The 71,257-nt window shown below is 40.6% G+C and overlaps 5 protein-coding genes, 2 long non-coding RNA genes and 1 pseudogene across 8 annotated transcripts; 4 read left to right on the top strand and 4 right to left on the bottom strand.

Annotated features, from left to right (window-relative positions):
• The first annotated feature begins 6,996 nt into the window (after positions 1–6,996).
• LOC123470482 lies at positions 6,997–8,084 on the top strand. Its single transcript, XR_006644147.1, has 3 exons — positions 6,997–7,177; positions 7,321–7,561; positions 7,681–8,084. It is a non-coding gene; the product is annotated as an uncharacterized LOC123470482 (long non-coding RNA).
• Positions 8,085–9,018: 934 nt separating this feature from the next.
• LOC123470528 lies at positions 9,019–10,555 on the top strand. The gene is made up of 4 exons (XR_006644209.1): positions 9,019–9,217; positions 9,273–9,429; positions 9,500–9,543; positions 10,424–10,555. It is a non-coding gene; the product is annotated as an uncharacterized LOC123470528 (long non-coding RNA).
• Positions 10,556–21,866: 11,311 nt separating this feature from the next.
• LOC123470319 lies at positions 21,867–22,676 on the top strand. Its single transcript, XM_045170498.1, has one exon. The coding sequence runs from the start codon at positions 21,867–21,869 to the stop codon at positions 22,674–22,676; it is 810 nt and encodes a 269-aa protein (XP_045026433.1).
• Positions 22,677–23,323: 647 nt separating this feature from the next.
• On the bottom strand, positions 23,324–25,426 carry LOC116923193. 2 transcript variants are annotated; one of them, XM_032929669.2, is made up of 6 exons: positions 25,184–25,426; positions 25,009–25,117; positions 24,837–24,938; positions 24,654–24,779; positions 24,397–24,596; positions 23,526–23,705 (listed from the first exon to the last, which is right to left on the bottom strand). In XM_032929669.2, exons 1-6 carry the CDS (start codon positions 25,367–25,369, stop codon positions 23,673–23,675), a joined length of 756 nt encoding a protein of 251 aa, XP_032785560.2. In that variant the 5' UTR covers positions 25,370–25,426; the 3' UTR covers positions 23,526–23,672. The 2 variants fall into 2 exon arrangements, with proteins under 2 accessions (XP_045026432.1, XP_032785560.2); XM_045170497.1 differs by having other exon boundaries at positions 23,324–24,596.
• Positions 25,427–30,744: 5,318 nt separating this feature from the next.
• Positions 30,745–31,793, bottom strand: LOC123470679. Its single transcript, XM_045171231.1, has 4 exons — positions 31,642–31,793; positions 31,253–31,414; positions 31,062–31,192; positions 30,745–31,004 (listed from the first exon to the last, which is right to left on the bottom strand). Exons 1-4 carry the CDS (start codon positions 31,791–31,793, stop codon positions 30,745–30,747), a joined length of 705 nt encoding a protein of 234 aa, XP_045027166.1.
• A 1,114-nt stretch (positions 31,794–32,907) lies between these two features.
• Positions 32,908–33,732, bottom strand: LOC123470678. The gene has a single exon (XM_045171230.1). The coding sequence runs from the start codon at positions 33,730–33,732 to the stop codon at positions 32,908–32,910; it is 825 nt and encodes a 274-aa protein (XP_045027165.1).
• A 3,918-nt stretch (positions 33,733–37,650) lies between these two features.
• LOC123470722 lies at positions 37,651–40,606 on the top strand (annotated as a pseudogene).
• A 5,094-nt stretch (positions 40,607–45,700) lies between these two features.
• Positions 45,701–48,688, bottom strand: LOC123470677. Its single transcript, XM_045171229.1, has one exon. It carries the CDS (start codon positions 48,686–48,688, stop codon positions 45,701–45,703), a length of 2,988 nt encoding a protein of 995 aa, XP_045027164.1.
• Between the last annotated feature and the right edge of the window lie 22,569 nt (positions 48,689–71,257).

The following is a 71,257-nucleotide window of genomic DNA, read 5'->3' as shown; positions in this document are numbered from 1 at the left end:
AAAAATATAATCATATGTCCAAACTATATAAAAATATGTAGACCCAAAAACCCAATGTAAAAATTTCCGACTGCAATGCCATCTATATCTAGTTCAAAGGGCAAAGGCAAAAATCAGGTCGACTACTATTTAGCCCCTCACCGCTTAGGGAAGCCGTTTAGTTCCTTACGAACAGTAGACGACAGTTACCTTTGACTCTTATGCTAACAACACGTGAAAGCGACCTTTTCCGACTTTCTTCATGGCTGAAAATCCATCTCCATCCATCGCATCCATCCAAGAACAATTGAAGAAGTCTCGTGAACGTCAGGAGGAATGCGCAACCAACCCTCAGCTTCACCGGAAAGACCTCCTAATGGCCCGAACGCAAGCTATCGACTTGGCTCTGGCCCACCAAAAGGCCGTTGTCCAGCTCAACGAGGATTTAGAGGACAACGCTAAAGACATCAAGAACGTGTACGTCCACTTCATCTCGGAACAGGAAACTATTCTCAACAGCTGCGTTGGAGCCCTCCTGAAAGAAGGGAAGAAGACAGCAGCAGCCCAGCCGGAAACCCCACAGTTCGTCGCGCCTTTGCACACTCCAACCATTCTCTGTTTCTTGAAGACATCCCTCGACAAATCGGCAATGTAAGCTTGCGGTCACAAGATAATGGAGTGTGAAGACTTCATGTTGGATTGAGCTTCTTTTCTCTCAACATCGGTTCTTTGGATGCTTCCTTCCATTATCTGTCGCCGGGCACTTGAAGCTGGCAGACTGCCCTCACCCACGCTGATAGCTTGGTTGGTACTCGAGTAATGGACTGTATGACTACGAGTATATTTGGTCAATCACGATAATCAAATATATGAATTCTACCATCAATCTAGAACATGAAAGAAGTTAGTCAAGTATCAATCAGCACGTTATAGTGAGTATTTACCTAGCAGAGCTAGCTTGGATGGGGAATAAAAGAATACGATATAAGTGGGCCACTCCAACACAGTGGGTGAACACCAGGTCAGTGGGGAGAACCCCTAATACAGCAACTGAGAGAACACATGATTAAATACCATAGACAAGGATAGATTTTAACACGTGATTGACTAGTACCTTGCTTACTGGTCCGTCCGTACAAAACCCTTCAATTCTAGTTAAACCTCAAAGGCAGTCAACTTCTAGTCACGTCTTATCCAGTTCTAGTCGGGGCTGTACTATTCTAGTCAGAGCTGTACAGGGAAACGAAGTTATTACATGTTAAACAATTAGACACCGTTTTAAATGGAAAATACCACCGTTTCTGTTGCTGCGTTACCTGCACGTTAACGTCAGTAACATTTGCCTCTTAATTTGTACTAATGTTCGGTTTTTTCACAGATGTTGGCGATTACAACAGACAACGCTAGCTCAAACGAAACGTTCATTAATATATTATGCATTTGACGAAAAATAATTCCCGGCCGTTCCAGAAAGATCTATGGATCCGTTGCTTTGCACACGTGATTAACCTCTGTGTGAAAAGTTCCCTCGAATCAATGTCAACATTGATTGAAAAGGTGAAACCTTTTTTAATATTAATAAGCCCAACTGTTACTTATTGGCATTTTCAGGCCCGAAATCTCGTTGTATCAATCCGAGCTTCTCCACAAAGGATTGCCAAATTCAAGAAAATCCTGCAAGCATGTGGTGTTCAGTTGCAAGACGTGGAATATGAAGAAGACGAACTCCTTTGTGCTGAAGAACACATTATTGATCACGATCTGTTATCCATTTGGGATTTCCCAACAAGATGGAATTCTACATTTTTCATCCTAAAACGAGCTTTAAAACTAAGCAATGCTCTTGTAACGAAGGCCTATAAATATATTTACTCAACATGCCCACATTTTATTATCTTATGTTACTCCCCTTTTTTCACTTATGATATTCGCCTTTCCCTTATGTTAACGTCTACAATTGCAACATATTTCCTGTTTACTTCCTTGAAACGTTGTTTGTCAATACGGAGATGAAGTCATCAACGCTTTTAACTGACCTCAATGAACACCTGCAACTGATGCGCATATCGCACAATAAATAAACAATCAGTTGATTGGTTGCTTACTTGTCATAATCAATCAATTAATAAAACATCTCTTGATTGGTTGCTCGTGCCGAGTTGCGACAGGCCATCAGCGTCTGTGACCATTCCCGAAATGCGAGGCTTCTTGATGAACCCACATTTCCGACAAACAGAGTCGTTTGGCAACTTCTACAACGTTTAGACGCGAAAACTCTGTCGTTGCAAATTCTTGAATTTGCTAGAGTCTTCTCACAGTTCTGAAACGTTTAGTAGTCGAATTGTTGAGTGTTAATTCTGCGAGTTTATTCGTGCACTTGTCTCTTTCCTTACTCTTAAACTTTGTCTCGTGCTTTTCTCCCTTTTGAGCTGTCTGTTTCCCCCGCGTCCCGCTCTCGCTACCACAAGCCGCTTCGTATCGTTTTACCAACGCGCGCTCCCGTAACGCTCGCGCTACATCGGCAAGCTTCCAAATTGCCCTTATTCTGTTTGTCATTATGGTTTGGCTCGTTATTCCCTTCCTTGTCATACTGTATGTCCTTTCCCGTGTAATTCTTATGGCCTTAGTCAAGTAAAATACACGTCTATCATTGTAGGTAATTCACCTCCGAGTTCACTTAAATTACAATTCCAAACAACATTTAATTCTTTGTAATACTTCACCCCACAATGGTTGTATTACACTCTTGATGAAATTGCTAAGAATCATGACCTTAGGAAAAACGAAATTCAAGCAAATTAGTGGTACATTCTACAAGAAGTTTCCGATTTCCTGAAGAGTTTCACTCTTATCACAACATACATTGAGGCAACGAGTTATCCGATCTTGTCTCTAGTTGTTTCTTTGTACAACAAATTGCTAAATCTCCTTGAGGATGTGAAAGTAGACCGAAGTAACCACCAGCTCATAAGAAAGGATACTGCCGCCGGTTTGCACAAGTTGCCCAATTATTACGACAAGGCCTCTCCAATTGTTATTGGTCCTCGTTGTAAACTGGAATATTTTGAGAATCATGGGTGGAATTGTGGCGGTGAGAATGAAAATGCATTCACACAATTAGATACTGATAATGTTGATCTCATGTCGAGTAGAGTAAAACCAGCGTTTATTTTGAATTGAATTAGATCCATTGATTAACTTACTAAGCACAGCTCGTTTTTTTTAAAGGATTGATCTTATGTGGAAATCCTATAATTTGCCATCTGACAGCCAAACAACGATTGACGGTGATCCCAAAGACGCAAGTTCAATTTCAAAATCCAGGACGGACCATTCTTTCATAGCTGGTATCATATCTGCAAAAACTACTGAATCAAAAACAGATGAATTGAAACAGTATGTGAATGAGGAGACCGAGCCCAGTAACTGTAATCCGAGCGATATACTAAGTTACTGGGCCCAAAGGTCTAAAAGATGGCCTAAATTATCAAACATGGCTAGAGACATATAAAGTATTCCAGCCACTAGCGCAGGCAGTGAGAGAATCTTCGGTCCACTAAGAGGTTTTCTGACAAATTCCGTTTTCTCTGGTAATTCAGGCGAAATTACTGTGACGACACAGAGAGAGAAGTCCTGTTGAGTAGCTACGTTGGTTCCTTCTTACAAAAGGATCGCGAGAAAGCAGCTGACAAACCAGTAACCAAACCGGACGCCCCGCGGCTCGTCGCGCCTCAACATACCGCGTCCATCCTCTGCTTACTGAGGGCCCACCTCGGAAAGTCTGGTATGTTGGCTTGCGGCCGGAAAATCTTCGAATGTGAGGACTTTATGACGAGGACGAACCGGCAGCGACTGGAGTTACTCTTCGCCCAACACCACTGCTTCGGATTTTCCTGCCATTGTTCGTGGCTGGGCATTTGAAACTCTCTGACTGCCCTCATCCGCGTCATTGTGCAATGTGCATTACCTCGGATCACCACCAGATTCTATGCGCAACCCGATGGGCCTACCAAGAAATCATCCCGGAATAGACGTTGACGTGGGCCTTTGCCAGTTGTGGTACTGAATATTTTTTTTTCTGTTTTTTTCCGCTTTTTTGTGTGTGTTTGTCTTTTCTTTTTCTTATTTTTTTCTTCTTTGAAGTTGGGTTTTTTGTTGTTGTTGTTTATTACCTGTGGACAGGGGGGCCCACTGTCACTTGCAGTGCAGCCCCCACGGGCAGGATTGTAGGTGACAAGGACCTTCTTATATTCGTTAACTTGTTAAGTTGCTATCATCCCTCGTAAGTCGGTGTCCTTCAGTAATTTGTGTGACGTAGACAAGCACGGCTTGCCTTCCCCCCCCCCCTCCGTAATTGTAACAAAGTAATATTCAGTTTCTCCTCTCTCTCATATGCTGGTGTTCAATTTTCTCTGGTCACCTTAAAACGAAGAAATACAGTTTGTTTAAACCCCACCCGTCATTTATCACTCATCTTGTCATCACCCTCATCCCTCATCGCTGATCCGACATCTCCAATGCATGTGAGCGTTCGGAACAGTAGTATTAAAATACTTTAACTTATGATACACTAAAGAAATTGATTTCATAATTGTTTTTGTAAATTTATTTCATACTTATATTATAAATTAAACAGTATACTGGTTATTAAGTTTAGTAAAGATTAGTAATTCATCTTATAGTCTGACAAAAATGTTGTTTAGTAATGCATAAAATCGGTCGGAACACTGGACAACAAATATTGGAACATATTCATTTTCCCCGTGCTTTCTTATGGCACTACGTCATTTTTCATTGTTTTTTTTTTCGCCAAATTAGAGAGAGTGATTTTCTTCCCGGTGGGACTGCCATCTGTCGACAAATAAGTTTCTGCGTGGAGTGAAACTTATTAACTTGAAACTTATTTTCGCCCCCACCGGGCGGAAAATCACTCTTCGCTCCGACCACCTCGACCCAAAACCTCCGTCTTTATTTTTATAGTAATTCCCGCAAGAGGGAACCCCTTTTCTGAGAGGGAAAATAGCCATAGTGGAGGAACCAGAGTCTATGACTCTGGTATTGATATTTTGGGCAATTGGTAAATGGTCAGTACTCTTAGAATAGGGAAAAACTTTCTTCAGAAGGGAAAAAACATTACGTTGAAAAATAAATAGGGATGGTAGATAGCGGTGCCATAAGGGTCTAATTGGGGATTGAAATCGGGGTGACTTTTCGTTTATAATCGGGGATAGCAACGAGCACCAAAATCCCCGCACTGGATCGACTAAAAAGCTCCCCAATTGGCGCGGGGCCGAGCGCTAATTAATACTGGCCCCGTGGCCTAGGGCTCCCTGTTTCTCGAAAACCCGGAATACACGTGGATCGTCGACAAAAATAGGTGCCCATGGGCGATCCGGGTAGCCTATTTGCTAAAATGGGTAGGCTAAACCGGTTTTGATGGGTAAACGGGTATATCCACCACTATCTTGAAAAATGGCGGCTGGAATGGCGCCAAGTAAAAAAAAAAACAGGAGGGTAGCATAAAAATTTATGAGAAAACGCCATCTAGTGGTGGAAAATGAAAGCATGATAATAAATTGTGTAATCGGGCAAAAAACAGGGTAAACGGGTAGGAAATCAGGGCTTATCGTGTTTTGAAACCGGGTAATGGAACCGGTTTCAAAATTGTGTTTCCCACGTTAAACCCGGGTAGGTAGTGGGCACAAAATCTTAAGAATCGTTATCCACCGGATCCAATTTTTTAGCCGAGAACACCTATCCATTCGCCCAAATACCTACCCATTGGACGCGGTGCTGAGCCCTACCGAAGCCGATGGGGCTAGGGCTTGGCCCCGATTAACTGAACCCCAAAAAACCGCACTGACCTATCCGAAAAATGGCTGACCGGTTGCGACCCGGGTAGGTAGTTTTTCAAGCGGTTTGGTTCGGTTCAAAATACCCGGAGAAACCGATAGACCCGGCGACATCTTGAAGAAATGGCGTATGCGTGGCACCAAATAACAAAACCATAAAAAATGCGATGAATTACCCTAATTTTAAGCTTAATAAATTTCTGTGTAAGAATCGGGCAAATTTCGGGTAATTGGGGTAATAAACCGGGTTTTTGGAACCGATTAGTTTCTTTCCCTTGCACCGGTTTTCCCTGGAAATCGACCCAAATGCCGATAGTCAGGAAAAAAAGCCAAACCCCAAACCTCCCGTCCCCAAACCTGATAGAACCGCACTGAAAACCGAAACTACCTAACTGATTGGCCAAAAAGCTACCCGATTGACGCGGGGGCTACCCGAGCCCTAGATGGGGGCTAGGGCTCGGCCCCGAGTCAATCGGGTAGGTTTTTAGGTGATTGGTTGGGTCGTTTTGGATTTCGGGGCGATTCTTTTGGGTTTCGGGGTGCCTTTTTTGCTGCCCATGAGCATTTGGGTTGGCTTGCGGGTCTAAACCGGTTCTAGAGAAAAAAAAACGGTTAAAAAATCCGGTTTCAAACCCGGATTACGTACCCTGATTTCAATACCCGGGTACGTTACCCGGGTAATATCTCGGGTTACACCGCTTCTGCCCCAATTACCCATATTTCACCCCGATTACCACACTAATTGGCTTTTAATTTCAATTTCTTTAAGTATGTTTAATTTTTTATTTAAAATCCATTTTCATAATAAACTGACAATAAAAATATGAGTGCAACAAACCACATTTCTTTATTTTAAAAAACTTGAGCATAATTTCATGACACATGCAATTATTTGATATTTGTGACGAAAACAAACCAAGAACAAGTCTCTTTCGACATTTGTTTCACCAGTGTCATCCAAATCAATTAAAATGCTCACTAAAGTTTCATCTGAAATACTCGATGTGGCTGAAATCGGTGTATTCTGCTCCACTGAATTCGTTAAAGATGTTTTCGTCGTCATATTGTCGCTGGTGAAAAGGGAGATTGGTTATCTCTTCGCAGAGATGAGTCATCCGCTCCTTGGACAACGCTGCGATCGTGGTGAAGAAATTATCGGGAGAAGTCCGCTCTAAGAAAGATACGCAGATATGCAGTCCGGAAGGGGAGTAATTCGCGCGACGGTCTAAAACGCTGCCCCAAATCTGCGTTAGATGAGTCTCCATCGGGTGAGCTCCCAGAGCAGGGCTCCGTAAGACGAGTTCCCTGGTTTCCCTAGAGGTCTTCAGACGCTTCTCCAACTTTTGGTAATGGTTATCCCTTTTTGTTTGAGTTAAACAATTGTTTAGAATTTAAGTCATCACTTGTTGTATTCGTTTGTTCTTTTTCAAATACAACTCGTGTGACAATATTTCAAGTGGCTTTACTTCCTTTTGACTTTCTTGAAAAGAAAAGAGAGGAAAACTATTGATGCTGTTGCCTAACGCCAACGATCAGCACTCACTCCACTCAGCGTCTAAACGCGTCTACTCGAATCAGCCGATCAGGCTCCAACTTTAGAATTTCCAACCCTATTAGCCTCATTTTGCAAGATGGCGGCGTTTCGTACCCGATTACTACGGGTTCATCGCACCGAACCGAACCGCTTGAAAAGTACCTACCCGTGTCGCAACCGATCGGCCATTTTTCAGGTAGGTCGGTGCGGTTTTTTGGGGTTCAGGTTGGAAGTGATTGCCATGGTGATTGCACTGCTCATCTCCTGCTAAAATCAAACGACGAAAATTTAATTATCGTTTTACTTTGAAATTAGGGCTGCAAACAATGGCGAATCGACCAGCCAAAATGTAAACAATCTACGTCCAACGAGACGCAAACGTAACTGCTCCAAAGAACAAATTCCGCTTTTAATATATAATGTGGAACTGTCTAGCAGAAGTGGAAAGTTAAAGACTTTCAGAAATTCTTGGACCATTTTTATTTTTTTTTATTAAACAAGCATTTTTAAATTAAAATCAAAAAAATGAACTTTGCATTAAAATTAATTCTACGCACGATAAAAATTTTTCTAAATGAAAAAAAAAAATCAAACACCTTAATGTAACAGTTCAAAAGGGGTAGTCCCATAAGAGCCTACGTTAAAGTAGGCCCTCTAGTTACACACCCGGCCAGAGTTGCCAAAACAGACGATTCCAATTTTTGTCCCACTTTCGCCCTCTCGAGTACGCGTACCATATAACTCCTATAGACCAGTTTCGGATGCTGCGTTGTAAAATTTAAAAAAATCCAGGGGGGTTTCGATTGCAGGGGGAGTTAGGAAAAAAGGGGGTTTTTGATTTATTTACCCAAGTAATACTTTTCCAATTCAGGAAATGTTCTAGAATACTACACTTTAAGACATTCTGCGTCTTCTCCAGTCTTTATAAATAATTAATCATCCCTATTTTATCCATTAAAATTAATTCAATCATTTCTTTCCATATTAATTGCAGCTAGTGAGGAGACCCAACCTGACTTAACATAGTTTTCTGCTTCGTTCATAGTCTTTTGTGCATTTAGTTGAAGTAGGGTGTCTTTATTTCTTCTTGCAATCAAGTAAATGTAAAGCGTATGACGATCTATTTTAGGAAGGAACGTTTCTAACAATTTGATCGATGTCTGCCACATTTGGTCTGGGAAAAGGTATGGACAATGGATGTTGACTTTTACCAATTTTTCTAAGTAGATTTTTTTGTTTTTTGTTTTTAGGGGCGCTGAAGAATCCCTCTGGTGGCCAGATTTTATCTTCATTTGATGGGCGTAGGTAGGCCCTTTAGCCCCAACCTTCGTTGTCCCTTGATGGAGTCTTAGCGTCGTTGGTGAATTTGGGGGTTTTGGGCTTTTGGCTATAGAGTCATGAGGTTTTTGTTTGTTTGTTTCTTTGTGTTAGCCTCAGGTTTGTTATGAAGGTAAGTAGTGGAGAATATTCTTGCTTGTTGTTCAAATCATCTCAATTAATCTTGTTTCTTTTAGGTAACGAACAAGTAGCCTTTGGATCTCGTACTGTTGGTTGCTGTGGATTTCGAGGTTGAGACCCAGTAGGTTAGTTAAGTTGTATTCAAGATTATTTGCTGTAAGGTAGCAACTTATTTCCATTCTTTCTAGTTCAAGAGTGGAGCATTTCAGCAGGACATGCATTGTGGTTTCATTCTCCTCTTCACAGTTTCTGCACGTTGGGTGGATATGGTTATTGAAACGGGCCAGGTTTGCTTTGAGCCTGTTGTGGCCTGTTCTTAGCCTGAAAAGTACCCTGGAGATGTATCTGGATTTGTGTGCGTGCCATTTAAGTGGGCCAGTTCGGTGTCTCCTCTGTAAGTTATCTTTCTCGTTGTCTTTTTGCAGTTCAGTCATGTTTATTTTGTTTAGGTATGCCCTGAAGATGGAGCTTTGTTCTGTGGCAGATAGTTGGTTGCTGATGAGTCTGCCGATGTCTTGTCTTGAGCTTTCTTCTGATGCTAGCTTATCTGCCTTTTCGTTTCCTGCTATTCCGATATGGCTTGGCACCCAGTAGAGATTGACTTTGGTACCTGCACTTTTTAGTGTTTCAGCTGTGCTAAGGATAGTATTAATAATATCATGTTTTTCTCTTCCAGGGTTGTCAATGGTTTGGAGGATTGATCTGGAGTCTGTGATTATGGTGAGTTCGCTTATTTGTCCTTCGTGGTGATAAGCTGCCTCCATTGCCTTGTGTATGCCGTAGGCTTCTGCTGTGAAGATTGACGATCCTTTGCTTAGCGTGTATGTTTCCTCTATTCCCAGGGTAGGGAGGTAGAGCGCGCAGGTCGTTTTCCCCGTTGCCTCATTTAGTGAGCCATCTGTGTAGGCTGTTGGGGAGGCGCAGAGTGGGCTGTGATTTAGGCAGTTGAATAGGGCTCGAGCTTCAGCTGAGTTGTTTAGTGCTGCAGTTTTGGAGATTGGGAAATATCCTACTGTGATTGGGAGGCCTATCCATGGCGCTGGGCCTAGTTGTTGTTGTCTGCTCCTGGGCTGTTCCCGGAATAATTCGATGTCAGCCAGGATTGTGTGTCCTGTTGCAAGCTTGAGGGATGGTATGTTTTGGTTCTTCCATGTTTTGGGCTGTCTTTTTAAGTTGAAGCAGCTTTGGTACAGGGGGTGGTCCGGGTCTTTTTCAATTCTAAATAAGTAACGCCCCGACAGCCAAGTCTGTCTTATTGAGAGAGGTTCGATGCCCAATTCACACTGCATTTCCTTGATCGGGGTGGTAGCTAGGGCACCGGAAATAATTCGTAGGATGTTGTTCTGTATGACCTCCAGTTTCATTTGCCTTGTTTTGCACGTTGAGCCATATGCTATGATCCCGTATTCGATCCTGCTCCGGACTAATGCCTTATGCAGGATGCAAAGTGAATCCACGTCCGGTCCTTGCTTGGCTTGGGAAAGAATTTTGAATAGATTTCTTAGTTTGACCGACTTGCTTATTGCAACTTCCGTTTGTTTAGCCCAGCGCAGGCCCTTGTCTAAGTGTATTCCTAAATGTTTTATTTCTTCTGTTTCAGGTATCCTGGTGCCTGATAGGAATAGCAATGGTTGAGACTGAGGGCGTTTTTGTCTGGTGAAGTTTACCATGTTGGATTTTGCAGCCGAGAACTTGACGCGCCATTTCTTGCTCCATTTGCTTATGGATTCTAGGTAAGGTGAGATTAATTCTTCCGCTTCTTGTCCGTTCTCTGCGTGAATATGAAATTCTATATCATCCGCAAACATGAGGGTTTGTCCTGGTGTGGGGAAGGATGGAAAGTCGTCCATCATGACGGAGAATAAGAAGGGGCTTAGTGGCGAGCCTTGTGGTACTCCGACTTTCAAGGGGTAGTCTTCGGAGTGGCGGTTGCCTATACGGACGCAGTATGTTCGGTTTCGGAGCATGTTGTTGAGCCACCCTAGGATGCGGCCATTTACTCCCTTCTTACTGAGTTTGAAGAGAAGCCCTTGGATCCATGTGGTATCAAATGCTTTAGCCACATCTAGGAACACAGCGTATGTATTGATTGGCTTCCTTCTATTGAATCCCTCCCTGATGTAGTGTTCCAGGCCAACTATGTTGTCCATGGTTCCCCTTCCTTTCCAAAATCCTGACTGTGTTTTTTTTCGTAATCCGTTCTTCTCCAAAAACCACGTTAGTCTTTGGTTGACGATTTTCTCCATTGTTTTGCCAAGGCATGATGTCAGCGAGATAGGGCGGTATGATTCTGGGTTTTCGGCCGGTTTGTCTGGTTTTCGAATTAGGATTATTGTGGCTAGTTTCCACTCATCCGGAATATAGGATGAAGTCAGCATGGCATTGAAGAGATTGAGAAGATGCTTTTTATTGTCTTCAGACATGTTTTTGAGCATCTGGTTGTGTATGAGGTCCCGTCCCATTGCTTTACTTTTAAGATTGCTCATGCCGTATCTTAGTTCTTGCTGAGTTATTACTGAGTTGAGTGGGTTGGGTTCCGAGGAATTGATTTTCGACCTGATGGCGTGTTCGAATTCTGGCCTGTCGGGGATGTCCACTTTTTGATGGTCATACTGTAGGGCGAAGATTCTGGCTTTTTCTTCAGGGAGCGTGACTAGGTGTTGTGTCTCCGGGTCCTTAATTGGTGAGGAACAGAGGTCGGGTGCTCGAATTCCCTTTGTCCATGCTTTTACGAACGCCCATGTTTTTGCTGGGGAGCTTTTGGGGCTCAGACTGTTGATGTGATCCTTAATGGCTATTTTCTTTGCTTTGAAGATGATTCTGTTTTTTGAATTTTCCTTTTCTTTCCAGGCTATGATGTTTGAAGCGCAAATGATTCCTCCTCTTCTTGGGTTGCAAGCATTTCTGGCTTTCCTTGCCATTGCCACTGCTTTTCTGCAGTCTTCATTCCACCATGGTTTTGCGGGTTCAGCACGGATGTTTTTCGATGGTTTTGCAAGGAAGATATTACTGGCCTTAGTTGCTGACATTAGGGCTTCGTGAAATGTGAGGTATTTTGTTTCTGGGGTGGCTGTAGAATAGAACTCACTTGAATTGACTGCTTCATTGACTTTGACGTTCCAGGTTGTCCAGTTGGCATTCTTAAAATCCCAGCTGGGAGCTCGGCCTAGTGTTAGTATCGGCTTCGCATTTATCTTGATATGAACTGGGAGATGATCGCTGCCTATGTGTGGCCCCTTCGTGACTTCAGCTGTTAATGCCAGGTGAGGGGACATGAGTGCGAGATCAATTGTTGAGTATGTTAGTGTGGTTGGATTTTGCCTTGTACCAAGGTCTGGTGGTGTTGCTAGTTCAAGCTCTTCGTTGTTTTCCAGCAGGTTGGCTATAGCGCGTCCGCTCTGGTTGTGGTGGTTGCATGATGTCTCCCAGCGTCCATGGTGGGCATTGAAGTCCCCGCAGAGGATAAAGCTGCTTCTTCTCGCTTGGGTTAGTAGCTTGAGTTCGTCTTCGTTGCATTGATTGCCGTTAGGGATGTAAGCTGAGATTATGTCTATAAATTCGTCTGTATTATTGTTTTTAACAGCTATTGATGCGCCGACTGCTTCGATTGTCTGGGTTGCTGGGAGTGAGAGTTGGAAGAACTGGAGGGATTTATGGATAAGGATTGCCACTCCTCCTCCATTTTGGTTCTGGCGGTTTTTGTTGATCACATTGTAGCTTTTGAACTTAACAGTGAATGAGTCTTTCCAAAAAGTTTCCGAAATGATTGCTATTAATGGTTTGTATTTGTGCAAGTGTGCTTTAAATTGAACTAAATTGGCTTTTGTTAGGCTTCTTGAATTTAACTGAATAATGAACATAATTTCCAATTGAGTTCTCTCCCCTTCGACGCGTTGCTTAGCCTTTTGATTTTATTTTCGGAGCCTCCTTTGCTTTCTGAGGCTTTGAGGGGTAGGGGTGCTCTGCCTGCTGCGTGATCCACTTCAGGGGGTCCTGCTAATTGGCCTCCTCCATCAGTCTCAACTTCCATTTCGACCTGATCTATGTCCGGGAAGTTTCTTTGGAAAAGACTCACCAGCATATCTAGCTTTGCATTGGTCGATGCTTGACCTGCTTCTAGGGTGTCCAGCGAGATATGAATTTGACTCACCGTTTTATCTAAGTTTTCTACTCTCTTTTCTAGAGATTTGATCTTGCCGATTTCCGTTCGCATTCTGGTCATTTCTGTTTGCAGGGCTTGCACTTGACTTTTTAGAATCTCAGTTTCTGGTTCAGGGGCTGTCGTTGAATTATTTTTTGCGATCTCGCTATAGGGCTGTAATCGAGTCTCTTGCTGGGGGGTACCCTTTTCGGCCTCCGCTCGGGCAGAAGCCCTCATTTTCAGATACTTCGGGCAGGTTGGGGAGCTGGCTGGGTGATCACCTTTGCAATTGATACAATTGGGTGATGATTTACAGTTAGCGGTATCTTCGTGGGTTATTCCGCATATGGAACAAGCATGGGTGGAGTTGCAGAATCTCTCCGTGTGGCCAAGTCTCTGGCATTTTTTGCAACGTAGTGGCGATGGTAGCTGCTTTTCGGGTATGAAGACTAGGCCATTTAGGAGGATTTCTTTGGGGTACTGGCCATTAAACTCTATAGCTACCGTAGTGGAGGGGATCTTTGAAGTACCTTTATGAATCGTAAAACGATGGACGTTATTGATTTTGTATACGTTCGAGGGCTTGACGGATCTCCTCGTTCGTGTCTCCAGTTGGTACTTGACGGATGATGATCCTTTGGGAGGTGTAGCTATTTGGAAGAGAGCAGTTTACCTCAATTTCTCCATTGAGCACTTTATGAGTATCCAATAGTTGATTTTGCTGTTCACACGAGGCTGGTCGAATTAGTAAGTCGCCTCCTGCTGCTATTGAGACACCTCCTTTCTCGAATGGGCCTAATTTCCGTTCGAGCTCTTGTATGATTGCTGAGATTTCCTCAGATTTCATTTGTTTGAAGGTGCTGAGGCCATTACGCTTTATGAAGACAGGCATCGGTTTTTTATCCATGTGCGACATCACTATTGTGGGAGGGGGGGGTGGCCTAAGGCCGGGCTCTACCGCTTGCGCTATGGGCAAGGTAACTTCACTTTAGTAGAGGTGTGGTAATGTAATCTTGAGAGTTCTTTAGAACACATCCGATCACTGGCGCGGTTGAAACCGCTCTTCTTTCTAAGTAGATATCCTTCTAAGTAGATATCCTTCTCTATCTGCACAAGTCCATTGGCGTAGTCGGACAGTTTAAATAGATTTATTGTTTGAGGTATTAGATTGCTAACATTTGAATCACCCATGTTTATATATTTTCTTGACACTAGAAACGCAAAAAATACTAAACAGCATCCCTAGCCTTTTACTTGAATTAATTTTCATGGATAAACTAGGGATGATTAATTATTTAAAATGACTGGAGAAGACGCAGAATGTCTTAAAGTATAGTATTCTAGAACATTTCCTGAATTGGAAAAGTATTCCTAGGGTAAATAAATCAAAAACCCACTTTTTTCCTATCTCCCCCTGCAATCGAAACCCTCCTGGATTTTTTTTAATTTTGCAACGCAGCATCCGAAACTGGTCTATACCATGCCATTGATTAATTAAGTAATATTCTAATAAATGAAAACAAAATTATAAGGTTAAAAGGCATTGTATTACGGAAAGGAAACAGAAAGAAAAATAAACAATAATCATAAATAATAACAAACACAAAACAAAAAAATAACGGCTCGGGGGTTTTGTGTTTTTGAGAGACAGGGTTCAGGTCCCTGAACGAGATGCAGTTGCAACTGAATGCGAATACCCATCGCTGTTCTTGAACTATGAATCTTTGCCATTCGATTGCTGTCTTCATCCACAGAGCTATTGAGAAGACAATTAAGTGTGACATGCAAAGAACAATTATTTTGTTACCGAATATCGATATAAATTGCACAATACAAATCTGAACTGATCAGCGTCTGCTTTTCTTAAGGCTAAACAGTATGTTACAAAGCTAGTTTTATCTATATTTTATCGAATTTTACATCCAATTTTTTTTTATGCTAGCGAAAAAATTAATGCGATTTCTAATTGCAAAATAGTCCAAACGCAAAGAACACGAAAAAAATGAAATAAAAGATGTGGATGGAGTGAGATTTAAACTTCGATACTTTGAATCCCAAATTCTGTATGATACCACAGAGCTATAGTGCCCTTCAATATTATTCAGTTTATGCTATAGTTAAAGTAAACTATATGAACGTCAATCGATATAATTTTCCAAATAGAAAATTAAATAGAAAATAGTAAAAGTCAAACCTTCAAATTATCAACGATTACGACTGTCAAATCACCATTTTCCCAGACTAATGTGCAATAAAAAAAGTTATGTTGTTTATTGGGATCGAACACGGATCCTTGATGTCATGAGCATCGTCATATACCACTATGCCATTCAAGTTGGTAACTTTTGCGTAAGTTAAAAAGAATTGACTGTTGTTGTTGGTTAGTATCGATACAAAATGCAGACGAAAATCTAAAATTATCGTCGTCTGTAACACTATATTTGGCTAGATAGTAAATTTGTTTACTATTGATATCAGGGTTACCACAGCAATGACTAATTCTTTTTAAATTAAATTGATTTCTAATTCAAATTACAATAAGAAACATAAGAATTCAAAAAATATAGGTCTGTTATGCAACCGATTTATAAAATCCCATCAAAAATCATTTAAGCAAGCTTTTCCCAACAATAAAAACGCTGGAAAAGTTTCTTCGATCAGATTTGAACTCAGTGCCTCAGTATCACTAGACTTGTGTTATACCACTGCGCCAGCAGTCTATAGAAATCATTCAGCATAAAAAAGATTAATTGCTGTTGGGTAGTATCGATACAAATTGTAAACAAAAATCTAATCTTTCCGTCGTCTGCTAGCTTCCAAATGCGTTAAAAATGTATTTTCTAGAGCCAATCATCAAGAAAAAAATCACAGTCGCTTCTGGATTTGAACTCCGAACATTATGATCATAGATCAAGTCGTTAACCTTAGCGCTACTACAAACTAGACTGTTACAAATTCTCGCCGCCATAAATTTCTTGTTGACGACTATCGATGCAAATTAGAAAAACTGCCATTTTTTGTTTTACTGTTTGAGGCTTGTTAGTAGTACCGTGGTTACCACAACTCACAATCACTTTTGCATAGAATTTTTAAATATTATGTTTACCTTGTTTTTTATATTGATACAATCATGTACGCAGTATATTTTTTGGCCAGTAGATGGGGATAATTAGATATTTTATCGATAATCGCATCGTTATCTAAAAGTGGGCGTAGATAATTTGTATCTAACCAAATAAGATAATCGCCAACACTAGTGTGGTGCGAGAGTAACACACGCTCCATCCGCTCCATCCGTAGCTACACGTCATGGTGAGGTACCGCTAAGCGCAATAAGAGCGGCTAAAATCGTATGCGTGGTGACGTAGTGTGGGCACTGTGCGTCACTTCCACTTCAGGACTACGGCAAGTTGCCGTCAAGCATAATGAAAGCAGTTTCAACTCACTTCATCCCTTCCCCCTATCCAAAGAGGTGTTGATCCTCCATCTCCTTCACTGAATAGAGATTACATACTGGACACTTGCATATATAAACATCCGATTTTTTTGTTTTCGTCAAGAGTAGTATCACTGTTTACACAAAATTGTTTAATCTTAAGGAACACTGTTACATAGATATTTGTGTTAAGAACTAAGCTTCTTCCATATTGTTGCGGTGATTGAAACTATGGACTCGGTTGTCATGTCCGGCGATCTTTTTATCGGAGATTTCCCGCATTCTAATCCGAGATGTCCAGCAGTCTTGTCGGTAGAGATTTCCTTTCATAGCAACTGTTCCCAAAAAGCATAAATTCCCGTGTGTTTCTAATGAAGCTGAGAAATACAACGTACACCTAATTATGGTTGCCGATCTCACTTACTATAGATAGATGCGGTAGTGCCCTACCGCTACGTGGCACTCTAGTAGAGTTCTTCTATACGTACAGTATGTACAGTATCCTTCACAAAAAGGTGAACACCGATTTGTTTTGAAAAAGCCATCTGTGGGTAGAAAATATGAATAGTTTACCTTTTTAAGGAGAGGTAGGGCGGTTTTGGCGCAAAATCCTCATAAAGGGGGTTGGGTAATGTCAGTCCAGACACGTTTTTTTTGCCCTAGGTATTAAATGTCTGGAAAAAAGTGTAGACTGTATCATCGGTAGACTCCCCTACCCCCCGGCTAAGTAGAACTATTTTTGCAATACAAAATAGAGTCTTTCCATTACTCGTTATTGTCATTATCGGGTCGGGTAATCGGGTAGCATATGGAAACACAAAATTATTTTTATCAGTATGCTAGCTGTCTGTTATTAAATTGTTAGTGGCTTATTGGATACGTTTCCGTCGGCGACGCGAGAGTTCCGCGTTCAAAGCTTGTTTGCGTTAATAGTATTCAGAACAAATCTAACTATTGAATATAATTAAATAAAATTTTGATAAGATATATAATATTTAAAATTTTGAAAAAAGTATTTACATACAATTAATGATTATTTCATTCGTAAACAATTACACTTTTTTCATGAACGCAATAATTTTGTAAACAGTTCTCTCATCCAAGTCTAGAACGCGGATCTCCCGCGTCGCCGACGGAAACGTATCCAACAACCCACTTTCAATTTGATAACTGACAGCTAGCATACTGATAAAATAATTTTGTGTTTCCATATGCCTTTCAAACATTCCTTAATAAAAAAAATTAGATAGCTGTTTGTGCGTGGTTTCATAGATACCGCTGGTATATGTGTAGAGGTTCCGGTTAGGACGCAGGAGACCGGTGTTCGATTCCTAATATGAAATTCCATAATATAGGATATCTATATAAAAATCTTCGTTCTTTGGGTATGTTTATTGCTAAAGAACAAAGAAAATTTTAATTTTTTTGTAAGAGATAATGTTAAATAATTTAAACAAATCAAAATTTTCTTTGTTCTTAAGCAAATTACATTCCCAACGAACGAAGATTTTCATGAATATACAACAAATTTGGGTGTCTGGGCAGGAGCGACTAGCAGTATTTTGGCAGGAGCGACTGGCGGGTTTTGAGCAGGAGCCCCATATAGCACATTTCTGCCGTCGGATGTCCGACTCATGGCCGAACATCCGTTAGATATCTATGTATTCAATGGGTAGTTCCAGGGATATCCGTCGGCTAGTCACCTTGGAAGTGCAATGGATGTGCGAAAATTATATTCTATGGACCTCCTTCCAACAGCCAAGAAGATTTTCAATTGTTTCAATTAAGGATCGGCCTCGAGTCAATCGGGGCGCTTTTTTGCAAATCGGGTTTCTCATTTCGGGCCATCGAGGCGTGGCTCAGGGTGTAAAAATTCTTCTCCCCGAATTCAATTGGGGTTTGCAATCAATTGGATTGCAATCAATTGATTCATCAATGCAAAAAACATTATCGATTGACTGTTTCACCCGATCTATCCGATAACAACCCCGATAATAGCTCGTTCTACCCGCTTGCCCCGATTTTTACTCTGAAACTGAAAGAACGGCATTTTTTTTTTAAATTGCTTCGGGGCAACGGGTTAACCTCAAATTTTTCCCCGCACCGCCCCGGTTGAAAAAATGGCACCTCAATTCAACCCCGAATGCACTTTATCGGTGCGGGGCGGTTAACTCGATTAGAACTAATTGGGGCCGATCACTAAGTTTCATTATTAATTGTCCAAATTTCTTTGTTTCCAAAAGGGGAAAACCGTGTTCAAATTTTTCCCTTGAACGTATTTTTATTTTAAGTCCAGCATTTAATACGATTAATTGAAAAAATAAAGGAGTAATTATCTATTTGCCGGATGGTTTATTTTTAAATTTACTACAAAAAATGAATAAAATATATGTAAGTCGTGAGTTTGTTTGCACAAGCTTTCCGTTTAACTTACGGGAACCAAGCCATTGGAAATTAACTCACAGAAAATAAATATTATTCGGCACCTAATAATATTCAAAGCAAGTATACTAATGATAGGATTATAATTTCAAATAATAAAAAACTACTTTAAACTTAATAAATCATGCTGAAGTTAAAAATTCAAAAAATATTTAGCATAAATTGTTTAATTTCAATTTATACACCTCTGTTTTAACCTAAGTTCGACATCATCTTGACTTCTTAAAAATCCTGTATGTGATTTGTTATCGAAAAAGCTCAAGTGTTTTACAACAATTCGATTGTATTGTTCGAAAATGTTATATAATATATTTATAGATTGGCAGAGTGGAATAATATTCGATTATGATGCGGATGACCCGAGTTCGAATCCTGGTATAGCATAATGTTTTATCAACATTATATGTCCAATACATGTCATATTTATAGCCAAATGAAAGCCCGTTCGGATATCCTTAGAATGTCCGACGGCGCTGTTGAGGGCGGTCAAAACAAAAAAAAAATACATCCATAGGACATCCAAATCGGATATCGGGCTGTCCGGAGGATATCAAAAAGATGTACTCAACATCCGACCCCGACATCTGTCGGACATCCGACGGACTGCCTTGTGTTATGTGGAGCCACTTGTGGTTTTGGTGCAGTAGCCACTGGCAGTTTTTAACAAGTGCAGAATTTGTTTTTTCCAGTCCGTTATAAGTTCATCAACAATAGCAGCTCCAAAGCAATTTCCTCCTAAATTGTTGGATCCAAAAGGGTTCATGAGCTAAAGGTTGTTGCAGGAACGTTATTGGCATCTCGGACAAAGTCATCAAACAATGGTAAAACATGAAAAATTCTATGCATTAATAATCGTCTTAATAAAAAACCAAACATAAGCAGTTGATACCCATAATAGACAAAACTGGTTGGTACAGCTTCAAACTCCCTTCCTTCTCTATCTTTCAGAGGATCCTCTGAGTTGAGATTATTTTTCTCTATGTCTTGTTGAAGCTCTGCAGCAGGAATGTCCAGAAATTGCAGATCACCCTGCAATGAACCAGATATATTTACATTGTTGGCAAAAGATTCTCTTCTAGAACCTCTACAGTAAGTGAATTTGGATGTGTGACATCTACTGCAGGCTTATCGTCTACATCTTGAAATAGGTCTAAGTAGGTCCTCTAAATTGGCACAGTCAAGTTTTTCTGTTATGGGAGGTAGACAAAATGTATTACATATTATCAATAAAGTAGTAAAAAAAAATTACGTGTTGGGGTGTTACATTACCTTGTGCTAATGCACAGAGTTTAGCCCAGTTTCTCTTCAATCTTGTAATAGACGGCTGTTTTACAATATACTTAGCTAGCCTACCATAATGCAAAAAACTGTTAAAAAGATACACACACACTATTTCAGGGTTATTCGTACGAAAAGCTCGGTTAATGATATCTGGGGTCCTATCCCCAAAACTTTGAATCGTATCGCAAAATTTAATTTCGTGGTATATACCACGGAGTAACGGAATTTTATAAAAGACGGAAGTTTTTAACGGAATTTTAGAAAAGATTTGTACGCAACGGAACTCGAACATCAGAACTTTAGATGTGTATTTCCATGGCTTACCACTGTGTTACATTCTATAAAGATTAATTAACAAATGCCTGTTCGGATTCGATTCAAGTGCGTTAGGTGATACAAAAATTTTGAGGGAATTTTTAAAGATTTGAAAACATTTGATTTTAGGTGTTTTTGATGCAAGTGGCTAAACAAAAACCATTCCATGAAAAAGCGTGGTTCTTCCAAATTTTACAATTCCACAAATTATTCGGGTTTTATTCCATCCAGGGGTCCACTAATCAGAAAATTTCGGGGAAACTATACCCACATATGATGAATTGTATTAACAACCCCAAAAATTTGAAAAAAATACGAAAATGTTGCTTTTTCCCACTAACTTGGGGGTTGCTAAGGCTTACCCCGAAAGACTAAAATCCTTTTTTGCAGTGTAATTCTTTGTGCGAATTTTTTCATTTAGCGTGTAAATTAAACTTACAATGAGAGCATATCCATCTTAGGCCAGCTACCTCGTCTATGAATATGAAAGAAAAATAGTTACAATGTATTGCACAGGCTAATTAGTGGTAAACTTACCAAAAAATTCCATACATCTTCTTTTTTTATTTGATGAGTATTTTCTGGTTTGTTTATCAACGAAACGGCTGGTCTTCATGACGCCTAATTTGTCACATTTTTTATGCTTTGGCACACCCTTATTATCCGTATTTTTTTCAGAAGATGAAGGCTCTTCCTCGTCCTTTTCGCTAAGATTACCTGAAATATATTCATGCTAGCCATTCTTGCGTTGATTTAAATTTCTTTTAACGGAACAATATGGCCATGAACATCAAGAGATGGCGTTGACAGCCAGCAACTCCCATTAGGATAACGACGCTTCAGATTTGAAATACCGATTCAATGCGGAACTACGGCCATGTTGGTCGAAATGCGCAATGGCTGATTGAAATCCAAAAGGACTGTCGGATTTCTCAGTTTTCACGGCTGGCCCAGCTTTTACGGCCGGTTTAGCTTCCACGGCCGGCTCAGCTTCCACAGCCGACTCAGCCTCAACGGCCGGCTCCACCTAGTCAGACAGCAAAGCCACGCAGTAAAGCACAGCCTTGCCGTCCGGCTACGCCTTCCCAATTGAATAGGGTCAGGACCGATGAAATTCAAAAAAATAATGACTTATACTAAAATTAAGAGAAAAAAAAATAAAAAATATTTCAAATTTAATGTGTCTCTCGGAAAAATTTATTTTAGAAGTTATTTAGCTTTAAAATTTCGATCACGTGACTTTCCTCAAAAACGGAGGAGGTGGCTTAAAAGTCATGTGATCTTCCGTTATTAGCCCAAGGGTTCATTGGTTCATGAACAACCAATAGAAATGGATCACGTGATCCGTGAAACCAATAGAGTGCGTCAGCCTCAAAATTTTTTTAGCCCGCATTACTATTTCTTTTCAAACGACCTAGAGAATACAAGATGTCTCACCGCCTCTTGGAAGGCTTTATTAAAGCTGATTCAAATAACATTCCTGTCGTCGATATACATATGTTTTCTGATTACATAAAAAAAGATGCTAATTTCATTTCTCCTGAGATCCGTTGTGTCAAAGCAACAAGAAATGGACGCGAGTCCTATGGAGATTCAGCGATTGGCTATGTACAAATAAAAAGGACGGAAAAGTACTGCACTATTTTTGCAGCATGCTGCCCCGAACAAAGTGTTCGAAGTAAAAGTTATAGAGTCCAAGTTGAAGTAGACTTGGAAAATTCAGAAATAAAATCTGCCATTTGTCATGACTGTGTGGCCTCTGCAGGTGGCTGCAAACATTCCCTGGCTGTGTTAGGCTGGCTTCATAGAGAAAGTGAAAAGAAGAGCGTTACGGAAATAAAGGCTTACTGGAAGAAAAGCAAACTATCCAGAGTTGGAAGCACTATTAAATTTGTCGAGGCCAAGGCACTGTATTCCAAGTCAAAGAAATCAAAAGATCCTGTCAACCGTCTTCGAAAATCAAGCCCTGCTAATAGTTTTTACCAAGAAGTTGTAAACTGGTCTAATACTATTACATCACAATCATCAAGATCTCAATCGACATTCTACTACCATGTTAATGCAGAACTGAACTGGTGTGACACTGTCGACATTCATGTCTTGTGTCTTCTGTATAGAAGTGGCAATCAATCAACGAACGTGAACGACTTCTTCGTCTTTTTAAAATCCCATATGACAAAGGAAAACTGCCGAGTAGCTGAACTGAAAACACAAGATCAATCAGAGAACAAAGACTGATTTAGATTGAAGTATGAAACAAAATATTAATCAAATTCAAATTTTCCCCTTTCATCTATTTTAATTTTTCTAAGGTACTGTCGTATTACTGCATCGAAAGTTTACGAAGCATCCAAGTGCAGAACTAGTGATGGCAGCTTAACTAATACCTTGTTTGGCGCTTCTAAGTTAAGAGACTCAAAGTCAATGAGTCGGGGAAGAAAACTCGAGCCCTTGGTGTTGAAACAAGTCGAAATCAAAACAAAAATGAAGTTTGAAAGGTGTGGTATTTTTCTTTCATCTGATCACCCGGTGTTTGGAGCCTCACCTGATGGAATTTGCAGTACCCATGTTTTGGAAATCAAATGTCCCTTGACCGCGAAAACTAAGTTAAATTACATTGAATCGAATGGGAAAATAGCCGAAAAAGTGAAATCCCAAATACAACTGCAAATGGCTTTTACTGGTAGAGAAATGGGCTTTTTGTGTGTAGCTGATCCAGATTTTGAAAATACCGAAAATGTCGAAATCATCCTTGTACCCTACGACAAAGAGTATGTCGAGTCTCTGCTTCAAAAGAGTTTGCAATTTTGGATAGATTCGATATGGCCTGTTCTCATTTTAATTTAATGTTTCCACTGCAATACATTGATGATTAAATCAGACGATAAAATTTTACTTACTTTATTAAAGGATTTTGCAAATTTACAAGGCCACAAACAATTTTTATTACATCATCAACATGCTTAAGTTGCTGGTTTGTTATGCATGCATGAGGGGAAACAAAACTAAACTCACGTATTCGCCTAATAGCTCTTTCCACATGAATGCGTAAACCTGAAATCCTTCTACTATCAATAACATCTCTCTTGCTTGAATGTACACCTGATGACACCGATGATGGACGAACTAAAACACACTTTTTGCTGGATATGAAAGGTTCTATTCTTTTGAAACCTCGGTCTGCCATAACATGAACTCCCGGCTGTAGCTTTTCAAGAAATTTACTCTGGGCAGTTACCACTTCGTCAGTGGTTCTGCCTCCATATCCTGTTGAAACAAAATTAATTAAACCGTCAGGAGTTATCGAAACGAGATATTTCAAGGTGTTGCATCCCTTGTACTCAGACCAAGTAAGTGCTTGATTAACGGGATCACTTGGCTTTTGTATTTCTATTTCGAAGCAGTCTATTATTGATTGGACCCTGCTATAATTTTTCCTAAACGAAACCGGCAATGCTCTTTTTAAAGAATTACTGTTAGGCCACACAATGATCTCCAGAACATGGTCTGCAATAAAACTAACATATCGATTAAAAATCCTACATGCTTGTCGTGGGCTTAATCCGAATTCGTAAGCAAGGACTACGAAAGACTCATTCAACCTAATTTTTCTAAAAATCAGACATACAGCATCGTGAGAAGTAAAAAAGCCGTCATTACATGAAAATTTGTTCGACAAAAGATGAATAAAGGAAATACGTTCTGGTAGGATACCTAGATATACTCTAGGGTCCATATTCAGTAACTTTCTTGTTCTAAGTAAACTGGTGTTTCGAAATAACATGGTATCCAGATTGTTAACTTCTTCAAAGCTTTTACATGAATCTGATTCTGATAGGTCACCACAACTCTCTCCTGTTGAAGATGATGACAGTTCTTCTTCTTCCGATGGAATTTCTAATATTCTTTTAGTACTTCCGTGTTTGACAGGGGAAGCTTTAGAATCACTAAACGTTACCTTCCAAGGTGAACCAAAAGGTGAGCATGCTACATTGGCTAGTAAGCCATGCTTGGCGAAGTCCAATTTATTAGTTTGAACTGCCTTGCTTCGAACTGGTACACACGTTTTAAAGTGTTTGTCAGTTTGCACACCAATATCTTTCAACTGAATGGATATTGGCTGATGGCTAATGTCATTGACATTTGAGTTGGAGAAGTCTGTAAAAAACTTCTTACAATGAAATGAATACAAAAATATATACAATGATAACTTACTGAAATGTTCTCTTTCATTGACTTCTTCTCCAATAACAAACCCACTGGATGTTGGAGTAAGAATTATTGGTTCTTCGACAAAATTTTCTTGGCTGATGTAATCAGTGACATTTGAGTGGCAGAAATCTATAAAGAAATAATGATTACAATAATTAAATACAATAATACACAATAATAACTTACTGAGGTGTTCTCTTTCATTAACATCTCCTTCGATAAAAGAAATGCAGGATGTTGGTGTAACACTTGTTGGTTCTTCTACTAAATTGGATGTGCTTGTTGTTGCTGAAATACATGTACAACAAATCATTATAATGACTGAATAAACCACAAATTAGATATGATAAATAAATACCAAGAGATTTCAGTAATGGAAATATGTGGGGAATGACATTTTTGTTCATCAAAATTTTTTTGTGGCGTCCACTTTTGTACTCTGCCAGGTTTTTGCAATCAACTTCCATCTGATATTTTAGAAAACAATAATCTAGTTATTACGATTTACATTGACAACTTTTGTATAAACTTACATTGAAATGGTCTTCACAAACGTATACATGACTGTTCTTAATTTCAGCTGGATTACGTCCACAGGCATTAAGCCAAACACTTCTTTTATTTTTTTCTGCAGGGGCTGGCACACTAATGAAAATCTTGTTAGTTGAATCACTTACGTTAGGGCAGAACTTTGCTACACATAGCTTTTTCTTAGACATTTTATAATTCAGATTTCACAGACACAGTGACCTGACAGTGACAGTGCAATAGGAAAACCAAGCCAGACCAAGCTGTCAATAGGAATTAGGAAAGCCAATAGGAAAGCCAAGCTGCCAATCACGTGATCTTTTCCTATTGGTTTTGAATTGGACCCAATCAATTTCACGGCTAATGTTTTCAAGTCACGTGACTTTAGTCCCCTCCTCGTTTTTTGAGGAAAGTCACGTGATCGAAATTTTAAAGCTAAATAACTTCTAAAATAAATTTTTCCGAGAGACACATTAAATTTGAAATATTTTTTATTTTTTTTTCTCTTAATTTTAGTATAAGTCATTATTTTTTTGAATTTCATCGGTCCTGACCCTATTACGGTGACGGGATTTTCTACGATGTATACATTAATTTTAATTGCGAAAAAACAATGAATAAAATATGAATACCTTCTTTCATTAGGAAGATACTCGTAAATAAGAGATCTACAATTGTGAGGATTCACCACCAAAATCAAATTCAAACAGTAAAATTGAACACGCTTCATTTATTGTCCTTTTCTCTCAGCCATTGCCCTGTTTTGACCCTAAGTTTGTTGCCCCGAATGACCCCCTTTATAATTTAATTATCTTAACGGTAAGCCCAGATGTTTTCCGCCTGACTTTTTATTTTGAACACGTCTGAGCTCATTTGACCTTAAATTCAGCTTTCTGTCTTTCCGTATAAAAGATATACAACCTCCACTTGAAAAAACAGTCAAGCGTCATAACGTCAAGTAAGTCACTCAGTCAGTCTGGGGGCAGTCTTCTGACAGTCTTCTCAGAGTCTTCTCCCAGCTCTTCTATCAGTTTTTACCTTCTTTCTTTGTCCGCTGTATTTTATAATGTGTTATGGATATTTTTTTATGAAGCGAATTGTAAAGAACAAATATCGGTAAGGATTACCTGACTCGCATGAGGAAGAATTTCCAGCTGCACTTTGTTTTCATGAGCTAACTTTATCTGCTTGCCTGAAACAGCAGTGAATTTGATGTAACGGGAAGAATGATAACCATAAATGTCATTAGGTGATTCAGGTATTTTTACTCCACTGAACTTTGAGTTTGTTCGAAACCTGTTCACCAGTTGAGCATTTCTACATTTCATCAGCTTTTCATCATCAAAGAGTTTAATCTTTTCCGAACCAGCCGTATCAACTATGTGAATCACACATATCTTTTCTTCATTCGATGAAGCCATTTTCAACACAAATTAACTTAGGAACATCATTGAAATATTTACGTCACTTGTATTGTTTAAAACAGTCAACTAGCAGACGATGTTAAATGATGCAAAACTTGTGTCACATAGATTAATGTGAATAAAAAATTTGTTACGAGAAAATCTATTTACATAAATAAAATGCAGTTGTAAAAAAAAACATTTTTCCAAATTTTGCGGGTAGGATGCGAGGTTGCCGTTCCAGGTAAATTAAATGTGACAGGAGGAATCTCCCAGATAAATTGATTCTGCTTCGAACCAAACGGTAGATAATTACGTCTGCTTTGATGCTAATATAACAAGTAAGAGCTGATCTATTTAAGGATGTTATTGGTTTGTTTTCCCCTTAATTTGACAAAAACCGTAAAATTGAACCATTTTCAAAAACGTCTGTTTGGTGTAAAACGGCCAGACAAGGCGTGTGTTTAAACACCCTAAAAAGCAGCGTAATTTTCTTAATCTATTGATGGTTTTTTAATCCATGCCGCGTGGTTTGACAAAAAACGTCCTTTACGCCGACTTTCACGACCCGTCACGGGGGGAACGCGTCCGATGCCAGCCGACAGAGATGGGTTTAAGTCTTACTTAGACCTCCATCTATCGGTAGCATACGTCAAAGCTTTTGCCTTTAGGTTTGACATGAGTTGATAGCTGTCTCTTAGTCTATAAAGATACCAAATATTTTGCAATTCCTTATCGGAAATCGAACACTGATCTACGGCGTCGCAATCAGAGGCTCCACACATATGCCATCGGTTTCGACATAATTGTACACAGGCAGCTATCTAATTTATTTGGGTAAGGAATATTACACAGCCTAAGTCCAATATTTCCAATGGTCGGTTTAAGGAAACACACCACCAACCAGGTTGCAAAAATGTCCCGACCTGTTACTTGCCTTAAAGTGTAATACTTTAAGGCATTAAAAATTTTCTAGACTTACCCAACCCTGTCCTATGTTTCCATCACCCCGTCTACCCTCCGTCATAAATAAAAACAAACAAAAACCCTTTACCCCGCCAATAGGTGACTTTCAAAAATTAAATCGGTGTTTGGATTTTGGTGCAGGATACCGTACAATAAAGAGAGAAATTGTTGTTTCGTGGGGATCAAAAGCTGGTCTCATTCTTCAATCTTGTCAATGGATTCTAGCTTGGCGTCTATTATAACATTCTTCATTCGAATATGCTGTGAATATTAATAACTTTAAAACGAAGGGAATTATATTTTTTTAATTATTTAATTAACAAAAAAAAGCACATATTGCTCGATGAAAATTTGTTTTATAAATGAACGAGAATTTCACGTAAGGTAACCAAGATAATTCATCACCTCATCTGAAATCGAACACCGAGCTCCAGCAAAACATTCAGAAAGGCTACACCTACTCCATTGACAACGACGTAAATATTCACAGGCAGCTGGAACATAAGCTAAATTGTTTCGGTAAGCAACATTACCCAGCTCAAGCCCTAAATTCGAGTTAAAATTTGTTGTATCAGTATTGGAATTTCTTTGGTTCGTCATTAATTGCGTGAAATCTGAGCTAAACCCAAGTCAAAATCTGGAATATCTTGGTATGATAATCAACTCGAATCTCCTCTCCCTCGCTCTACCCGAGGGAAAAGTCGATGCTATTTTAAAGCTCTGTTTAGACTCCCTTTGGTCGGGCAAGTCTGGGTGAGTAAGTTTTCGAGATCTGACGAAAATCGTGGGAAATTATTCTTGTGTCCTTCCCACGGTGCCATTCGTCGAAGGGCATCTTCGTAAATTGCAGTCGTTCTACATTTCCCCCTTCCATGAGGACATGGATAGATCTGTCGGCCTCACGCCGGTGGCAAGAGCAGATCTACTCTGGTGGGCGACGCATTTAAAATCGGTAATCCTTTTTTCCTGATGCACTAGATCTCTTTATTTTTTCTGGTGCCTCTCTCCATGGTTGGAATGCTGTCTGTGATGAATCCCGTTGTCACGGTCCATGGCAATTACCAGACAAATTTCGTCACATGAACGAGCTAGAATTAACGAGCGCTTTGTTCGTGCTTCAGAGTTTTACAGCTTCATCCGCTAACATCTCAATCCACCTTTTCTTGGACAATTTTCCACCACCGTCGCATATATTAACAAATGCGGAGGAACCCATTCTAAGGCGCTTTCCGACATCACCGCTCAAATAGCCTTATGGGGCGAAGACCGTAAAATTTCAATTCTGGATTCTCATTTACCGGAAAACACCAACATAATTGCTGACGAAGAGTCTCTGACATCTTAAGACTGAGGCAATTGGATGCTTTTATCAGAGGAGTTCCGGAAAGTGGCAGGCAAGTGGACACTCACCTCCTTGCATCCGCCTGTAAGGCCCAAATTCCTCGGTTCGCTACCGCAAAGCGCAACACAGACTCCATCCGAGAACGGACTATAGCCCGATCTCCACCAGTCAAAAGATCAGATGATCTAGCGGCAGAGATCGGTTCTACAGTGGCTACCTAAAGTATCGGAACGCGCGAGAGAACCTTATGGGAAAAGGCGATTTTCTCGGCGGTCCTAAATACAGCGCATTCGTTGGAAAGCGACCAATTTTTTTTTGTAGGTCAGGCTATTAGGTAATTTTTTTTAGATTTTTCAATGTTGGGAAGGGGTGTTTTTAATCCGAGCCCTAAGTATCGGAACACGCGAGAGAGCCTTATGGAAATGTGGCTACTTTTACGACCTATTATTAGTGAACTATTTGTAATAAAACTACGGGAAAAGATGCAAAAAACAGAACTATGCTAGTTCTACAATACACATCATTTTCAAATTTTTTCATTTAAATTTAACCCAATGAATTTCAATTTGAAAATCCAATTTATCAATTTATCCTTTTTTCCCCTTTCTTTCTCCCCCCAGCAGAGTTGTCGCGTTTTCTCCCCATTGGGTTGGGAGAACATCACCATTTTCTCCCAAACCAATGGGGAGAATACACCCGGAATATGAAAACGCGACAATTCTGCTGGGGGGGGGAAAGAAAGGGGAAAAAGGATAAATTGATAAATTGGATTTTCAAATTGAAATTCATTGGGTTAAATTTAAATGAAAAAATTTGAAAATGATGTGTATTGTAGAACTAGCGTAGTTCTGTTTTTTGCATCTTTTTCCGTAGTTTTATTACAAATAGTTCACTAATAATAGGTCGTAAAAGTAGCCACATTTCCATAAGGCTCTCTCACGTGTTCCGATACTTAGGGCTCGGATTAAAAACACCCCTTCCCACCATTGAAAAAATCTTTAAAAAAATCACCTAATAGCTGACCCCTATAACTCCCTACAAAAAAAATTGGTCGCTTTCCGACGAATGCGCTGTATTTAGGAGCGCCGAGAAAATCGCCTTTTCCCATAAGGTTCTCTCGCGCGTTCCGATACTTTAGGTAGCCACTGTATGTCCGATCTAGGCTTGTAAACTTTTCTACCAGGTTGCAATTTTGGACGGACATAGGTCCGTCCACGGAAAACCGAAAGCTTTGTTGTTTACAGCGATCCAAACCTCTGAAAAATATCGCTTTCTCTGGCCATTCTGTTTCAGATAGTTTGAAAACCGAAATGTCTGTTTTTGATTTCAGTTTTCACCTTAACACAAAGAGAACTGGCCGTTTCTTTTCTGATATCGTTGTTTCAGTGTAAGGATAGGAAGAGTGGTGTTTTTTTCATAAAAATTGGGGGGGGGCCTACAAGATCCCTTTAAAAAACAATAAGAGAAGGCAGAGATAGAGGTAATACGGGCTTGTGGTATATAAGAGAAATAAGGGAGGTATAAGGCAAGATCGTTCCAACGAAGCCGTTTCTTACTCGAGATCAAACTTAGAACCTAACAACTGAAGCCCACTGAATTAAAATTAATCTTCGAACCGAACATGTATTGATAGATTATTTTTCAAATTTGTCATTGCATTGAATCAAAAGAATGTCCTCTAATATTGAAGGAGTCAAATTATTTCGATTAGCAGAAAGAACAAACTTGAGGCTAGAGAAACTTCTTTCTACGCTGACTTGAGTATCAGGGACCCCATGAACAATTTCGAGAAGAATAAATAATTCTGGCGTGTCAGTTCGTGCATTATACCACCACTCCAGTACATCAGTCGCATTTATTCACGGGTGACCTTCAAATTTTCCAAACGGTGGTCGAGTTGTTGGTTTTCAATGGCGAATGTAGGAGAAACGATTGAATTTTCACGTTCCCGCAAGGCTGATTCCAACTTATCAAGAGGCTCAATCAAAGACTCAACTTGTCCGTGTGGGAAAGAGTTATTGTTAGATTCTCTGTCTAACCTCATTTGATGGACAGTTTGCCACGGATTGATCAAATAAGCTTTGGCTTTTACCCTCTCATCAGTAGATAGAATTACTTAATAAGCAAAACAAGTTACTATTAGTTATACAAAGCGAATCTATTTTATTTTACAATTAACCTTAAATCTAGGATCTAGATATATAGCTGATCGAGAAATGTCATTATCCATCAACGTATTTTCCCGTGTTTGAAGAGCCGCGGAAAAAGCTTTCGCAAATACTGTGTCGATTTCTTCTACCTCCCTTTTACACAACGTCAACAGTTAGTAAAAATCCCCTATGGTCAGCTGTTCCATTTGTAACCTGACTGATGCTTTTCGGGCCGGCTCGAGAACGGAAGATATCCCCTGGATGCCAATCCATTGAATCTCACTGATCTTAAAATCTGCACGAGAATTTTCTGTTTCGGTGATGAAGTCCCGAAGCTCAAGAAGACGAGCTAGCATCGCAAGTGTCGGGTTCCACCTGTCGTTATAAAAACATAATTTAAAAAGGGACATACGACAGTTATTTATATTACACGTGGTTTTCCCATCAAGTGCTGTTTTTTCAGTTAACTACGCCGAATCGAAACCATAAACACCGGATTTTTTAAAGCTTTCATCGCCGCACGGGCTTTTGCAATTAATCTGTTAACAGATTTCAATTTAAACTCGTCCAGCACTGCGATTTGTAATGGGGGCGCTGCACACCGAAATCCGCGCACAACATCGCGAATGCATTCCGAGAGTTCGTTAATAACAAGTTCTTCTTTTTCTTCGTCATTATTTATGTCAAGTTCATCAAAATCAATGTCTTCTTTTCCTTCGTCGCCATCTAAGAAAAGTTGCACAGATTTTATCATGTTGCTGCCGTTATCAGTTGTAAGAGAATAAATCTGAAAGCAGAAATCCCTTAACTGGAGATGCACTCCAGAATCAATTCTTTTACATGTTCTCCTGTATGTCTCCCATATACTACTATCATTCCAAGTGTTTTTAGAACTATTTTACCTTTTTTAGCATATTGGATGTTTATTCCAAGTATATGACGATCAAGACGTGTGCAACAGTCAAATTTCACACATAAGAGTTTCCCTGCTACCTCTTTGGAAATAGAAGCGCGTCTATCAGATGCCACTTTAATTATTTCTTGGCGTATGTTTTGACAATTAATCGCAGAATTAGGTTCAAAAACTTTAATTATAGGGTCAAAAATAATTTGAAAACCACTATCTTGAACTGACTTGAACTGCCATTTAGCGGTCGTCAAGACAAAATCCACACAAATCCTGGAATTCCACATGTTCAAGGCTGGGTAAAGGAGAATTGTCCCTTCTTGAAGCAGCTCCTTCATGTAAGAAAAACATTTGTGGCAGATTGCTCTGTTATCCACAATAGTTAAGGGAATAATCACTCGGAAGATAGAAGGAGTAAGTCTGGCACAATTGTATTCTTCTAATAGCACTTGAATTTCTGTCTGATTAACTAGCGAGCACGATTTTATCGACCATCTTCCGAAGGGGTTTTTTCTCACTGTTCTCATGGGCGTGCCCCCCATCTTCTTTTCTCTCTGCCATCCATTGTTGCCAGGTTTTCCCTTTTGTGGTAATCCTCGTCAATAACAAGCACTTCGTCGCCGACTTGGAGCTGGCGAGAAGAACGGAAATTTTTTTTCCGCTCAATCAAATTCGGCACATACTCTTTCATCCACCTACGCCAGTACTGATTAACGGTAAATTGTGACTGCTTCCAGCGGCGTCGCGTCAAATCATCAAATGCATCTTCGCAGTCTGGCGGATTATGCTGGCCCTGGTGTCCAACTATGATGAAGTGGTTTGGTGTTAATGCCTCTGGTTCGTCTGGGTCTGTCGATACATTAGTAAGTGGCCGACCATTCAAAAGGGACATGACTTCGGCAAACACCGTAGACAAAACTTCGTCAGTGACAGTTCGGTCTTGAAAGACGACTCACAGGGCTCATTTGCTGGATTGAACTAGCCTATCCCAGGCTCCACCAAAGTGAGGGCCGAAAGGCGGTGAGAAACGCCAGCTAAGGGCTTGGATAGCCAGTTCTTCTCTGACCTTTCTTGCGTTCAGATTTGCTAGGCCTTCTCGTAGTTCTCTCTCTCCAGCGACGATATTTGTACCGTTATCGCTGAAGATGACGTCGGGTTTTCCGCGGTAGACAATGAAACGCCGGAGCGAAATGATGAATAAATCTGAGCTCATAGAGTGCACCACCTCCAGGTGTACGGCTCGAGTCACTAAGCAGGTGATTAGTAGCCCGCATCGCTTCTCCGATCGACGCCCGATAACGACTGTGAGGGGACCAAAAAAATCTAGGCCAATATTTGTAAAAGCTTGTGGGAAACCTTGAAACCCGTCTTTTGGGAGATTTGCCATCATCGGTGGTTGCGGTTTTGCTCTTGCCATTTTGCATTGTCGGCAGCTCTTGATTATTTTGCGAATAGCGTGCTGTCCTGCGACCAGGTAGTAGGACCAGCGTACTTCACTCAGTGTCCGTTCCTCTCCTGAATGTAGCACCTTGTTATGCGCGTCGGCAATTATTAGAGAGGAAAGCGGATGCTGCTGTCCGATTATAATAAACCTTCCTTTTGTCTTTGGTACTCCATCGGAATCTATAAAACGGTTTACCTTACGAAGAATTGAGTTACCGGCTATTTGTTTTCCACTTCGGATGGCGGCGATGTCGTCTGGGAAACATTCTTCATTGGCGACGATAATGCACTTTATTAGTGCTTCTTTAAGCTCGGATGCATCAATGATTTCTTCTTTTTCCATGCTACCCCGAGTAAGTTGTGTGACGGCGAGTTTGAGGTGCTTGAGTTCGGAATGTTTCTTCCTAAGTACAGATATCGCTGCGCTGTCGCCAATCTTACTGCCATGACGGCAGCTTGTAGCTCTAGTCGTGGGATTCTCATCGTTTGAAGTGGGCCGAGACGGCCTTTAGCCAAAATGAAGCTTGTGCAGATTTTGCCTCCTGCTATCGTTCTCATATATGCCACTGCGCCGAAAGCAGCCGTTGACCCATCAGCGAAAACATGAAGTTCGAAGCTCGATTCTCCAAGTGGAAATCCTTGGGGCTGAAAACAGCGAGTCAGCGAAATTGATTCCAGCAGGTGAAGTACAGCAGCCCAGTCTTTTCATTGGGTCAGCACTGTCGCAGGAAGTTGCTCGTCCCAGCCGATTGGTTCAAAACGAGTATTTAGTACACCGTTTACAATGGTTGTCTTCTCACGCTTCTCCCTCCATGTCACTTGGAACAGCTCTTTGGCGCGTGTTGTGATGGGTAGGAAGGCCCAAAGTGGATCGAATGCCCGGGAAATGGCCGCCAGCATTTGCCGTTTTGTGAAGACTGGTTCAATTTTCTTAATTCGGATGCGGTAGCAATCAGTGTTGCAGTCCCATACCATTCCAAGCAGGTACTCAATTGGTAGTTTCTCAAGATCGAGATTTAGAAAAGGGTTTGATCTCTCTGATGCGGGGATGGATGCTAATACCTTTTTCGATGACGATGTGAAGGCTGTGAGACGAAATTCACCGAGTGCTAAGGATTCAATTGCATCCTTTGAAAATTTTATTGCTTCTTCTTCCGATTCAAATGAATCACAAAGATTATCTGCGTAAAAATCATCGCGAAGTTTTGCTGCTACTATCGGGAATTGCTTATTTTCGTTGACTGCATGCTGGAGCACCCAAAAGGCTTACGTCGGGGAAAAATTGGCTCCAAACACTTGGGTTGTCACTGCAGCGTTATAATCTGCTCGCCGCTTCCTGGCCTGCGCCAGACGAATCTCAACATAGGCTGGTCTTTTGGGTTCACGCTGATCCTGTGGTACATTCCTTCGATATTCGCCGATATGGAATATTTGAATTGGCGGCCCCGCAATAAAACGCCGACGAGATTTGATAGTAAAACGGGGCCACGCAAAAGAAAATCGTTTAAACAGACTTTTTTAAACTTGGCAGAACAGTCGAACACGACTCTGATTTTTTGGGGTTTGTTTGGGTTGATAACGAAATGATGTGGTAGGTACCACACCCTTCTCACTGGCTTGTCTAGTTCGTCGTAGTTCACTCAAATAGCGGAGGTTTCTAAAATTTTCAGAACTCGAGCGTCATCTTTTGAAATTACCTTCGGTGCTCGCAAGTTAGTTCCTAACGATTCTGTGGTGTAGAATTTTTCTATAATTTTAATCAAGGGTATGTCTTCGGAAATGTAATTTACTTGCACTCTGCTCTTTCTACTTGGCCCGTGGATCAGGTTCGCTGGTATCTTCCCTATTACTGTCCATTCGAACGGCGTTTGAATGGCGGAAGGAGCGCATTCATTGTCGGGGGTTGAGCGAATTCTACTATTCGATGCGCCTTAATTATGTCCATTCCCATCAACAATTCAACTTTCTCTGAGTCGGTGGGTGGTAGGTCTAGGTTTTGTAGATGTGGCCAGTTGGCCTTTAACGTTGGCTAATGAAGGTTCGAAAGGAGAGCTGGATATCTGGCACTGTGAACGCGTTGTTAATGCTGAGGGATGTAACATTATTTTTGGATACGACAGAAAAACTGACGAGAGACGAGTTCATCAGTACGGACTGATGAAAGGAGCCGAATCTAATTTGGAATGAATTGTCCTTTAGTCTAAGTTTTGCCGCAAGACTCGCTTTCACCAGCGTTGCTTCGCTACCAGGATCGAGCACGGCGCACGTGTGGTAGTGAATCTCAAGATTTTGCACGACGAGGGGTACGATTGCGAGTAGCACGGGACATATTTTGCTTTTAATTGGCGCACGCTCAAGTAAAGTATTGAAATTTTCGTGGGTGTCGGTAAATTGCAGGGTGCAGGTGCAGGTTGGACGGGGGGTAAAGTGCGGAACCCGGAGTGCAGGGTGCGGCGTGCAGGTAGGTGGGTAAAATGCAGGCCCATATGCTGCTCACAGAAAGAGCAGGTAAGGTTTAATGTCTTAATAACTGGTTGTGTAATAATTTAATTACATTGAAACTTCGTTTTTTTCATTTTTATTTTGTTAAAGTTCATGATCGTCACTTCCTGCAGCGGCTAGCAGCCAGCTGGGACGTGCCTGGATGTGCCTTCTTTCAGCAGCCAAATCATTCCGTCAGTCGTAATGTGTTAAAGTGCTTTTTAACATTTATAATATTGTTTCGTTGAATCTTTAATTGTATCAAATTGTTACTTTGTTAAAATATAAATCGCATTTCATGATTTAAAGGTTTTTTTAATGTCTATTTTTACGCCTTTTTAAACAAAACAATTGAATCCCCAGACACTTCTTACGCTCCCCTCCTTTCCATTTCTCCTGAATTGACCAGTAGCATCCTTATATTTCCCCGGAGGCCTCCCACTAGAGTAATCGACACTTTAAGTAGTTTAGTTAGTTCTTGCCCAGTAGAGCGACAGGTTGACGTTATGTCGAAGAAGGAAGCCAGTGATAGTGATCAAAGTGATGATGATTCTGTTACCGAGGACCGTGCAAACACGACTTTTATACCAACATTGGACATCTTCAACACAGCTAACGCGATTTCGATTCAGCCTATCAATCCCAAGGGTGGGCATTCATACTTGTTCGACGGAGGTGGTAAGAGCTCTTTGATCTTTAGCCTGGTTCACTCTTGAAATAAGCTTCCAATTTACGTTTGCATCAGCATGGACTCTTATTGTAGCTTGTGTCCGGTGTGAACAAGCCTTTTTTTATTTGTGGTTTCTTAAGACACCATTTAAGCAATTCTACACACCACGTGAACTAGCAATTAAATGGTTCAATTTTGTAAACATGATTCTCCTATTTATATATCCTATTATATATGATATGTGTAGATGGATGGAGGGCTGATGGATATCGTTGGCGAAACAACGGATGTCATACCTTCAATTCTGGAATACGGGCAACGTATTTTCTGTTAATAACTTGGCCGAAGAAAGATGGAAAGTATCCAACGACCAGTGACTTCACTCGGTCAGTGTATTGTCATCCGGACATTCCATCTAGAAAATTTATCCGTTATTGCGGAGACGATACTGTTGTGACTCAGTTTCCACACGGCAACTCGAAATGGAAGGCAAAACTAACGACGCCGTACGTTCGTACCAATCCTGATTTATTTGATGAAATACGGAAGCAAAATGGAGCTCCTAGCACGATCTTTAGAAAACTGCTTACTGAGGGGCCAAAAGATCTAATCCGACATTTAATCGACGCTCCACGTGATGTAGAACAAGTTAGCAACATAAAAAAGAATCAAAGAAGAAGTGATCGCTTTTATCATGACGCGTTTTACAACATCATCGACTTGAAAGCTGAAGTAAAGGAATTTATAACGTATTATCGGCTGTTACCTAACGTGGTTGTTTTTGGTTACAATGACGCTTTGCTCACTAAATTACGTGCAATTTTGGGTAGAAAAGATTTACCAAATCAAATGCTAACCGTCGATGATAGGAGATTTTTACTGCACTGTTCTGATTTTTGTCGAGACCGAGTTTGAAGAAAAACCCCTCATCCCAGTCATTTACATGCTACACGAACGCAAACTGCAGGATTGCCACGATGTTTTCTTCCGAGAAGTAGCGAAGTTGATTCCCGAACTAAAAAATCCAGAAAAGATTTTCTTTATTACTGATGACGAAACTGCGATTGAAAATGCCCTCAAGGAACATTTTCCTAATGTTGATGCATATCGATGCTGGAATCACGTTATATCCGACTGTCGTCGAAAATTGGCTTTGATTAACATTGGAAAACGGAAGCAGCAACAAAAATACATTGACGACATCTACACCTTAATTAGGGCATCCTCTAAGGAAGAGTATATGGAATTATTATTGAGCATGTCGGTTACTTGGGACAAGGTGAGTAACCTGATAAAAATTGAATTAGTTCACCAACATGATCATGTTAAACAGTAGTTGTCAACTAAATTGTAATTGCTTTCAGTTCTTCTATGCCTACTTCTACGACAATATCCACCCTGACATCGATCGAATTGGTCGCTGGTCATTTTCTAAATATGGGGTGGATTCAGTTACAACTAACCGATCAGAGTTGTTTAACCGAGTCATGAAACAGTTCACCGATTGGAAAGAATCAGCAATTGACGTTATGATCTTGATTCTCTATCGTTTGTTCCATTCATACGATACTCAAATAATGCGTTCGAGGTATATCCGCTATTTTCACTTTTATATATATTTTAAGCTAATTGTTTTTTTTTATTTGTTCTAGACACAATATCGGAGGTGAACATACCTTGTGTGATCATTTAACAGGGACTTACAACTTAGAAAAAGATAGTCCGCAACTAAAGGAGATTAAAACGGCGGATCAAATTATGAGTGATGTTAAAGATGCTGTCAAGAAAGCTGAAAAAATGGTAGGCTAATAACACAACTTTCTGAAAAAAGATCCTATCGACTTTCTATTCATCCACACTGTGCTACCTTTTTTCTGTGTTTGACATTCAGTGCCAGGACTCACAACCAGCAGCATCGGAAAAAGTTGAGCTTCCTAATAACAAGACAGCTCTGCAGTCTTGTTATGAGCGAGCAGTCGCATTCATTGAAGGAAATAGAGTTGAACTCAATACTTCAAGACAAACATTTACGATCCACGCTGTTACAGAACCAAGGTTGGTTCGGCTTTTCCCGATTGTGAAATTCTCTTGCAAACCCGACAAGGATATGTGCGCATATTTTAGCAGCGCAACTGTCGATAGGATTTCATAACAGCAAAACTAAAAAACCAAATGCAACGCTATTGTTAAAGCAAAACCGACAGAAAGCAGATAAATTATCTGGTCGCAAGACGCCAAGGTATGCCGATGTTGATCGAAAATCAAAAGATGACGCTGGCAGTGCAAAAGATGACGGATCGCCCCAGAAGTATACTGCGCAGTTTGTAAAGGCATGTCAACTCCATTTAATTACCTGTTACTCTCCAAAAATTTTACCTCTTCTTTTTTTGGGATTTTAGTTACTTTCAGCTTGCCGTAAGAAGTTAACAGGAATTGGAGACGCAAAAATTTAAAAAACAATTGAACAGAGCTACCTCAAAGTGAGGTTAAACTATCGATTATCTTCGGACTTCAATTCGCTAATGGATGATTTTACCAACGAACTCGAAAGCCTCGATGTCAATGAACCACCCTACATTACAATTAAGAGACTGATCGACGTTTTTAAAAAGTATCAACCTGAACCCAGCAATACCAATTCATGCAAACCACCTGGAATATCCACTAAAGACAATGAGAATGTTGTTCCTTGTGAAAAAGTAGGATATCTTTAAAATTACAACTCATTCTGTTTTGATCTATTGGTAACGTGAACACTTTCAACTAGAAAACGAGTGAGAAGACCGACGATCCTGTATCCAACGTTCCTACTAAAACAGATGATGATCAACGTATTTCCGAAGAAAGCACCTCTATTGCAGTACCCGACGATCCTGTATCCAACGTTCCTATTAAAACAGATGAAGATCAACGTATTTCCGAAGAAAGCACCTCTATTGCAGGACCCGACGATCCTATATCCAACGTTCCTATTAAAAAAGATGAAGATCGACGTATTTCCGAAGAAAGCACTTCTATTGCAGGACCCACTAAAGAGTATGAAATTAACTAATCAATCGTTATCGTGTCTTATAAACAGTTTTTTTTCTTAGACTTTAGCTGAAACCACAAACACTAACGTCCCTCGTCGTGGTCTTAAAAACAAAAGGCCTGTGGAGGTAGAAGATCTGACGAAACCAACCCCATCCCCCCAAAAAAAAAACAAGAGAACAAAAAACAATGACAAGCGGGTCGGAATGCTTATCTTATCCAATGACATTCCTAATGAAGTTGGTCCTAATAACTGGCTTACTGATTTAAGCATCAATGGGGCGATGGGATTACTCAGACAACAGTTTTCGGATATTGGCGCCCTAATCAGCTGTCAGTGGGGAGCCATTTTACAATTCGATCGAGCTGATTCCCAAAAATGGATTCAGATTATAAACATACATAATAACCATTGGGTGATGGCTGCTCAAGGTTTCGGAATCAATCCGAATCACGTGTTGCTTTACGATAGTCTCGATACAACTGAGCCTCATCTTCACGTTGTGTATTGCATCGCTCAACTATGCAAGACACCAATCGGAAAGCTAACTATATCTCTTATGCCATGTCAAGTGCAAAAAGATGGATTAAATTGTGGGGTATATTCAATCGCATTTCCTACTGCCCTTGCTTTTAATTTGAATCCATCTGAAATGCGATTAGACACTGCCCGTATGCGCGATCATCTCAGAGAGTGCCTCTTGTTAAAAAAAAATGGAGCCCTTCCCCTTGTTAAAGTCCACCATTTCATGCAAAAATTGGAGGCCTAAAAAAATCGTCTCATTTGATTTATTTTGCAAATGTCAGATGCCCTGGTACGATCCAGACTGTGTCGTAAAAAAGTACAAGTTGCTCGTTGTTTGTAAGACATGCAAACTCTCGTTTCATGATGGATGTGAAAAAATTCCAAAGAAGGCCCTTAAGTCTACTAAAGTGGATTGGATTTGCTCAACTTGTCAGAAAAATTAATGAAGGCCCTTAAGTCTACTAAAGTGGATTGAATTTGCTCAACTTTTCAGAAAAATTAATTTTTCAGTTTATTCCAATTTCCAATCAACTGCCTAGTGCCTAACAAGATGTTTACCCAAAAATACAATCAAGTAATTGTTTTAATCTCTCGGTGTGTTGAATTTTATTTTATCGCGATTCAGCGCGCAACAGAGTGTAGACACTAAATAATTCCTAACCTGCATTTTGGTGTTGAATTCCAAACCTGCATTTTACCAAGGGAGCCGCTCGGTTGGGGAAAGTGCAGGGCCCCTGCACTCCGGTTCCGCACTTTACCCCCTGTCCAACCTGCACCTGCACCCTGCACTTTACCGACACCATGAATTATATTAAACATTACTGTTACCTGTGGACAGTGCGTCTAACAATATAGGTGTGCAATACACCCCCCTACCCGCTTTTCTTGCAGAGAAAGGAAGGAAGAATTTCGAGAAAACTTGTGTGATTGTACTGTTTTTGAAAGATAACGAGAAAGAAAAAAGAGGACTGAATGCGAAGAATTTCTGGTCATCTGGAGAGGCCCGTAGCCTTTTACTTGGGACAGCGCCGGCGGGCCATCTCAATAGACAGATCAAGGGCGCTGGTGCTATCTTATTTACCAAGAGTAAGAATAATTGAGATTCGAAAGGTGGTGTGCGATTGAAATTGATGAATAGATTTTGCAAGCCAGCAACAAGCGTTCGCTAGTATCACAACAAAACGAAGAAGCCAACTTTTCCCTGCTGAGGAGAATCAACTGGGCCATGGTGAACGAAGAGGAAAAGGAATATGTGAAAAAATAATTTGCTTTGGGTGATATTTTATTCGACGTTGGTGTGACGTCGAATCTTCAAAGTAAGTCGAAAAATCCCATGGTTCAGTTCGTTCACCGTTTAGAATATCAAAGTTCGGCTGAAGGCAAGGTTGCCAACCAATCATGCTATTATTGCCCGGTTTATGTGTTTGAGAGAGGAGAACCAACTTCTTTCCTCCAAACAAATATTTAAAATCGTCTGCAGTGAAGTGGAGGAGATTTGGAGACGATCATTTATCCCTGTTAAACCGACAACAAGTGTTATTTTTATGCAACTGAATTTCATCACAAGTGGGAATCGATGAAGAAATATGGTACAAAATTTACTCAACCTAACAAAAAATTTCAGTGAATTCCAAAACGTACTAGATTAGCTTTTTTATATAGCGAGTGACGATGTTTTTTAACAACTGAAACCGTCTTGGAATCGGACTGGATCGACTTGGAAAGAAAACTATGAATTCCTTCTCAATCAACTTAGCAGTTGACATGGCTACATGGCTGGCGTCGATCGGGAAACAACAAAAATTGAACAACGAAGAACCTGTCGTTATAATAAGACGCAAGAGAGAAAGAAATTTGCGCTAAGTAACCACGATATTTTGAAACTTCTAAGTGACATTTGCGACGGAGCCAGTGAGGGCTGTGAAGAAAAATAGGAAAATTATGTGCCGATTCTGAAAAAAAGAAAGGATACGTAAGAAAATGCTTGTCTCGTTGAGTGTCGACGACGAACCTTCTACAAGCGACAAGTGAAGTGTCCGACTGATGTGGTATGTCGATCAAAGACCAACTCCTGGTGACATCGAAATTAGTACTAAATGTCGGTGGTGGGAATATTGGGGATTTTTCCCTTTCTGTGTCGTCAGCTTGGCGTCAACGCAATGTGAAACATGAACAGGTGGTCAAGCATATTTTAAAAAATGGCTAGAAGACAAACCAAAATTTGCTGTCATTTATTGGGACTCAAAAAAGCTGAAAATGTTTCCAGGGAAACATGAAGAACGAGTAGCTATTTAAGTGAGTGGCGCATCTTCTGTGAAGGGGAGACCGGGGCTGATTAGTACTTTTTTTTTCGATCGTCGTCTCGGCTTTTACTAAAGATATCTGTAATATTTCTGTGGTCAGCGATAGACAACTAGGTTTTCTATCTAATGATTTTTTTTTATTTTTATTTGTAAAAAATTTGTGTAGATAAGGGATGTGGACACCAGCTATCTCCGACACTAGCTACCTGGGGGGGGGGTCAATAGCAGCTACCCTTTTTTTACGACACTAGCTACCCATGACACTGGCTACCCATGTTTCCCGACATTAGTTACCCAATATTTTTTTAAAAAAAGAATTCTGTCGTTTCACAGTTTGTGTGTGTGTTAACCAAGTAGACACACTCTTGTGAGGAGTGTTACTGTTTTTAATTGTTTCGTTCCCTTTGTTAAACATGTATTATCTTACGAATTCATAATATAAAGTTCGAAAATGAAGGAGGAAAAAATGGAGGGACTACTTTTTCTACAGTCTAACATCCTTCTCAAAGCATGTGTAAGTATGATACGCTACTTGTAATACTAAGATGTATTAAACCTGAGATCTTGTTATTAACTTGTTTTGGTATTCATAGTTCAGTTAAGTCAAGACAGTTGACCACCCATTATGATATAAGTTGTGGGATAACTAGGTCTGAATAACATGATCTTCTTGAACCAACTGGCTATCGATAAGCCACGCATGGTAACAAGTTTGATTTATATATATATAGCTTTATAATAACAAGTGTTTTTTATTTTTACCCTTTATATCTTAGGTGTGATTTTAAAAAATTTAGGGAGACAAATAGGCGGGGTAATTCCGCGCGTTTAATTCTATACAAAGAGGTATGCAGAACTACAAGGCTCATTCTACTAGTTACTACAACAAAGACAACAACAGTCTGAGGACTAATTTTTGGCCACAAACAAAAGGTGGCGGAAGAGATCTCGGAAAGAATACGATTTTTGACGAAATCGAAAGCAAAGGTTACAGTGAAGTGATTGTAGAGATGCTTAACCGAATTCCCTGGAAACTCGAACGGCGAAATGAAAAGTCATGTCCACTTGCATCAGCTCTGACCCAATTCAATGGATATGTGTCCTAGTGGCATTCCATTCGTGCATCCGGCAGCGTTATTTGCACGGAGGTTTTTACATATTGAAACTCGACGCAAAATGGGGTCCTTCTCCATCGGGGGCGTAAAAAGTGTTTTTCATCATTATCTGGATAATTTTACTAACAATGTGTTTTCCTTTTGTTCAGTGGGTGCGCAATCATTACGTGAAATCTTGAATCTGGGCGAAAATCAAGTTTCTTCCTTGTCCTCTTCCCTTATGACACAGTCTAGTGGCTGCAAACGTTGGTTCAAATCGCTCGCCAACACGGAGGATAACGATCGTCATTAATAATCAAAGCTATCGGCTGTTCTCTCTCAACAAACATTCCGCAAGGAATTTCTGTTTCTAAACAAATTCTCTCAGACGGAGATATGAATGCTTTAGGCTCGCATATCCAGTTGTTTCGCTTGAAACTGTTCGTGGCCATTCTGGATCGTAACAAAGAAGACGCTTTGTGTCAATAAGTGGCCGGTAAGACTGTTTACAGTTTGCAAGAAAATGATGTATTATTAGTTACCCAGAATCTAAAAACAACAAATACTCTTTGTTTCATGCAATGCCGTAAGAATCGCCGCGAGTTGAAGGATCACAGAATGCCGCATCAGAATGCCGCAGCTCAATAGTCAAGGTCGGGTGGTCAGTCCTGTTACCCCCCTCTTCATTTCTGATTCATAGAATTGAGAAGGGGTGAGTCATTGAAAAAAAAACAAATAAAAACAAATGCATTGCCTGTATCGTTTTTAATTCATTTAAAACTCGCTCAGCAGCAACATGTGCTGTCGTGTGAGTCGAAGCGATCGTTAAGCTCTCGAAAGAAAACCCTCTAGTTGTGACGATGAAGATGACCTTGGCAACGGTGAACTGGAATCTGACGAAGACATTTTGAAAAAAACTGAAGACGATCATCCAGAGTTACAAGAAGTTGTTGGATGCAAAAAAATGGCAAGCGCCACAACTCGTTAAAAGGCTTCATATACACCCTTCACAAAGAAACGTAAGAATGATATTTTTTTAAAATGTGATTTACCGACTGCTCATTACTTCATTTTATTGTGCATTTAGGAAAAAGGATAAGGTTTTCATTTGAACCAATCAAAAACCAAGGAATGGTGGATGCAACGCTAGGGTCCGACAGTGTAAAACATCAGGAATTTTCCGAAAGGACGGGAGGCCTTTTCATAATCATTTCCCATAACTGGAAAAGCAGCAGCAGCTCATCATTATCAATGCAGTTGTAGAAGCTACTGAAGGATCAAAGGAGAACCCCAGGTGTATTTTTGATCGCGTTCGCTCCACGATGCGTAATCATTGAACTATCTAATCTTTCATGTTCATTCTATTCTAATTTCACCTTCATTTTAATCCTGTTTTCATTCAGTCATTCGGGGAACATTGGGTTCAGTGAAGCAGTCCAACGTCGAATTCAGCGCAAGAAGCGAGAGCGGCTACCTGCTATCCCACAATCGGTTTCTATGGCTGCCGAGCTTCTGAAGGCAAATCCTGAACTTGGGTATGTTTGACTATTGGTGCCTAGTTTCTTAATTGATGAATCTAACACAACTTGTATGTTTCAGTTTGACTTTGGACGGTAAATCTTTCTATCGCGGTAATGTGGAAACGGTGAATGGCGAAGGGGAAGCGCTTGTGTTTCTCCCCCCTTCCCTAACTCCCGAACTTGCGAACGTGACTGAACTTCAATCAGATGGAACCTTTCGGAGTCTGCCGAAGAAGTTTAAACAGCTCCTAACTATACAGCTTAGTTTTGAAAACAAGGTAACGACAATTAGTCTTGTTGAGAGTTGCACAATTATTAATCCTTCAGCAGATGCAGAAAAATATTGACGTAATCAAAGAAGATTATCCTAATTTAACCTTCAACATTGAGCGAACAATGACCGACTTCGAAGACGGTCTTCAAGGTTCCCTGGATGCGTAGGCTGCTTTTTCCACTACTGCAACGCAATGTCTTTTACATACATTTTTTCTTTTCATAAATGTTAAACTAAATGCAAACTGTGGTCCACCATAGGCTATCAGACGTAGAGCACAGAAACTGGGTTTGAATGGGGTTGGCCAAACAGTTAAGCGGATTGTCCAAGAGCTGCGACAACTGGCTCTCCTTCCAGCTGATGACATAATACTTGGATATCAAGTATGTTTTTAAAACTCAGCGTACTTATATCTATCTTGTTCCCACGAATTTGGAACCTGTCTCGTTTTCTTGCGAAAATGGCGGACTGAGAACAGTAGAGACTTGTATTACGTAATCGAAGCTGCAGACTGTGTATGCACACTGTAAAAATGACGCAACAGACTCTGATCCCGGGAACACCTTTACGATGTGTCCGATGTTCCATACGCCACGGCTAAGACTCTTGTTGATTTCGAGGACGACGTCGCCGACTTCAAAATTCGGTTGCTTCGTCTTCCATTTCTTCCTTGCCGCGAGAGATTGTAAGTAGACCGTTTTCCACAAGTCCCAGAAAAGGTTGAGGACTCGCTGTAGATAGCGGTAGTGATCTCGCGGCGGAGCATCCCCGAATGTCCCGGCTGGAGGATAAGCGGTAGGAGAACGATTCAGGAAATCGTTCGGAGTTAATGGGCGGAAATCTGCTGGATCAGAGCTCGCATAGGTGAGAGGGCGAGTGTTGAGTAATCCTGCGACTTCGTATAATAGGGTACGGAGTAAGTCTTCGGAGGGATACCGAAGACTATTTCCTTCTTGTTCTAACGCTCTATAAAGCGCTCGTTTGGTTGATTTCACCAAAGACTCATGAATTCCACCAAAATGCGGAGTACGCGGCGGCTGAAAGGTCCACTCGATGCCGGAATCTTTCATAAATTCTGGGATTCCTTCAGAAGCGTGTAGAGCTTCTACTGCTTCTCGCAGCTCACGTTCCGCGCCCACGAAGTTTGTTCCGTGGTCGGAGTGAATAACGGCAGGCTTTCGGTACATCGCGATGAATTTTCGCAGAGAAAGCAAGAAATCCGGACTAGAAAGCGACGGCACTAATTCAAGAAATATTGCCCGCGTCACCATGCAAGTAAAAAGGACACCCCAACGTTTAGCTGTCCGATTTCGGTAGAGACTCACATCAAACGGACCGAACAGATCGACAGCAGTCCTGGTAAAAGGAAGCGATCCTGCGTCCAGACGCGATTCCGGTAGATCAGCCATGTATTGCTCTCCAGGCTTGGCTCGATTACGGCGACAGATCACACAGTCACGGCGGGCCTTTTTCACTGCTTCTCTTCCGCCGGTGATCCAGAAATGTTGTCGTATGTAGGTTAGTAAGAAATCCGTTCCTACGTGCTTCAGATGTTCGTGGAAAGCACCGATGATCATCTTCGAAAACGGGTGCTTTCCTGGAAGGAGGGGAGGATGAAGCTGATCGTAAGGTAGCTTTGCTCGGCTCGCTCTGCCTCCAAGACGCAAGATTCCGTCGGGATCGAGTACTGGAGCTAACGCTAGCAGACTGGAGGTAGTGTGGAGCGGCTTTCCCTTCTTGATACGCTGCAACTCTTCGGCGTAAACCTCACTCTGGCAGCGTCTGACGAGGTCAAGAAATCTTGCATCCAACTTGAAGAGAGCGGCTACGTCACTAGGTTTCACCTCGACGCTCGTCCAGTCGAACACGACACTTTGATTTGTCGCTTGACAAACCCGACTCATCCGAATTTCTTCCGTACTGACCATCCATGGTAGATCCACGGGCCATTCATCTTCCGAGAGAACTAGGAAGTTCGGTCCGTCTATCCAGAGGGTAGGAAATGTCTTCCCGTCTAGAGTAGAGCGGGTGGCAGCATCGGCTGGATTGAGAATACCAGGGACGAATCGCCATTCTTCTGACTCTGTGATAGTCTGGATCTCGCCGACGCGGTTGCTGACGAAGACCTGGTAATTGGCGGCTGTGGCGCGAATCCAGTTTCGGACGGTGCTGCTGTCCGTCCAAAATCTCCGTTTCTTAATTTTGATTGTCAGGGCGGATTGGACTGTCACTGCCAGTCTAGATCCTAGCAGTGCTGCGTTAAGCTCGAGTTTCGGCACAGAAATGACCTTCCTCGGTGCGAGCTTGTTGGCGGCCCTCGCCTGACGGACGATTACCCTACCGTCGGAGTAGACGTTGCGGATGTAGATTACGGCAGCGTAGGCCTCCTCCGACGCGTCACAGAAGGTGTGAAGTTCAGACGACACTATATTGGCTCCATCGGGAAGCAAACAGCGGGGCATTTCTACTGATTTCAGTTGTTTAAGAGTGACGAACCACTTGTTCCACCATGTCTGGTCGTCTTCGGCTACAGCATCCGTCCAACTCAAACCCTTTAGGCCTAGTTCTCGTAGGCGGATCTTGGCTCTCACGATGAGTGGAGAGGCAGTTCCCAGAGGGTCGAAAACGCTAGCTACGTTGCTGACTAAGGCCATACGAGTAAACTCGGTGTCGGGGAAGTTTGCGACCTTAAACCCGAGTGTATCCAAATGGGTGTTCCAAACGACGCCGAGCACCTTTTCCTCCGCATCTCCGGACAACGGGTGCGATGACGGTTGATCCATGGGGACTTCGGTTGTTATTCCTAACACGAATTCGTGCGAGTTAGAGATCCACCGTTGCAAGTTGAGATCGGCGTTCGCTAGTGCTGCCTTGACAGCGGTGGCTTCACTCAGGGCTTCTACGACGGATGGAGCTGAGCTTAAGTAGTCGTCTACATACATCCGTTCTTGGACAGCGGTGACAATATGTTCTGCTACCCCGGCATCCTTGACGATTTGACGGACCGCGTAGATGGCAACAAACGGCGAACAGCTTGCTCCAAAGGGTAAACGGTTCATCCTACAAACTGTCGGTTCGTCTGTTTCCTTGTCTCGCCATAGGAAACAGAAATAGTCAGCGTCACTGGACGCCAAGCGGAACTTGCTGAACATGGCTTCAATGTCGGAAGCCCATGCGACTTCTTCCTGCCGAAATCGGCTGATGACGGCTGCCAACGCTGGTTGCAGGGCCGGCCCACTTAAAATAGCATCATTCAGTGATTTACCTCTAAAGGGAGCGGCAGCGTCGAATACGACTCGTAGTTTCGATCCTTTGTACACCCCGTGGTGTGCAAGGAAGTATTTGGCAGATGCCGGGTCCGAAAGCCGGGAGGCGTATCCTTGGTCGAATGTCTTTTGCATCGCCCTCCGGTAATCTTCTTCAAATTTCGGGTTTCGGTCGAATCTTCTCAACAAACTCTTAAGCCGGTTTTCGGCTAACAGACGATTGTTGTGGAGATTCGGTTCTCCTTCTCTCCAGATGATCGGCACTTCATAACCAGTATCTAGCTTACGGATTCTTTCCTTCACGATTGACAGAGCTCTGTTGTCATCTGGTGAGAGCATCTCGCTTGGAATTCTGTACCGAAGTTTTCCGAATCGCAAAAGCGACGCATCTCTACCGCGACGTCTTCTAGGGAAATGCGACCGGAAATGGTGCAGGCACAAACTGCTGTGACGGTTGTGTGTTTGTTGGTAACTCCCCGGATGATCCAGCCGAGCCTTGTCCGAGAGGCAATTGGTTCGTAGTCTTTGCCTTCTCTAGTTTCTTTAACTCCTAGCAGGTGGATGTGGTCAGTACCGATTAAAAGGTCTACCCTTCCCCCGACTTCTCCGGTAGGTAAATCTCTAAGGTGGGCCCATTCTTTCTTCATCCGATTCCAATCGGTGACTGGCGTTGGGCTGGCCACCACCTTCATGGTGGAACTTTCTAAAGTGACGATTTCGTCCGTCTCTGTGCGTAGTTGGAACTGGATGCGTCTGGATCTGTACTGGTTTACTACGCCTCCGGCCCCATCAATTTCAAGAATTTGAGGGGTACCCTGAATCTTGAGAGAAGTGGCGAAAGCACTTCTCATGAGCGTGGAATCACTACCCTCATCGACGAAGACGTTGGCTTCTTGCCAAGTTCCATCCGCCGCCTGGATCTTCAACCGCATCATGCCTAAGGCCACCCGTTGTCGGTTCATCCGCACGGTGGTAGAGCGTGCCTTATTCGTCGAAACCTTGATGGAGTCGTGCAGCAATGGGTGGTGCGAATATGGACAATCTTGATGTCTGCAAGCTCTCTTGGTTGTACAGTTGCTCGCGGAATGTTTCTTTCCAAAACAGCTGAAACATAGGCGATGCCTCATACAGAACGTGACACGCTCCCCAACGGCCATTGCCTTGAAGTCTTCACAGTCTGCTAATCGGTGCTCCTTTCCACATTTGAAGCAATAGGCCCAACTGGGTTTCTTGGGTGTTTCTTCCTCTGATGGACGTGACGAGCTTTGGTGAGTCCGTGCTTGACGAAAACGTCCATTCTTATTCGAAGTACCGTGTTGTTCAGCGGCCAGGGTGTAAGCATTTTGGTAGGCGGATGCACGATTACAGAGCCAGGAGCCAAAGGCATTCAAGCTCCGATGTTCTATTTGTCCTCGTCTCCCCTCGTTCCAGGCGAGACGATCGTGTAGGCTAAGTCTCTGGCAGACTCTTTCTATCAGGTCAGCTGACGACGTTTCGCCGATTCTACTAAGGTCGAAAAGGTGGGTTCGAACCTTTTCTGCGAATCGTTTGAAGGTTGCCGGGTCTTGCTTGATCTCCAACTGGTCCAGGGCTTGAAGATGAGCGGCTCGCATGACGTCTCGCCTACCGCAAGTTTGCTTCAAACGTGTAAGTGCTTCCATGTAAGCTGGTTCCCCGCCGCCCAAGCCGTAGATCACATCCAGGCAGTTGCCCCGCAGGTACCGTTTTAGCACCGCTAACTTCTCGCCGGGCGTATTCGCCGTATCGTGCACTAGCGCACGGAATAAGTCGATCCATGTGAACCATTCAAGAGATTTCCCATGGAAAACGTCTAATTCTACCGCTACTGTTGAGCGAAACTTTCGTTGACTGGCCGTCGGTGGCAGTGTACCGGAACAGTACGCGTCTATCCAGTCGTCTGGTGCTTCTACCTTAGTTGCTGGAGGTTGCGCGAATTTTGTTCGGGGATGGAGGAGCCAGTCAGTGACGTTTCGTGTCGCGATCGGGTTGTAGTAGTGGGCGGAACTAAAGCTTTCTCGATCGTCGATGCTTAATCGCTGCAGATCTCTTTCTGCCTCCTCCGCTGCCGCACGTGCGGCATCTGCTTGCATTCGGGCTTCATGGGCTCTCTGTTGGGCGACTGCGAGTTCTGCTGCTCCTGCTACCTCGGGTCGTTCGCCAATTAACGACGGGGCTAACGAGTAAACGGGTTGCGCCACGATTAAGCGAATTTCTGAAGGCGGTTCATTGGCTCTTGATTCCAAATACTGTCGGGCTGATTCCCGAGTTTCGCCTATTTGCTGAATGTAGCGTAGGTGGATCGCGTCTTGTCTCTCATTTTCTGTTTTATCGGTCTCCGCGTTCAGTAGGTCTGTGTGTAGACGAGTCGCCGTGCTCGACAACATCCCTAGGTGATCGATCAGTCCCATGATGGAGCCTCGTGATCCGTGTGAAATAATCAGCGAATCAATTTGACGACAGGTTGTAGTTACTTGCTTACGTGTCGCTTTGCGCTGTCTCTTCCACGTTTCGATGTCGTTCCCACTCGGGATGAAGTTGCAGCTTCCAGCTCTGGCTATTTCGCCGTCCCTTAACGATCCTGGTGCCTCTGCCATGCTGATAGCAAGGGGCGCTTCTGTCGAAGGTCTTGTCTGGGAGATAAACTGAAAGCTAGTGCAGGAGGGCCTGCTGGGGATTTACTAGTAGAATAATTGCCAGATATCTAGCCTCAACGGCTGAGATAAAAACTTGGAAATTCACTTTTCTACTCCGGTTCGAAGGACCAAATGTTCCCACGAATTTGGAACCTGTCTCGTTTTCTTGCGAAAATGGCGGACTGAGAACAGTAGAGACTTGTATTACGTAATCGAAGCTGCAGACTGTGTATGCACACTGTAAAAATGACGCTACAGACTCTGGACTCCAGACTAAAGACTAGCGAAACTATCGAAAGGCGGAGGACAGACAAGCATAAATGGAGGGAAGGGAAACAATAACGAAGCGCGACATAGAGATGGCTTCGTTGCCAAAGCAGGTAAGCGCTTGTCGCCGGAACATATCTAACTATTATATTTATTATTTACTACCAGGACATCAAGGATTTTTACAAAGCAGCTCTTCGCCGAGAATCAAAACCGATTCAAAAAGCGGTAAAGAAGCTATTTAGTTACTACAATGATTACTGGATTCATAAGGTTGGCGCTGGAACGTTCTCCGTTTGTGGTCTAAGTGACCAAACCAACAACTTAATCGAAATTTGGCATGGATGGTTCAATTTCCTCTGCCGTGGCCTTCACCTTAACTTCTGGGACTTCTTGAGTAAATTCTTAATCTTTCTAGTCTTCGTTTAGCACGTTACTAATACAACATGTGTGTCTTAGATGCCGAAAACCAAAAGAGTCGGGACTACTTCTGCGCTGTTAATGGTGGTGAGACTGGCAGAAGGCGAACCCCTGAGCATGAGCTTCGAGGTGCTGAAATAACCAAGAATGCGAACGCATTTACCCAAGGTGACCTTACTCGTCGAGAATTTCTTGAGCTCAGCTGGAAGGTAAAAATCTAACACCATCTGCTGATTGTGCTCTTTATTAAATTATTTTTTTATTTGTAGTCTAAGACAACCATGGCTCTGACTGCCGAACCCCTTCTTCAGGAAAGAATCCGTTACACAGCAGGATTCAACCGGACACCTAGAGAGCCGCTCGCTACACTTTCACTTGCCGAGCATGTAGACGATGCTGTCGCAACGGAAGACGCAACCTATCTGACCGAACACGTCGATCCTATAGAATACGCTGATGCATCCGCAACCACCGATGTATCCGCAACCACCGTTCACCTGAACGACTCGAATCATCAACGGTCTTCTCGATTGCGCCAGCTGCCCATTCGACTTTCATCAGATTACGTGGTCGACGCAAGACCCGTTTGCCGTATACCAACAGTGGTCGCTTCCACATTAGCCGGATCAGTTCGTCGGACACAGACAGCGGTCGCTTCCACGTCAGCTGGATCAGTTCGCGCACCAGCAGTACCCAGGGCTCCTACTGCCAGAGCCGCTTTATCCGCTGTGGTTACCAACTCTGCGATGGATGTGCGACCATCATTCAAGAAGACAACAGATGCTGTCCAGATTGCGCCGACGAAGTCCTTTTCACAGTCAAAATTAACCAGTAATTTGCCAATTGAATTTATTGTTTGTATTTGACTTGACTATTTATATTGCGTATTTATCACCAAGAATTTTTTACTGATTCATGAAATACATAACTGTTATAAAATACAAGCGTTTATTTCAAACCACTAAAGAAAATAAAGTTTTTGGGTAGCTTATGTCGGGAAACATGGGTAGCCAGTGTCATGGGTAGCTAGTGTCGTAAAAAAAGGGTAGCTGATGTCGACCCCCCAGGTAGCTAGTGTCGGAGGTTGCTGGTGTCACACTCCCGTAGATAAAAAATTTATAGTGTAAACCCCCATTCATGGAAAACCCAAAAATAGTGGGGTTGAATGGACCCTCGTTGGTTTTGAATAAAATAAATTGTCATTCTTTTAATATACAATTTATAAAAATCATGTTTTGTATTTTAGTGCTAAATTCTAAATAAAAATATCACTTTATGTGTAAAAAATTATATAAATCTGCTTTCTTGTTAAATTATCGTAATTGGGCTGATGGAGGATGGTTCTATTAATTATCGATTACTTTAAAAAATAGATTGATTTCTAAGAACCTCATATTTAAAAAAAAAACCAGGAGCAATCTGCATTCTGAACATGGCCTTCGTGAAAAACGGCATTCCAATTGTAAAAAAAAAAAGTTTCACCCTTTGTTTATCAATTAATACATATTATTTTCAACCAAATGTCTATTCAGCTCCTCCCATAACTCCTCTCCTTCAGTTCGGCGAACACTGCCAAACAACCCCGTAGGTGTCAGAGCCAACTTACCCCAAATTTCTTTGCAAATAAACTTAAAGCTTCTAGAGAAATAGGACACCCAGTAGAATTAAGATAAGTGTAGAAAAATGTAGAATAAAGTTTTCTACAAGTGTTACTATTTTAGATTTTTTTTCTTACTTACACTAAAAAACTATCTAAAAAATAAAAATTAAAAATTTAACAATTTCAGGTACCTGTTTTTAAATTTCGTTCTTACTAAACAATAAAGGCGTTTTAACTAACGAAAATTCTTCCCCCGAAGTTTTTTGGCATTTGCAATAAGCCAGTGCAAACAAAAGTTTTTTTTACAACTGGTTTTTGAATAACATAAAAAAACCATGCAACCCCAAAGTCCAAGGAGCCCCGGTCTCTCCTATTAATGTTTTACCTCCATACTTTGATTATTAGTATTATGTCTTCTTTTCAGTAAGTACCCCTAAGATAATCAGGATTCCTCCAATGGGCGACGCAACAGGATTGTCGCAAAAGAATGCTTTCATAAATATGCTGAAACATTGGGAGGTGAAGGATGATGTGTTTGATTTGTTAATGTTTGATACGACGGCAAGCAACACCGGACTCTGTAATGGATGCGCGGTTTTGATTGAGAAAGAAGTAAATTGTTCGCTTTTGTGGCTCGCATGCCATCACCATGTATACGAAGTGCACATGGAAAATAGCTGGCAAGATCTACCGGGGAAAACTGTTAGGCCTGACGAGATACTGTTCAAGTGGTTTCAGTCTAACTGGAAAAGTTTCAGCCACGATCTAAATGATTTGCAGCTATTTGATTGGCTGATCGACGATACCTCTAATATCTGGCAGACAACTTCAGAAGTAATACGCTGGGGAGAAGAATGCATCGATCAAGATTATAGGGAATTACTGGAGTTGACTGGTTTTTCCTGAGGACAGATTTTGAAAGCCGACCTCGATTTCAGTTTTGGAAGCCAGGGGCTCTACGTCACGCTAGATTTATGAGGAAAGTGATCTATCTCCTGAAAATTTTTATGCTGTCTCAACGCTTATAACTGAAATATATTGAATGTTCCCAAGTAAAAAAAATTTCGAATTTTATAGCTTAATTCTACACGAAAACCTTTCTTCGTTCTCTTATTGCATGCTTTGCCCATGTCAATGATTTCAACTTCTTTAAGACCATGTTCTGGTACATAGAAGAAGTGATGATGTATCTAGCTATGCTTGAAATCGTGTAAAAGACATTATTGGTTCTTGACCGAAGAACTGATAATCCTCGCCATCTTTAATGAAGAATAGTCAAGTTTCACTTTGTCGATACTTGCCGAAACATTTTTTAACACTCCAGGACCAAAGACTTTCATCCTAGGAAAGCCGAAATTCCCCATGTTTCAAATAGAACTCCCTTTATTATCTTCTTTAATAGGCCCAAGGTCTTCGCTTCTTTTTTCATTGATGCGTCTCAGTAATAGCCAAACTGACTGGCTACAGTTCCTTGTTGAGTATTGGTCTTTATTAGAAAAATATCGTACCTTTAAAAACTTTATTAATGAACTACAAGTCGTAAATTATAGTGAGGAACGAGGAATTAAGATTATCACTGACAAAATACATGTCATTACAAAATAACCTAAAAAATGTATAAATGAATTTCAAGAGCAATATTTGAGCAAGATTCAAGCAATATCAAGAGTTGTTTGCTGAATAATTTTCTAAATTATCGCTAAGGTAAGTTAACTAAGCTATTTTACTTATTTATTACTAGACAAAAAATGGGTAAGAGTCGGTGGGGGGTCTTGATTTTGTTTGATTGAAATTTTTTTATACAGTTGTAGAAGAAGATGCTTTTTACAATAAACCTAACTTTTGTTAATATATATGTAAACCGTCACACCAAGCGTGTCCGGTGTGTAAGAAAGTTTCAAATTTGGCAATTTTGCATAAAAAGAGGGCGTGAGAGAGTAAAAATTTTACCTTTAAAAATCAGTGGTCTATTTATGTCATTCTAAACCCCAATCCCAATTATAGTAGGTAAATTCAAAAATTCAAAAAATTCAAAAAACATTCATCAGTTACTCTTGACTATTGTTATCTATTGTTAATATTGAGTCATCGTTGCCAATTATGTGTAATTCGCCCATTTATTTGTAAATCTGTCTAGATTAAACAGAAAATCACCAATTATGGAAAATTTTAAATTAATTTTTTAATTAGTAAAACTTCAAAAGATTGTTACAATTGATCGTATACCAGAATATATCACTAAAGCAAAAGATAAAAATGTAAGATTAGTTATTTTTTGAGCAAGACTCTTGAATTGATCGATAGGTTGGTGGAAATGATACGGATAGTGGGGGTTGTTGTAGAGTCAGCTGATCACACATCGTCCGCTAGAGGGTCCCATCAATACAGCAGTCTTAACTGAGAAGCCATTCGTCATAGACTCATTTACTACATGGTGTTAGAAGTAAATCTGAGAAAATCTTTAACATCATGGCAGAGTTTGGTCTTAGACCACCTGGAGCTTTTAATTTTGACGATAGTGAGCAAGATTCAAAGTGAGATTCTTGGAAAAATCAATTCAAATGGTTTTTACAAGCAACGAAAAAAGACAAAGATGACAAAGCTGTTCGAGTGAGCGTGCTCATCACATGTATGGGCATTGAAGTTGCCAAAATATACGGATTCCTTTGTGTTTACTTGTCTCATTTAGTTCAGCCCGTGACTGAACTTACCTTAGTAAAGATGAAAATGTAAAGATGAAAGAAAGAAAACACGGGAGCACTGGTTGTTGTCTTAACGGCGTGAGGTATATTCAGTAACTAACTGCTCCTTGCCCTGTACATTTTCCGGCCGGTAGGCCGAGGAGCGGGGCTACACAAAATAAATTGTAACATGGTGGCCTCCTAGCGAGGGCCACCCAAATCATATAAAATAGAACGTGATGGAAGTCATGTCCGTCTTCCAGCTCGTGTTGTCGGATGTTGGGAACGAGGTTTATTCCCAACAATCTGTTTGATGATCATTTCCGACCACAGAAAAGCGAAACATTTGAACGGTTCAAGTTTATGTCTCGTAGGCAATTGGCAGACGAACCGTTCGATAAATTGCCCCCTCGACTTAAAAAGTTTAAAAGTCTCATTTAATTATGACACCCAACAGGATTCACTTTTGAGAGACCAGCTTGTCTTTGGAATAATCGACAACGAGACACATGAGCAGCTACTATGTCAAGCAACGTTGGACTTAAGGAAGACAGTGTATATTTGCCAAACCCACGAGTCGGCAAAATAACTTGCTAATCAAATGCAAATGGGAGGAGAAGCCAGTCGTGATCAAATGCGGGTGAAATTGGTTGAAGACAAATGGGGTCTTTTCAAAGTATCAAAAGACAAACAATGCCAGCGATAACAACGCCCCTTGTCGTTACTGCGGCAACCAACATGCTCGTGGTAGGTGTCCTGCGATTGGGAAGACGTGCTCTAAGTGTGGAAAGATAAATCATTTTTCCAAAATTTGCGAAAATCCGAAAGAACAGCTGAGGACTGAGTGTCCCACTCAGTCGTGCGTATCAAATTTATTCAGGATAGGTCGCCAATTCATCAATACAGAATAATCAAGCAGTGACTTGACGACCATTAGGAGAAAATTGAGGTACTTCAATGGCCGGCAAAGGGAGCCGACATCAATCCAATTGAAAATGTTTGGGGGGACATGGTAAAAGACTGAATTTTTCCGTCCTATGTCAGCGGATGAAGTTTTTCATAGAGCCAATGGAATTTGGGAAAATCATCGGGAGAAGCCTACTTATTGGCCAAAACTAGCAAATTCTGTAATTAAAAGATTGCAAATTGTTATCGAAAATGAAGGTTATTGTACCAAGTATTAATAAAATATTTCAATTGATTTTGTGTCTCTTTTATTTATGTTGTTTTATGCAATTATTTAAATATTCATGATATTTCATTTCCATTTGCGCTAATATACGTAAAAAATCAACGAAAACTCATATGGTTTACACTGGTTAAATAATATTATATTGTTCGTAGGCGCAACCGTTGTGTTTCGGGCTACGACTCGGGAGACCCGGAATTTAATCCTGCCAAATCTTTCATATTCTAAAAATGATATCTTGTATGAATATAATGCCGTAATTCTAGGATTACGTGGCATGATTGGGAAATGGAAAAATATATATTTTCTTTTTTTTTTAAAGTTTGCCTTCATGAAATAATAGCATATATAGAGATCTGAAATCATTAGTTATATGTTTTTATGGCTTGGCGGTATAGCATGGGCTATGCTATATGCTTATATTACCTACCCATAGATGGCTTTTTCAAAATAAATCGGTGTTAACGTTTTTGTGCAGGATACTGTACGGTGCGTCTTCGGTGATATCGGCTTATCTGGATGATAGCTTGATGGCTTGACATTTCAGGAGTAAAATCCTTTAAGAGGCTTTAGCCTCGTTACAAATTACAAAATCCCAAATAACAGTCCTTGACACAGAGATAAAGGACCAAGATCCAATTACAATTATCATGAAATCAATGGAACCCAACATGTGGGAAATTGAGACCATGGAACTTGACCAAACCAAAGACCCTCTGATAATTCCCAAATTACAACGAAACAAACGCTTCAAACCTACTTTGACGACCCAGAATTCTGAACCTACCTCAGGCATTCCCCATCTCATAAAACCTAACGAATGACTTCAGATCTAAAAATTGCCTCTATCAACATTGGAGTATTAGGTCAGTCGAGCGACGTAAAATTCTCTTAAATTTCTGCAAGGAAGGTAATTTAGATATCGTGGGACTACAAGAGGCAGCCTTTCATTCTTGTCCAGTTATTGAAAGCGCTTACCACTTTCTAGCAAATGTCAGTCCCAACAAAAATGGAACAGCTATTCTCATTAACATGATCTGGAATATTCTCGATTGCTTCTTGAACCTGATGGAAGGCTTATCTCTATCCACGTAAAATGTTATACGTTTATTAATATATTTTTCCCGTCTGGTAAACAGTCTAAGAATGAAAAAACAATTTTCTTCATCAAACCTTCCCTGCTTACTCAGTTACCACTCGACTACCCGTGTTTATGGGCAATTTTAGCTGCGCTGACGACATCCACGATAGGGCAAATAACCAGTCTCTCCTTATCCCTAGTAGTGTCGTTAACTATTCTTTAAAGGAAATGGTTACTGGCTTGATCTGGCAGACATATAGAAAAAGCTGAATCATAGTGAACCAGGTCACACTTTCCATTACCATTCCAGTTCTTTTAGGCATGATAAAATATATTCTAGTCGATCTTTCGACGTGACTGTGACCATCAGGCGGTACAGTCCACACTAACTTGCAATCTCGATATCCCAAATTGTAGCAGATCCCTTGCTGGGTTGTGGAAACTTAATACTTCTATATTGTTCTAAGAACGTTAGGCAATATCCTAATATCCCAAAATTTTAGAAAGAAACTTATAATTAGCATAGCCTTAATTAGATGAATTTAACGATACCTAGATTATGTGGGTGCAAATGATGTTTTTAGGGTAGTTAATCTACTCTGAAAATATTCATTTACCGTAGCTTCCCCACGCGTTTCACGGGGTAATACCCGCGTACCCCACGCCAATTTTCCCCTTTGAAGTTAGAGATGTTAGGGTACTGCCAAAGGTTATCAGAAATACGTAACTTATTTCATTCTGAAATTTGCTAATCATCATCTTAGGGAAAGTAATGTAGCAAATTGGTGGGGAAATGTTTTGAAACCAGGTATGAAACACGTTTCGGTAGATTATTCTAGGCAAAGAGCTAAACTTATAAGGGAAACCAAGTAATTCTATCAGTCTTGCATACAGGAGAAGGCCGAAGCAGATACCTTTGATTGAATCGCCTTTCACACGTTGAGGAAATTCTCTCCTCCCAAGTCTTGGGAGAATAGCACACTTAAAGGATATGGAATTCATTCCTGCTGCTTTGAAGGCACCGACAAGTTATAGAATAGATGGTAGGCGTAATCGAGAAGGCGCATGTGAACCAAAAAATGATATTCCATAAATGGAAATAAACGTTTAGGTCGAATGGGGCAGATTTTGTATGGGGTTTTATGGATCTACCACAAATTAATTCATTCAACTTTTAGAAAAAAATTATTTTACTAAAATAAGATATGATTCATATGTAGAATTGTTATCTTTATACAGCTCATTTTATTAAAAAAGGGTAATTTTTTTTTATTAATTACAAAAATTAAAGAAAGGAAAAAGCCTAATTAGGTGACAGTTTCACATTTGGTGGCACTACTGCCACTATAAAGTATTTTGTAAGAAGGGGTGGTCTTTTGACATATATTTTTTCATGCTTCGAAAGCTTGTCAAACTGCGGAACTTATGTGGAGCTAGAATGAATAATTAATGCTAAAGTAACAACATAAAGCATTCAAGCCAGTGTCCGCCAGAGTGTTTTTCTAGTGCCAGAGCTACAATGTCACGTTTGGTAGACTCTGCTATCTACGTGTGACTGCCGAGTTTTCTCTGTATTTGATCTTCTGGCCGCTAGTGGCGCTAGCTGATACAACATCTTTCCCTCTTTAAAGAGACACGCAGAAACAACAATATAGCACAGCATATAAACAGGGGAGTAAAGTATCCTGCACAAAAATCCGAGCCCCGATTTAAATGTTGAGAGCCACCTATTGGTGGGGTAACGGGTTTTTTGTTGTTGTTTGTTTAATAGGTAGGGTAGACGGGGTGATGGACACGACAGGACAAGGTTGGGAAAGTCTACATCTTGTTTCTTTTTTCTTCAAGGCAAGTAACAGGTCAGGTCATTTTTAAAACCCTCAGGGGTTGTGTTTTTCTAAGCGACAGTTTAAAATGTTGAGCTAAGGCTTGTAAACATTCCTTACTCAAAAAATTTAGCTAGCTATCTTCCAAGGACTTAACTAGAACGCTTTTCATGATTTGTACAGACCGTTCCGCCAGCCCATTAGACTCTGGATAAAACAGAATCGACGTGACATAAGAAAATCTGAGGCCTCGGGCAAACACCCGAAACGCAGCACTGCCAAACTGAGGACCATTGTCGGAAATTCGCACTTTTGGCACACCAAAATCAGTGAAAATTTGTCAAGTTCTTTCCCGGCAACCCAACTAGTTCTGGTCGTTCTGGACAAACACTGCATCCTGCAACCAGATTGCAAATTATTTCAGTTTATTTTGGCCAGTAAACAACCAACTTAGCTCTCTCCAAGCACTTGGTCTCTCCAAAATGCACACCATGAATCTGTTTCAACATATTTGGCCGAAGACTAAATGAAACCACCACCTGATGACCACGAAGAAAGAGGCCATCGGCTGTAGCCCAATTTACTTTCTCCGACCAAAAAGGTTTTGCCGGCACCGGACAGTCACGCTTATGTTCCGGCAAACCATTTTCCACCAACCCGATGACCAGCTGGAGAGTAGGGTCTTCTTTTCTGGCCGTAGCGTACTTTTCATTGCTGTCGGCTCCGGGATCACATAGCTCAACACTGCATGGACATGTTCCTTGTGACACTGTGGCAGATCGGAAACGTACTCCCTCGGCTCCAGTGCTCTGCTTAGCGTATCAGACAGATAAAGCTTCTTTGCCGGATTAAAGAGAAGCTGATAACTGTAGACTTGAAGTTGAAGACGCATTAACTTAATCTAGGGGGACTCAACCCAATTGGCTTATTCACAATGCCCACTAGGGGTTTGTGATCGGTTTCTAGAGCTGCTTGATTGCCAAAGACGTAATGATGAAAATGTCGCATTCCAAACTGGACTGCCAACAACTCTTTTTCAATTTGTGCATAATGGCACTGGTTTTCCGTCAATGTGCGTGACGTAAATTCAACAGGTTGACCCCTTTGTACCAGAACAGCTCCAATACCATAAGGGGAAGCGTCGACGGAGACCGTTACCGGCAATTTGGGATCAAATACACGAAGTATGGGAGCCGACCCAACGAGCTCTGTAAAGGACTGAAAAATAAGAGCACTTGTACTGCCCCACACCCACACTCACATCATTTTTCCACAAATCGCGTAACGGCTTAGTAAGATACGATCAATGCTCGCAGAATTTTGACAAGTAATTCACCATCCCCAGCAACCATTGTAAATCTTCTTTGGAACTTGGTTCTTTGAACGCTCGGATGGCATTTTCTTTAGCCGGATCTGGTTTCAGCTGTTAATGTGAGATGACATGTCCAATCCAAGGCAAGTCAGGCTGTACAAACTTGCATTTACTGGCATTCAGCTTGAGATTCACTATGACACACCGTTCGAAGGCCGCTTTCAAACGCTAGAGTGTTCCTTCCGTGTCGTTATCCACACAAAGAAGTCATCAAAATAGTTCCCAGACCCATCGAGATAAAAAAAAATTTTTCCATGGACTGTTGATACACTTCCGGTGAAGAGCAGATACCGAATGGCAACCACAAAAAACGGTAACGGCCAAACGGCGTTGCAAACGTTGTGACGTAGCTAGATTTCTCTGACAAAGGGATTTGTAAGAAACCAGACATTGCGACTAGTGTTGAAATGTAATTGGCCTTGCCAATTCGGGCGAACAATTCTTGCACTGTCAGCACTGGGTAGTGTTGGTGCTTAATTTCTTAATTTAATTCAACAGGATCAAGGCAAATTTGGACGTCGCTCCCAATCTTCTGCACTGCCAGCATTGGATTAACCCACTCAGTTGGTTCTGTGACTTTACAAATCAAGCCAAGTCTCTCCGTTTCGTCTAGCTTCTTCTTAACTGGGTCTCGAATTTTGAATAGAACCCGCTGCGGCGGGCGTACCACCGGTACATAATTTCAGTTTGATGGAGTGCTCCACTGGTAACTGGCCGACGCCGGTGAACATACTTTGATCGATCGGAAATTCAGAAGGTAAGGTAGATTCTACACTAACGCTGTCCCCTAACGCGTCTACTCGTTTCTTGGCAGGTGTTTTAACGAGAAAAATTTCACGGCAACTAGGCAAACCCAATATGGGTACTTTGTCTTCATCGAAAATTACAATTAGCATAGTGTACTGCTTCTTCTAAAAACATGCCGTTACCTCTTGTTGGCCAAGGGCCTTTCAAGACTGACCACTATATGTTTTGACTTGAGGGCTCGGCTTTCACTGAGACTTGGAGTGATTCATTTTGTCAAACCAGGAGCGGGAAAACAGATTACACGAAGCGCCAGTGTCAATCTTGAAAGTAATCGAGTAGCCATTTATAACAAGTTCTACATTCCACTGTGAATCTAGGCGTTCACTTAATGAGTTGACTACAAACTGCTCCAAACTAGAAACGTAATCAACGTTACCCACTTTTTCAAAATGATTAGGTTTACCGAACTTTGTGCACTGTTTACCGTAAGCTGGACAGTTACCTTTGGAATGATTACCTCCACACCATTTACAATTTATGTTCTGCCTGTAGCTCTTGTTATGCTCGGACTTGATTGACTATGCTGAGCATCGCCTTGCATGATTTTGATCCGGCATGGTATGGGCCGAGGGTTTCTCAGGCTTAGACTTTTCCATGGTCAATCTGTTGACCGATTCCGTTGCCATCTTCTCGGCCTTAGCTGACGACGTTTCGTACGCTCGGACAATTTCGACTGCCTTTTCCAATGTTAACTGGGGGTTGAACAGCAATTTCTTATTGTCAGCTACATCGATAACGATTTGATCACGCAGAAGTAAGTCACGTTGCTTATCATACTCAAACATTGCGATGAGGGACTGAAGTTCCAGCAAAAACGCTTCACATAACTCACCCTCACGTTGATGACGAGTGAGAAACTTGTAGCGTTCATACATTTGACTTTTACGAGGCTGAAAATGAGCATCAAATTTCGCGAAGACAGGATCAATCTAGGATGCGTCACCAGCTGGTGACCACGTGAAAGTTTCGTAGATGCGGAGACCCTCATGGCCTAGCAACGTGAGCAATACGCAAGACGTCCTCATCGTCTTTGTTTTTCTTTGTTGCTCTTAGGTAGGGGAGACCGGGGCTGCTTTGACTTTGGGGTTGAATGGATTTTGCATGTTTTGCAAAAACCAGTTGTTAAAAAAATTTTTTTTTGTACAGCCTTGTTTCAAATGCCAAATAACTTGAGGGGATGAATTTTCGTAAGTTAAAACGCTTTTATTGTTAAGTTAGAACTAAATTTAAAAACAGGTATCTAAAATTGTTAAATTTTTTTTAATTATTTTTAAGATAGTTTTTCTGTGTAATTAAGAGAAAAAATTAAAAATAGTAACACTTGTAGAAAATGTTATTCTACATTTTTCTATACTAATTGTAATTATACTGAGTGTCCTATTCTTATAGAAATTTGTAATTTTTTGTCAAAGAAATTTTGGGGTTAATTGGACCAGACACTTGTGGGGTTGATTGGCAGCGTTTTCTGTGTTGAATGGGAGGAGTTGTGGGCGGAGCTAAGTTGACGTTTTGTTTGTGGAAAGCAGAGCAGACATTCAGTGTGGCAAAATTTTCCAAATATTTATCATTCATAAATAATAATACTGTGTTACTATTTGTCTTAAATTTATGTATAATAATCTTTTTCATTTCTTGGTGAATGTCTACTTAAAAAGAAAAGGCATGAAAGAATGATTTCAGGTGAACATAGTGTATTACTTAGTTGACTAATCTTGATTAGTTCTCTCGAGATCATACTTAGATGAAAAAACAACTTTAGCTGAATAAATACAATAAGACGGTTATGAAAACAAGTTCCTTTTGGCTGCACGTTCGTATCTGGTTCTGTTTACTACAGAAAGGGCAGAAGAATTTTTAATCGACAAGTCATCATCACATTTATCTCCCTTCTCACAATTTTTCTTCCGTGTAACTTTAACACAATCATTTTCTTTGTTTTCATCATCTATGCATATATTTATATCTTGGTTGCCCTTACTTTTCACTTTCCTTGGTTTATTTGTCGTAGGTATTGCAAGTCCCTTTTTCTTAGCTTGAATGCGATTATGGTGATCTTCTATAATTTGTTTCTCTGGAGTTGATGTTAGAATTCTAGTTGAACCTACATTACACGCTTTCTTTTTCCTCATCCCAGTTTGTTTTACCATTGGAAATGGTTGAATTTGTTCTGGAGTTATATGGTCTAGGCTTGAGATATCATATGTCACTGATGAATTGTCTGTAGCAACAGAGTCGGGTAGTTCAGCAGAAGGAACTAATGTAAAAATTGTTGACAAGAAAGACACTATTTGAAATAGTTGTAAATGAATATTACCTGCCAAGTCAAAAGCAAGTTGACGAACTTGTCTAGTAGTTTGGCCGTGATTCAACTTAGCACACTTGTTCAAATAAATTGTAAGTTCTTTTTCTTGTTTGTTGTTAAAAATTTGACGATTGTGGGTCAATCTTTTTAGATTGTTTGGCAACTCATTAGCATTTTTGTTTTTCTTCAAGTATCGTTTAAGTGTAGTTAAACTGAGATTGTATCTCAATGCACTTTGTGTTACTGTTAGCTTCTGTAGTTTGACTTCAATAATTGCACACTTCAGTTGTTCTTCTGTGGGAGGGGCTTTGTTCCTTTTCCTAATATACGTTCTAACCATCTATATGCAACAATAATTGTCTTAAGGTTAAGGTCGAACATAATTAGTAAATAATAATTATTAAGTACCTTAGTTTACTCTGCACGACTTTCATCAGACACTATAGTCTTGTCTTCTGCACTATTTATTTTGCAAATGAAATGCTCGGCAGTTTCAGAATTAAACCATCTGCCGTTTTCTTCGAACCAAAAAGATACACCACCTAAATTATAAATTATTGCATATCATTTCAAAATTGGTTGATTAGATTGAAGCATACGACATAAATGGTATGTTTTTAAAAAATATTCTGACAGTCAGTCTGTAAAAATAAAACGGAATATGAAATTATACCGTTCTCTTCAAGTGTTACAAAATGTATCCCAAAATCTATTAATTCATTGGTGAATGGTGAAAAAATTTGGTCACCAAGTTGAACGATGCTGGACATGTTACGGAATGCAGACTACTCCAAGCTTTGTTTAAAAATGGGAGGTTCTTAGAAATAGATCAATTCTTTTTTTATGATCGATCATTATTAAAAACCTCCTACATCAACGATTCAACCCCATTCCAATAATTTAAGAAAACATCAGATTTAGGTAACTGTAAACACATAAAGTGAAATTTTTATTTCGAATTTAGTAATACAATACAAAAAATGATTTTTTAAAATAGTATATTCAAAAATTAACAACTTATTTTATTACAAATAAACAAGGGTCCGTTCAACCCCACTATTTTCGGGTTTTCCAAAAATGGGGGTATGGACTATTATTTTTTTATCTCCACTAATTTTAAACATACAATACAAAAAAAAAATTAGGAGATAAATAACATAGTTGTCTATCGCTGAAAGCATAATATCTAAAAATATCGTTATTACAAGTAAAGATATAACGATTTAAAAAAAAAAGGACTAATCAGCCCCGGTCTCCCCTACCACTCAAACTGCTTTTTCCACAGCGACCACTAAGAAGGAAGATTTCTATCAAACGAAAAGGATGATGGCGGATGTAAATCACTCGCCATGTTGAATAATTGCTGAGATTGATCGACTTTATTTCTGACACCATGTGGTAGACTTTGCTGTCCAAGTGTGACTGCTTAGGCTTCTCTGTATTTGATGTGCTTGCCGTTAGTGGCGCTAGCTGATACAACACCACGAACTTGTTGCGTTCCGTATTGTAAGTCTGGTTATAAAATACATGCCAACAAGGGTAAAGAATGTGTGTTACAATTTTCAACTTGCAACACCGATCTTTTATCGAAATGGGCAAAGGCGGAGAGGGCGATGAAAGAGAAAATGATTACAAGGTAAAATAATAAATATATAATAACCATGACAAGCAGAATACGGAAAACGCTGTTTTACATATTCCAGTTCCGCATAGTTCCGCAATTTGACAAGCTTTTAAAGCATAAAATAAACAAGTTAAAGGACCACCCCTATTTTAAAAATCATTTATAGTGGCACTAGTGCCAAAAAATGTGCTGCTGTTGCCTAAGTCAACCTATGCTTTGTTCTTATTTGTTTTAATTATTTAGAAATAAAAAAACCATTTTTATAAATGAACTGTACAAAGAAAACCATTTTACATTTAAATTTGATTTTATATTAATAAAATAAATTTTTTTCTACTATTTGAGTTTATTTCTCTATGGTAGTCTCTTATTAATAAAACGAGCTGTATAAAGATAACAATTCTACATATGAATCATATCTTTTTTTAGTAAAATAATTTTTTTCTAAATATTGAATGAATGAATTTGTGGTAGATCCATAAAACCCCATACAAAATCTGCCTCATTCGACGAAAACGTTGCCATTTACGGAATATCAAGATCTGATCCAGAATTTTGTGGGATGGCATGCAGGAGTATGCCTACCATGCATTCTATAACTCGGCGTAGAGGTAAAAAAAGCAGATATTTTTCCGTGTAAATTGAGCAAAATTAACTACCATAAGTTTTGCATTGATAAGATCATTGCCTTTTATGGCACTTGCTTATCGACCAAACAGGACGTTTCAACAGAGATTGTTTCCCATTTTATAAATTTTTTTTAAATCAACCTTCTCCTGACACACTGGCAGGGACTGAGTCCCTTAAGATAGTAAGAGATTATTTTAAGCCAACCTCAAACCTAACTGCACCTATTTCCCTTCTTGAGATTATCGCTGCTCTAAAAGCAATGAAGTCAAACAAGCCCCCTTGCACCGATGACATTCCTTGCGAGTTTTACGTAGAATTTTGGGACGTGATCGCACTGAATTTCTTGAATATGTTTAATCATATCATTGAAAGGGAAACTCTGACGTCTTCGCAGGGCCAAGTGGCGATCAGGCTAATTCCCAAGTCTTCAGGCCTTTGTGGAATTTATAGTTTTCGTCCAATTTCTCTTTTGAATTCTGACTACAAAGTCATGGCATCTGTTTTAGCGAGACGATTGAGGCGGACACTGTCATCTACCACAGGGCCTCATAAAGAAGGTGTGGTACCTGGTAGACTGATTTTTGATAACTTAAGTCTTTATAGTGATGTCATTCAATGCGTTGATGACCAAGGATGTCATGACTCTTCCAACTCTTCAATTGGAGGTATTGGCGCTGCTTTGGTTTTGTTGACTTTGAAAAGGCCTACGACCTGGTTAACAGGGAAGTCCTTTGGAGGATTTTAGATGTCATAGGCTATCCCACCACTTTCGTCCGTTGGTTACAGACTATGTATTCTGTAACAGGAATGTAAATCTTCAACGGATAGGAGGTTGCTGGGAAATCTGTAATATTCAATCGATTCGCCAGGGAAGCCCCGTATCTGTCAATATCTTCGTTCTGTACAATATTCTGCACTAAAAGGTGAACACCGATTTATTTTTAAAAAGCCATCTGTGGGTAGAAAATATTAATAGTATACCCTATACCTTTATAAGGAGAGGTAGGGCGGTTTTCATCGGGTCGGGCAATCGGGTAGCATATGGAAACACTAAATTCTTTGTCTGGACTGACATTACCCAGCCCCCCTTATGACGATTTTGCGCAAAAACCACCCTAACTCTCCTTAAAAAGGTAAACTATTAATATTTTCTACCCACAGATGGCTTTTTAAAAATGAATCGGGGTTCACCTTTTTGTGCAGGATACTGTACATTGAGCTATTACTCGTAAAGCTATCTCGAGTTCTCAAAGGCATATAATTGATTAATGAAAGCTCACTGTCAGAGCCATTGTTGATGACGTCACCATTTTTTTTCTTGTGAAGAAGATTTTTAACAGGGTAGGCATTTTACATGGCTCACTGTCAGAGCAATTGTTGATGACGTCAACATTTTAATTTTTTGTAAAGAAGATTTTTAACAGGGTAGGAATTTTACAGGTCCCTGACTTGTTCTGTCAGTGGACAAAGGCGAGGATCATAGCCTACTAAAGAACCGGCCACTCAACGTACGTTCTCCTCTGAAGCGTTGGAGAATCTTTGCCCCACCCACCTACCATAGCCAGAAGGCATCTGGTCCTTATCATACGGCATTGCCACGTTTGAAAGGGGATAGGCAAGGAACTCCTCTTTCCACAATATCTTCCCTTATTTAGGGATTTTCTGCATTTCTCACGTGTCCGTGTCAGAGCGGCTGGCTGGCCAAACAATGGTAGTTTTCAAGGTTTTTGGTTTTCAAGTGATAGCAATTCCTTCATTATTTCATAGGAAGGTTTATTAATTTAGTCATTTCCATTTCTTCATCATCGTGTTTCGGAAATTGTTACAGGTCACTCAATCCTAAAAAGAGGAGCTTTGTGCAAAATTTTGCAACAAGGTTGGTCCCCTTTTCCATTTCTATAATTTTTCTCTTATTTTTAAATTTGTTTTCTCTTTAACTTTTTCTAGCCTTCAATCATGCATCGATTGAATTTGGTTTATTGTGATGTAAACATATATCCTTTCAAGAAGAGTCCATGTAATGAGGTAATGGAGAAGGAATACGAAAACAAATGTTTGTATCCCATCACGGTTTTATTACGTGTTAATTTTTCTGTGTAGCAGAATAGTTAAAATAGTTTGTTATGTGAAATATTGTTTATGAACTGTGCACAGGTCTCCTTTTGGATAACCAGAGATTGTTTTACGGTCTGTTTCATTTTGTTGTATTGGCAAACAAAAATAAATGAAATATCTGATGAGAAAAGACTGAATTTCACTTTTGCAATCGAAGAACCTTGCGTTTTTCTGGTTTATTTTCAACGATTGGTTTTTGTTCTAACAATATATTCCTTTTTTTTACTCCGTTCTCAGAACCTTTAAAAAAATTTTTCATCATAAATTTGCAAAGGCCTCTGCTGTGCTTACCATCTGCGGAACTTTTAAATTCCGGACAGACAGACATCTTTGGAGTTAAATATTTCCCCAAATCGTCGACTAATTTTGAATAGTTCCGCAATTCTGGTAACAACTTCTTGAAAAAGATGTGGATCGTCCAAAATCTAACAGCCACACATTTCGCAGGATATTTCAATCCTCCCCTATCTACCAAAAATAAGAATTTCAATTTTTATTTAGTATCTTAATGATTTAATACGCTTTAAGTTGTTTGGTACTCTATTTTTACTTAAATTCTGTATCAATCGTAGTTACTTTGCAGAACTTGATGCATTAACAATCATGCTGTAGCAGTCAATTCAAGAATCATCCAGTTGCCATATTTTGTGAATGGCATATCCGACGAGGTAAACTGAGGTGAGTGAATCTCTTGTGAGGGTCATAGGTTCTGAAATATTAATCGAAGATAGATGTTTTATTTGATTTAGTTTTGAAAAAGATTAACATTATTTACGTGGTTCTCGAGTTAGGTTTTGTAATATTTTAAGATTTGCTGGATTTGTTTAAAGTAGAATTGGTTCCACTCTGATTTAAGTTATTCTTGGTTTTCTTCTGCTTGCAATCAATAGAGAATTTGTACGCAATACTGCTTCGGTTAACAGAGGAGTGTTTGATGACATAGAAGTCAAAGACAACTGCATCCGACTAATGTTTTCAATTGCACTTAGACAGTGAGCTACCGATGGGAGATCGTTGCTCCCACAGAAATGACGGATGGATCCATGAAATCTCTTCGTGTTTTCCGTAGAAAAACGACGGGTTAAAACGAATTTTAGACCACATTGAAGAAGGTAGCGAATGCAGTTGGCAGTGGAACGACTAGTAAATATAATAGCATCTAAAGTTTTCTTCGTTAAACCCTCTGCTGGGTTATTTCAGTAAATATACAATAAGGTTACCTTGAGTTGGAAATTATTCTTTTATTTAATACTTCTTAGACCAGACAGAGATGACACGTTTTGGGTCTTATCAAGGCCGAGAGAGAGAGATCGTCTGCAACACTCAAAAAGGGTAGACCGTGAAAAAGGGATAAGTGACAACACCCACTATCTAGTGGTGGAAAAACAAAGAAGAGAGACGGTTACAAACAACACTTCCCCTTAACCGGAAACTGGAAAACAAAATTAGGATGAGTAATCAATTCATGGCTCCGTACTTAGGCTCCGGGATTTCTCTGATTGATGGTAAGGCTAGATGTCAGTCTGTTGAAGAATTTGGGCCTGGCACAGTTGATGATGCAGCTATCGAATGTGATCCTTCTGGTGACAGAGCTTTTGAAGTTATGTTGATAGAGATCTTTGTCAGCGCGAGTTTCGGTCAGTTCAAGTTTGTTACCACGTTACAGTTTGACAGATTTTTTCTCGAAAACGGCTGTGATTCCACGGTCAGTTGCTTTTCCAATGGAGAATAAGTTTACTCCGATACCAGGAACATAGAGGACGTCTTGAAGAATTCCGTAATGGACGTCAGCACCAGTCGTAACTTGAATCTTGATATCCCCTTTCCCTTTAACAACCAATAGTTGGTTATGTTTGCCAACACCTTTAACATTCCATTGGTGGGAGACAGATTCAAAAGAAGTGAAGTTTTCGCGGTGCTCTGCCATGTGTTCAGTTGAGGCGGAATCAGCATACCAATCATTTAAGTTAAGTTGGCTGAGATCACGAACATGATTGTTGAAGCTGCAGTAGGTACATTTAACTCGCATCTTCTTTGATGGCTGGTGATCAGGTCAAATCTCGTTATGTCTGGATCTATTTCTACAGTCAGTATGGTGGTGACTATTCGAACGGCAGGTTGAGCCCCACATCTTAGAAG

This window comes from Daphnia magna, linkage group LG3 (genome assembly GCF_020631705.1).
Source record: "Daphnia magna isolate NIES linkage group LG3, ASM2063170v1.1, whole genome shotgun sequence".
In the NCBI taxonomy this organism is placed as follows: Eukaryota; Metazoa; Arthropoda; class Branchiopoda; order Diplostraca; family Daphniidae; genus Daphnia; species Daphnia magna.
Note: the sequence above shows the minus strand (reverse complement) of the source record. Positions and strands in the feature narration are given on the sequence as shown.

What these genes read in the sequence shown, in the direction of transcription:
- LOC123470678 (XM_045171230.1), bottom strand. Translation starts at nt 33,732, where the DNA reads ATGGAAAAAGAAGAAATCATTGATGCATCCGAGCTTAAAGAAGCACTA.
- LOC123470679 (XM_045171231.1), bottom strand. Translation starts at nt 31,793, where the DNA reads ATGATAAAATCTGTGCAACTTTTCTTAGATGGCGACGAAGGAAAAGAA. An exon ending in GCCCGAAAAGCATCAGTCAG is followed by an intron (nt 31,193 to 31,252) that starts GTTACAAATGGA and finishes GTTGTGTAAAAG; the next exon opens with GGAGGTAGAAGAAATCGACA. An exon ending in TCCTAGATTTAAGGTTAATT is followed by an intron (nt 31,005 to 31,061) that starts GTAAAATAAAAT and finishes TTGCTTATTAAG; the next exon opens with TAATTCTATCTACTGATGAG.
- LOC123470319 (XM_045170498.1), top strand. Translation starts at nt 21,867, where the DNA reads ATGTCTCACCGCCTCTTGGAAGGCTTTATTAAAGCTGATTCAAATAAC.
- LOC116923193 (XM_045170497.1), bottom strand. Translation starts at nt 25,369, where the DNA reads ATGTCTAAGAAAAAGCTATGTGTAGCAAAGTTCTGCCCTAACGTAAGT. An exon ending in TTTGTGAAGACCATTTCAAT is followed by an intron (nt 25,118 to 25,183) that starts GTAAGTTTATAC and finishes CTAAAATATCAG; the next exon opens with ATGGAAGTTGATTGCAAAAA. An exon ending in CAATGAAAGAGAACATTTCA is followed by an intron (nt 24,597 to 24,653) that starts GTAAGTTATCAT and finishes AGTTTTTTACAG; the next exon opens with ACTTCTCCAACTCAAATGTC.
- LOC123470677 (XM_045171229.1), bottom strand. Translation starts at nt 48,688, where the DNA reads ATGCAAAAGACATTCGACCAAGGATACGCCTCCCGGCTTTCGGACCCG.